A 72089-nucleotide genomic window follows, 5' to 3' on the forward strand; every position below is an offset into this window, starting at 1 on the left:
ATCACTTCCTCATAGTTCGTAGGTTCGTCATGGTCAAGTAACATGACCTCTAGAACAGGATTACCGTACCACTCTGGTGCGGATCTCACTCTGGTTGACCTACGAGGTTCGGTAGTAACTTGATCTGAAGTTTACATCATCATCATTAGCTTCCTCACTAATTGGTGTAGGAGTCACAGGAACAGATTTCTGTGATGAACTACTTTCCAATAAGGGAGCAAGTACAGTTACCTCATCAAGTTCTACTTTCCTCCCACTCACTTCTTTCGAGAGAAACTCCTTCTCTAGAAAGGAACCATTCTTAGCAACAAATGTCTTGCCTTCGGATCTGTGATAGAAGGTGTACCCAACTGTCTCCTTTGGGTATCCTATGAAGACACATTTCTCCGATTTGGGTTTGAGCTTATCAGGATGAAGCTTTTTCACATAAGCATCACAGCCCCAAACTTTAAGAAACGACAACTTTGGTTTCTTGCCAAACCACAGTTCATAAGGCGTCGTCTCAACGGATTTAGATGGTGCCCTATTTAACGTGGATGCAGCTGTCTCTAAAGCATAACCCCAAAACGATAGCGGTAAATCGGTAAGAGACATCATAGATCGCACCATATCCAGTAAAGTACGATTACGACGTTCGGACACACCATTACGTTGTGGTGTTCCGGGTGGCGTGAGTTGCGAAACTATTCCGCATTGTTTCAAATGAAGACTGTCGGAGTAATGGGCCACGGGTAGGCTAACCCGAGACCCAGAACCTTTCAAGACATCGGGGCTGGCTGCGCCCCTCAAGGCGTCAAGACGAGGTGCTGCCTTCTGGTGGCCGGCTGGAGGAATAGCCGGCTGCCTGTAGACGGCCGAGTTCCAGAAGCCGGCACCAAGACAAGCCGACTCCTAGTGGGCGGCTTCCAGAGAAGTCGGCCCCTAGCAGTCGGCCCGTGGCGCCCACGAAGCCTGCGCCCTCATCAAGAAAGACAAGACAGGGAGTGGCTACAGTGTAGCCCATCCCTCCCAAATCCAGGGATGGGCGTGGCCACAGTGCACCGTACAGGCGGAGATCTCCGCCCGGGGCGGCACTGTCGCCACTCCACCCTTGACGTCACCACAGCAGGCGGAGCCCTGCTCCCACGACGGCCTGTCGGTACGGCCCAAGGACGACGGGCCCCACCAATCAGCGAGAACCCGGAAGACGGCTAGAGCCCCACCAGTCGGATCCGAGGGAGGTCGGCCCCCAGCAGTCGGCTCGCCCCTTCCTCGGGACCCACGCGCCATTAACCAGACGAGACACGGAGTGGCTACAGTAATCGCCCGCCAGGCGGCGGGGCTGTAGCCATGCTCCCTTGACCGAGCCTGCGTCATTAGCGTCACGACTACAGTGATCAGCAGCCGACAAGACCCGTGAGCGGTGGGGGGCCTGTCGGCTCCGTACCTGACCAGTCGGCGGGGCCCACCAGGCGGCGGGCCCCAGCAGCCGGCGGAGAAGCCGGCCACCAGAGAGACTGACAGCCGGGTCCTACACCCGGCTGGATTACAATTGTACCCCTAGGGGGTAGGCCTATATAAACCCCCCAGGGCACCCATGCAAAGGGTTCCCAACCTGTTAGAACTAGACCAACCCATAGAGAGAGGAGAGAGCCAGCCTTGCTCTCTTCCACCTCTAGCAAACAGCTCAAGGAGCACCATTGTACCACTAGTGCCTTAGTGATCATGCGGAGACCCCGCAGAGCAGGACTAGAGGTGTTATCTCCACGGAGAGCCCCGAACCTAGGTAAAGTTCGCCGGCGTACGTGTCTACGCCTCATCCCGCTTCCAGGCACCGGGGACGTTCTACTCGCTCCCACCATGATAAGCCATCCTTTGGCATATGTCGCACCCAACCCCCGACATTTGGCGCCCATCATGGGGCGAGGTGCACCGTCTCCCGGAGACCTGTTCTGGACGGGAACCTTGTTCCTTCCTGGCGAGCGCAGCCAGCCCGGCACGCCAGACGGAGTCTGCGCCGACGCGCTGCATGGCGCGGAGGTCGCCTACGCGGCGAGCTGCCTCGCCGACCTTGTCGGCGAGGTTCGCCTCTCCGACGAGCCCGCGTCCGATGCGGGCACTGATGGCCCTGAGAGCCGCCTCGTCAGCCTCCTCGATCAGCTCCACGTCACCGGCGAGCCTGCTGCGGACTTGGAATCTGTTGGCTCCACCGACCCGATGCTGGTCGATTCTGACACTGCATCGCTCGACGCGTTCCCCACCAACGTGGTGGTGTACGACGAGCCGCTTCCTCGCGCGGAGAGCGGCGGAAGCGCCGTCACGGAGGTGATGGTCATCGGCCACAGCGAGCACTCCGGCGGAGGTGCTCATGACCCGCTCGACGCGGCACTGCAAGACCTGACGGCGCCCATTCCAGAAGACGCCGATGCCGAGATGCTGGAAGTACGCCGCGCCCAGCTCATCGAGGGCGCCAAGAAGCTCGCTAGCATGAGACGCCTATCAAAGGCCTACCAGCGCGAGATGGACCGCGCTGTGGGCGGCACGTCGGCTCCCGGTGGGCCTAGCCGCATCGGCACGGTCCGGCAACGCGGCGTGGCCATCGCCAGCCTGTTCGGGGTAGATCACCCCGTCTACGCCACGCCCGCAGAAAATATCCGAGCTGCCCAGGCGGCAGCAGAAGAGCTAGACAAGTTCAAGGGCGAAGAGCGTCGCCAGATGGCGGAGCGCGTCTAGCAACTCCTCGACGCGGCTGCTGAGCAGCACGAGGCCGGCTGCCGAGCAACACGAGACCGGCTGTCGCACTGAGGCGCCCAACCAGCAAAATGACGATCTACCTCCCCGCCGAGATCAAGGCGCGACATCCCGGACGCCGACTGGTGGCGTCCATGGAAGAAGAGACAAGGAGCCGGCTGCCAGCCGCAGCCGGATTCACCTCACCATCGAGCGCGACCAAGACGGCCGCCCGAGAGCAGTGGAACGACGGGATGACTGTCTGCCTCCTCCCCCTCGCAGGGAAAGGCGTGTCTCCCCGCCGCCTGTTAAGCACCCGACACTCGGCGACCGCCTTGGCCGACAAGAAGGAGTCAGAGAGAATGATGCCCGCCACCGGATCGACCGTCTCCATCGATCCCTGGCGCTAGAAGAAGAAGATGAGTTGGGTCCGCCCTGTTTTGGCCCCCGCATTCGAGATGAGCCCTTCCCAAAAGGGTTCACGCTCCCAAGAGACACGCCCAAATACACCGGCTCCGTGAAGCTGGAGGACTGGCTAGTCGACTACTCCACAGCCGTCAGCATCGCGAACGGCAACAAGCGCGTTGCCGTGAAGTATGTTCCGCTCATGCTCCAGGGCACGGCCCGGACATGGCTGAACAGCCTGAAGCCCCGCAGCATCAACAGTTGGGTTGACTTCATCGAAGCCTTCGTCCGCAACTTCACCAGCACTTGCAAGCGGCCGCCCAAACCTCACCAGCTCTCCTTGTGCGTACAAGGCCCCAACGAGTCGACTCGTGACTACCTCACGCGCTGGGCCGAGCTCCGCAACTCTTGCGAAGGCGTGCACGAGGTGCAGGCCATCGAGTACTTCACCGCTGGGTGCCGAGAGGGCACCCTTCTCAAGCACAGGCTTCTCTGCGACGAGCCGGCGACCCTCGACGAGCTGCTGATCATAGCAGATAAATACGCCACGGCCGACTCCTCCATGAAGGCAGAGATCCAAGTTGATGCGTCTGGCAAAGTGGCCCCTCAAGCTCCTCGGACCCCGGCTGGCGACACCAGTCGGCGCCAGCAACCAAGCGACAACAAGCGCAAGGCCATGCAGCCGGCTTCCACAAGCCGGCAGGTGGCGACAGTCGAAGACCAGCAGCCAGAAGGGCAGCCTCCATTCAAGCGCCAGAAGGGCGGCAAGCCCAATTGGCTTCCTGCTTTCTCGTATGAGCAGACTCTTGACGCACCCTGCAAGTTCCACAGTGGTGCGAAGCCGTCCAACCACACCACTCGGAAGTGCCATTGGCTCACCAGGATCACCAAGGGTGACGGCCTTCTGCCTCCTCCGCCTGCTGGGCAGCCGCCTCCTCCTCCCCCCCAGCAGCCGGCGGTTCGACCAGTCGGAGCCATACAAGACGAGTATCCTGAAGAGCATGGAGCTTATGTCGTGTTCACCAGCGTGGCCGATGATAAGCACAGCAAACAGCAACGACAGCAAGAAGTGAATGCGGTGGCATCAGAGACCCCCGAGTTCATGCACTGGTCCGAGAAGCCCATCAGCTGGAGCAGAGCCGACCACCCGGAAGTAATGCCCAATCCCGGCTCTTATGCCCTGGTTCTGGATGCCACCTTTGCCACAGATAGGCGAGCTGCTCGCTTTTCCCGAGTTCTGATAGATGGCGGCAGCAGCATCAACATCCTGTACAAGGATACCATGGAGAAGTTAGGAATAAAACAAAGGCAGCTTCAGCCCAGCCGGACCGTATTCCATGGCATAGTTCCTGGCCTTTCCTGCTCACCAATCGTCAAGATCCAGATAGACGTCCTCTTTGGAGACAAAGATCACTTCCGCCGAGAGCCAGTCTGGTTTGAGGTGGTGGACCTTGAGAGCCCATACCATGCACTACTTGGCCGGCCTGCTCTGGCCAAGTTCATGGCGGTCCCCCACTATGCTTACCTCAAGATGAAGATGCCGAGTTCCAAGGGAATTCTGACCATAGTAGGGGATTACAAGAAGTCGTCCGGTTGCGCAGCAGATAGCAGCCGGCTGGCCGAGTCCCTTGTGATCGCGGCCGAGAAGCGGCTCCTTGACCGAGTTGTGGCGATGGAAGGCAAGCAGCCAGAAATGTCACCCAACCCAAGGAGTCAGAAGCCGAGGGCTCGTTCAAGCCGGCCAAAGAGACAAAGAAGATACCCTTGGACCCGAAGCACCCGGAGAGGTACGCTGTCATAGGTGCAAACCTTGATAGCAAATAGGAAGGCGAGCTAGTCGATTTCCTCCGTGAGAATCGGGACATCTTCGCGTGGTCACCTAAGGACATGCCGGGTGTTCCGACGGATTTCGCCGAGCACAAGTTACATGTCCGGTCCGATGCCAAGCCAGTCAGGCAGCCCTTGCGCCGCCTGTCAGAAGAGAAGAGAAGAGTCGTTGGAGAAGAGATAGCCCGGCTGCTGGCAGCCGGCTTCATCATGGAAGTGTTCTTTCCAGAGTGGCTGGCCAACCCAGTCCTTGTGCTGAAGAAAAACAAGCAGTGGCGCATGTGTATTGATTACACCAGCCTCAACAAAGCCTGCCCCAAAGACCCACTTGCTTTGCCGAGAATTGACCAAGTGATAGACTCCACAGCCGGATGCGAGTTGTTGAGTTTTTTGGACGCATACTCAGGGTATCACCAGATCAAGCTAAACCCGGCCGACAGGCTGAAGACCGCCTTCATCACACCATTTGGAGCCTTCTGCTACTTGACCATGATATTCGGCTTGAGGAATGCCGGCGCCACATTTCAACGTTGCATCCAGAAGTACCTCCTCAAGCAACTCGGCAAGAACGCCCACGTTTACGTGGACGATGTTGTGGTGAAGACAGAGAAGCGTGGAACGCTGCTAGAAGACCTCAAGGAGACCTTTGAGAACTTGCGCCGATTTCAAATCCAGCTCAACACGGAGAAATGCGTCTTTGGAGTACCAGCCGGCCAGCTTCTTGGCTTCCTGGTCCCAGAGCGCGGCATAGAGTGCAACCCTGTGAAGATCAAGGCCATTGAGAGGATGGAAGTGCCCACCTAACTGCTCGACGTACAAAAGTTCACCGGCTGCTTGGAATCCATCAGCCGATTCATCAGTCGGCTGGGCGAGAAGGTTCTTCCCTGTACCAGCTCATGAAGAAGACCACTTTTTTCGAGTGGAACGATAAGGCGGACGAAGCTTTTCTCCAGCTCAAGAAGGTGTTGACCACTCCACCTCTCCTGGCGGCTCCGACTCCTAAGGAGCCCATGCTCCTCTACATCGCCGCCACCAGCCGGGTGGTCAGCACAGTCATAGTGGTAGAGCGCAAGGAAGAAGGCAAGGCACTACCAATCCAGAGACCGGTGTACTACCTGAGTGAAGTGTTGTCAGCCTCCAAGCAAAACTACCCACACTACCAGAAGATGTGCTACGGCGTGCACTTTGCCGCCAAGAAACTGAAGCCATACTTCCAAGAGCACCCAATCACTGTTGTCTGCACTGCTCCGCTTGCCGAGATCATTGGAAGCCGGGATGCCTGAGGCCGAGTGGCTAAATGGGACATAGATTTGCCCCCCTACACCATCTACTACCAGCCTTGCACCGCCATCAAGTCACAAGCACTGGCCGACTTCCTCGTCGACTAGGCCGAGACCCAATACCTGCCACCAGCGCCGGACTCCACCCATTGGCGGATGCACTTTGATGGTTCCAAGATGCGTACCGGTTTGGGAGCCGGCATCGTCCTCACCTCTCCCAAAGGCGACAAGCTCAGATATGTGCTGCAAATCCACTTTGCCGCCTCCAACAACGTCGCTGAATATGAGGCACTCATTCACGGGCTCCGGCTTGCCAAGGAACTCGGCATTCGCCAGATCCTGTGCTATGGTGACTCTGACTTGGTGGTCCAGCAGTCGTCGGGCGACTGGGACGCCAAAGATGCAAACATGGCGAGCTACCGCTTCCTCGTACAGCAACTCAGTGGATACTTTGAAGGGTGCGAATTTCTCCATGTGCCAAGGAATGACAATGAGCAAGCAGATGCCTTGGCACGAATCGGCTCCACCCATCAAGCAATACCAACCGGCTCGCCCTACAACGCCTCCTCAAGCCGTCTGTCAAGCCATCGCCAGAGTCAGATTCCATCTTCGTGCCGGCTCCTCCTGAAGCAGTCGGATCCGACTTGAGAGCTCTAGCAGCCGGCACGGGAATTCCGGCAGGCGGCCCGGGGGCCGCGGCAGTCAGACCCGGCCCAGGGACTGCAGCGGTCAGCCCGGGGACTTCAGAGCCCGACCCGGGGACTGTAGTAGTCGGCCCGGGGACTTCATCGACCCAGCAAGCGGCAACCGACTCCAACCCGCCGCCTCCCGGCCTAACCGCCCTCGTGTAAGTTGCAGTCCTAGCAGTCAAAGAAATTGCAACACCTTCATGGGCCCAGCCCATCCTCAACTTCCTGGTAACAAAGAGCTGCCGACGGATGAGATCTCGGCCCGGCAAGTGCAACGCCGGGCAGCAGCATACAGCATAGTCAACAAAGAGCTTGTGAGGCGCAGTGTCACTGGTGTCTACCAGCGCTGCGTGGAGCCGGAGCAAGGCCAAGCAATCCTCAAAGACATCCATCAAGGCGAGTGTGGTCACCACGCGGCTTCAAGAGCACTTGTCGCCAAAGCTTTCCGCCATGGTTTTTTCTGGCCGACTACTCTAGAAGACGCCAAAGACTTGGTCCAGAAATGCAAAGGGTGCCAGAAGTTCTGTTCCAAGCCACATCAGCCGGCTTCTGCACTCAAGACCATTCACATTGCCTGGGCCTTTGCTGTCTAGGGCCTGGACATGGTGGGACCATTCAAAACAGCGCGAGGTGGCATGACTCATCTGCTTGTCGCGGTGGACAAGTTCACCAAGTGGATAGAAGCAAAACCAATCAAGAAGCTGAATGGTCCGACTGCTGTGACTTTCATCTCCGACATCACCATCCGGTATGGCATACCACACAACATCATCACCGACAATGGCACGAACTTTGCCAAAGGTGCCTTGGCCCGTTTCTGCGCGATGCAGGGCATCCGACTGGATTTAGCGTCCGTTGCCCATCCGCAATCAAACGGCCAAGTAGAGCGAGCAAACGGCCTCATCTTGTCCGGCATCAAGCCCCGACTAGTCGAGCCTCTGGAGCGCTCGGCCGACTGTTGGCTCGATGAGCTGCTGGCCGTCCTCTGGAGCCTGCGCACAACTCCAAACAAATCAACCGGCTTCACGCCTTTCTTCCTCGTCTACGGTGCCGAAGCCGTCATCCCAACGGACATAGAATTTGACTGCCCTCGAGTCACCATGTACACCAAAGAGGAGGCAGAAGAAGCACGTCAAGACGGCGTCGATCTGCTAGAAGAGGGCCGGCTGTTGGCACTCAGCCGGTCCGGCATCAACCAGCAGAGCCTGCGCCGATACTACAACCAGAAGGTCAAGCCGAGATCTTTCCAAGAGGGAGACCTTGTGCTCCGGCTGATCCAGCGAGTAGCCGGCCAGCACAAGCTCTCAGCACCTTGGGAAGGCCCCTTCATCATCAGCAAAGTGTTGGGCAACGACTCCTACTACCTGATCGACGCCCAGAAGCCTCGAGCGCGCAAGAGGGACGACTCCGGCAAGGAGACGGAGCGACCATGGAATGCAAATCTCCTCCGAAGATTTTACAGTTGATGCAGTATGTACCATGCTACCTTTTGTATTAAAGTACGAAGACTCCGGGTCCCCGAGAAGAGCTCAGGGACTGCCCTCTTTTATCTATATGATAAGAATTATGCCTATGAATGTGTCATTTTCTTTATGCCGCTTGGCACCGGGTCTGACTAGTCGGCCCAGGGACTTGCCGCCTTGCACTATGAAATGCTTCCTGCAGCCGGACAAGTAATGTGTTGGCACTTAAGCCGTCTCCTGCCAGAAGCCGCAGCTCGCAGAGCGACTGTCTGGTGGGCAGGAGTAAGGCAGAAAGGGTGCCCACATGAAAAATGGCTAAGGACCCAAAGCATGTGCATAGTTCAAGCCGGCTTCCCGCCTCTTCGACCGGCTGTTGAGCAGCAGGCCGGCCGGCTTCTACTTAACTTGCGAAAGAACTCTAAAACGGCTAAGTACTTGCCTCCCCGGAAGTAGCTAAGTACTTGACCCAGCCACAGTCCGCAGAGCGGCTGTTCGGCTGGCAAGACGGCAACCAAGGGAAGGCGGCAAAGGAAAGAAGCCAAAGAGCATCAAGCAAGAAAAGATAGAACTTGGAAAAATATTTTACATAGCAAAAGGCCCTTGGCCGATATTCAACGAAAGTTTGAGATACACCCCGCGGGTGGAATTGTGCAAAATTAACAAGTTCGTCGAGACTGATAGGCAGGTAAAGCAAAGATAAACTGGCGGCCTAGGGAGCGGCAGACGGGTTTGGTGGATCGGAGGAGTCGGTGGCGCCGGTTGGTGGAGCGGTCGGCTGGTCAGTCTCCGCTTGGTCGCCTCCAGTGGTAGCCGGCTCGCTTGGGCGTGGCTCGTTGCTGGAGGCGCGGTCGAGCTGAGGCTGGCCGTCCGCTCCGACCTCTGGCGCCTCCTCTTCGCCTTCCTCCTCCTCCTCGCCTTCTTCCTCGCCGCTAGAGTCGATCACCTCGGTCGAGTCCTCGCCGTCCTCCGGGTTCAGCCCGAACCATTCTGGTGGCGCCTCGGCACCGTTCTCAACCCGCTCTGGGACGAAGACGCTGGTGTCGATGTACTCGGCGATTGCTGCCGCACGCTTGACGAGGTCATCTTCCACGACCGCCAACTCCTCCTAAGCCTCCAGCCGGAACGTGGCCAGCTGGGCTAGACTTAGCCCCGGGTACCACGCCTTGACGAATTCCAAGGCCCGGTGCGCTCCAGCCCGGGCCGAGGAGCCCTTCCAGGCCTCAAGACAGCCGGCCGCCACCTCCAGCCAGTCGGCAGTCCGACTGGGAGTGCGCGGTGCCGGCATGTCTGGCCACAGGGCGGCGATCGGCTGGGCGCCGACATGCTGAAGACGGCGCAGCATCCGGTGAGCCGGTCGAAGACGGGCCTCGATGCTCAGGAGCTGCTCGCTAAGGGTTTGGGGGGCGTCGGCAGCAATCTGTGCGCCTTCCGCCCTCCGTCCTTCGGGATCAGCTTCAATGGCCTGATTGGCGGCGTTCGAGTGACCAGGGAAGAAGTCTGCCAAGACAGAAAGCAAAGAGCCAAAGTTAGAGACAAGAGGCTGGCTCGACCAGCAGCCGGCAGCTCAAAGAAGGAAAAAGAGGGAAGCTCACCATCGACTATGTCTTCAATCTCGTGAAAGCCGGAAGTCAACATCGCCTCCTTATCGGTCCAAGCGGAGCGTTCGGTCGCGAACTCAGCAAGGAGGCCGGTCTCCTTGTCCTCCGCCTCCTTCTGGGCCTTCTTGAGAAGCTCCGCCTGCTCCGCCAATTGTGCGACCAGCCGGTCACGCTCTTCAGCCAGCTTGCTGCACTCCTCCTCCTTAGCGCGCAGCGCTGTGTTGGCTTCGCCCAGCTGCTGCTGCAAGGCGGCGTTGGCCTCTGCAGAAGAAAGGAAGAAGGGAAAGGTGTCAGTCGCCAACAGAGAAGAGGTAGAGTCACCGGGGAGATCCGGCCCGACTGCTCAGCAGTCGGCCCGAATCTCGGGGACTACAGCCCGCGGATGCGCCAGCGCGCCCCCGCGGAGAAAGGAGTCATCAAAATCAACAGAAAGAAGAATAGTTGCCGGGGAGATCCGGCCCGACTGCTCAGCAGTCGGCCCGAATCTCGGGGACTACAGCCCGCGGGTGCGCCAGCGCGCCCCCGCAGAAAAAGAAGAAGACTTACTCCGGCTCTCTGACAAGTTGACAGCACATTGATCCAACTCCTGGACCTTGGAGTTGAAGGCGGCAGCACGAAGGTTATGATAATCCTGCAGCAAGGATATCAACACTCAGAGCCTGCTAATTAAAGTTCCGAGCCGCCTGCTCAGCAGCAGGCCCGAAACTCGGGGACTACACCCAGTGGGTGCGCTGACGCGCCCCCACGAAGCAATACAAGAGTTCAAAACCAAGAAGCAAGAAGCGTACCCGGATGGCCTCTCGCGATTCTAGATACGCCTTGTTGCAGTGCTTGATAGCGTCGGCTTCGGCGCGGAGTTTGGCTTAAACATCCAGGATCGCCTTGTTCAGAGGGCCCGTTCCGCCACCCCGCACCCACCCAGTGGGCGCGGAGCTGGTCGCCTTGGTGTTCGGGATCGAGGAGCTTGCGGTGCCAGTCTCCAGCGGGCGTGGCACCGAAGCCGCCTTTGCAAGTCGGCGGCGCGTCGGTGTGCCGACCTCAGGAGTCGGGCCCGTCACCACCTCGTTTCCAGTTGGCGGCACCGGCGGATCCGTCGGCTGCTCACCTTGCGCGCTCCCGGACGGTGGCGGTGGAGGCACAATCACGTCCGGCATGGCGACGTCGCCGCCGTCCCTCTCCATGATCGGGTGCTCGTCGCCGACTTCCCCAGTCCGCGCCACGAACTCCGGAGGTGGCGGCGCGGAGTTCAGGGGAGTGATGAATATCGCCGACTGGCGGTGCGCGGCCTCCTCGGCCTGCTTCTTCGCCGCGTCGGCTGCCTCGGCCTCCGCCAGTTTCTTCAGGGCGGCGGCCTCCGCCTTCTCTGCTTCCGCCTTCTACAGGCGGGCGGCTTCCTGCTCCTCGCGCGCTTCCTGCGCGTTCCGCTCCCTTGCCTCCCGGAGGTCGGCGGCCGGGTCGATCCACCGAGTGGTGGTGGAAGTCTCCGCCGACCCAACGATGGAGGCGGTGGCCGATTTCTCGAGAGAGAGCGGAGCCCTGGATCAAGGGAAACAAAGTAAAGAAACTCAGACAGAATCAACAAGGAAAAAAATGAAGGCGCGAGGGAAAGGCAGTACTTACGCAGAAACCAGCTGCGGCTCCTTCACCGCCTTGCGGAAGCGGATGGCCTTCGCGGCCGCTTCATCCCGCTTGGTCGCCGCGGCCAAGCCCTTGGGCTTCTTCGGCCGGCTGCCGAACAAACTCGGCGCGGCCCTGCGTTTCTTCGCGCCACCTTGGGCATCCGGCGCGACAGACGAGCTCGCGCCCGGCTGGCCGGACCCTGGCTGGTGGCGCGGGGCGACTTCCCCCGCATCATCGTCGGGCCAGTCCTCGAGGCTGGCTCCGAGCCTCGAGCCGCCTGCTTCGCCGCCTCCTCCCTCGGCGTCGTCCTCCAAGGCCGCCGCCCCCAAGTCGGGGTCATCGACGTCGCTCTCCGCTCGGTCGGGGAGGAATCGGCGCTCCGGGCCCGCGGTGCCGGCTGCCGGCTGGAGGAGGGGGCTCTGTTCAAAGGCCGATTGGTCAGGTTGGACAGGCCGAACTCGGCAACAAAAAAGATAGAGGAAAAAGAAAGATAACCTACCATAGGCGGGGGGTTGGCGCGGGAATACGGCTCCTTGCCAAACCGTCACTCCTCCATGAGCTCGCAGTTCGCAAGATAGTTCACCATGTGAGCTACCTCTACGTGAGGCATCTCCTTGGTGCGCAGCCGGCTTGAGTCCTGATGCCCGCTCATCTGGTAGATCATGTCAGAGCAGCTCTGGAGCGGGAGCACCCGGCGCGCCACGAAGGCGGATAGCAAGTCGGGCCCGGTCACGCCTTCCGACTGTGTCAGCACTCGGAGCCGAGCGATGGCGGCGGCTCCAGAGGCGACAGCGTCTTGGCCCGGTACGACCAGTTGGGCCGTCTCGCAGCCTGCGGGCCAGCTTCGTAAGCCGGCAAGTTGACCCAGTCGCCCTCCGGGAAGACGCTCTTCACGTAGAAGTATGACTGCTACCACATCTTCACCGACTTGATCAGCGGGATGGGAGGGAACGGATTTTCGGCCGCCGGCCTCCGCACCGCAATAAACGCGCCGCATTGAGCCGGCACACCCGCGACGAGGGTGCCGAGCTTGAGGGGGAAACTTTGCACAGAGTTCCATTACGATTAATGGGTGGCTTCGAGATTTCTTGTGGGGGAAAGTAAAGGCCCTTCCCCCTTTGGAAGGCTGTGGGCGAGGAGGGATTCGAACCCCCGACACCGTGGTTCGTGTAGAAGAACCCCCCCCAAAGCTCGATGGTGGGGAGGACGCCGAGGAAGCCTTCGCACAAGGTGACGAAGGCGGACAGCAGCACCACCGTGTTCGGGGTGAGGTGGTGCGGCTGAAGACCGTAGAACTCGAGGAAGGACCGGAAGAAGTTGCTCGTCGGCAGGCCGAGGCCGCGCAGGCAGTGCGAGCGGAAGACAACCCGCTCGCCCTCCTCCGGCGCCGGCGAGATCTCCCTCTTCAGCGCGAGGCGGACCTTCATGTAATCTTTGCCGGGCAGCCGCCGCGTCTGGCGGAGGAAGTCGATGTGGTCGTCGTGAACTTCGGAGCCGTCCCATGCTCCGGAGCGCGCCATGGGGGCGTGGGATTGGAGGATGAGCTCATCGGAGATGAACCACCGCAGCGCTCAGCGTGGCTTGGAGGCGCTACGGCAAGAGGAAGAAGGAGGAAAGAATGGGGAGGAGGGACGCGCGTGCTCCGCCGCTCCCCCTCCTCCCCCTACTTATAGGCCTACGGGCTGCGAACCCGAGGGGGCGATCGTGGGATTTACTGCGTCCACGACCCCACGCCCCCACGTTTATCACGCGAATTACTGCGCGCAGTAACTCCGCGGGAACCTCAACCGCCCACCTCGGCTGCAGCGGATCCGCTCGTGTGCCGAGGCATGGTAGTGGCGGGCCCCGCCAGCAGGCGTGTCCCATCGCGAGCGTGGGTTGGCAGACTGGCCCGGCCGCTCGGCGCCACGTGACATGCCCACAACGGGCGGCGGCCTGGAGGCTTGGCTAGCACGCCACTTGGTTCCCGCCGATGCGTTCGAAGTTTGGATAAGTCAGACTGGGCGAGGCCGACTCCCGCCAGTCGGCTCGGCAGAAGTCGGACGAAGCTCCACCTCAAGCACTCGGAGAAATAAACTGCTGAGGCTCCTCGGCTGCTCAGCCACGGCACCTCACCAGCTTCGGAGACTACTGTCGGAGTAATGGGCCACGGGTAGGCTAACCCGAGACCCAGAACCTTTCAAGACATCGGGGCTGGCTGCGCCCCTCAAGGCGTCAAGACGAGGTGCCGCCTTCTGGTGGCCGGCTGGAGGAATAGTCGGCTGCCCGTAGACGGCCGAGTTCCAGAAGCCGGCATCAAGACAAGCCGACTCCTAGTGGGCGGCTTCCAGAGAAGCCGGCCCCTAGCAGTCGGCCCGTGGCGCCCACGAAGCCTGCGCCCTCATCAAGAAAGACAAGACAAGGAGTGGCTACAGTGTAGCCCATCCCTCCCAAATCCAGGGATGGGCGTGGCCACAGTGCACCATACAGGCGGAGATCTCCACCCGGCGCGGCACTGTCGCCACTCCACCCTTGATGTCACCACAAGCAGGCGGAGCCCTGCTCCCACGACGGCCTGTCGGTACGGCCCAAGGACGACGGGCCCCACCGATCAGCGAGAACCCGGAAGACGGCTAGAGCCCCACCAGTCGGATCCGAGGGAGGTCGGCCCAGTCGGCCCGCCCCTTCCTCGGGACCCACGCGCCATTAACCAGACGAGACGCGGAGTGGCTACAGTAATCGCCCGCCAGGCGGCGGGGCTGTAGCCACGCTCCCTTGACCGAGCCTGCGTCATTAGCGTCACGGCTACAGTGATCAGCAGCCGACAAGACCCGTGAGCGGCGGGGGGCCTGTCGGCTCCGTACCCGACCAGTCGGCGGGGCCCACCAGGCGGCGGGCCCCAGCAGCCGGCGGAGAAGCCGGCCACCAGAGAGACTGACAGCCGGGTCCTACACCCGGCCGGATTACAATTGTACCCCTGGGGGGTAGGCCTATATAAACCCCCCAGGGCACCCATGCAAAGGGTTCCCAACCTGTTAGAACTAGACCGACCCATAGAGAGAGGAGAGAGCCAGCCTTGCTCTCTTCCACCTCTAGCAAACAGCTCAAGGAGCACCATTGTACCACTAGTGCCTTAGTGATCATGCGGAGACCCCGCAGAGCAGGACTAGAGGTGTTATCTCCACGGAGAGCCCCGAACCTAGGTAAAGTTCGCCGGCGTACGTGTCTACGCCTCATCCCGCTTCCAGGCACCGGCGACGTTCTACTCGCTCCCACCATGATAAGCCATCCTTTGGCATATGTCGCACCCAACCCCCGACAAAGACCAAACTCATAACTCAAATATTCTCCTCCACGATCAGATCGTAGAAACTTTATTTTCTTGTTACGATGATTTTCCACTTCACTCTAAAATTCTTTGAACTTTTCAAATGTTTCATACTTATGTTTTATTAAGTAGATATACCCATATCTGCTCAAATCATCTGTGAAGGTGAGAAAATAACGATACCCGCCGCGAGCCTCAATATTCATCGGACCACATACATCAGTATGTATGATTTCCAACAAATCTGTTGGTTGCTCCATTGTTCCGGAGAACGGCGTTTTAGTCATCTTGCCCATGAGGCATGGTTCGCAAGTACCAAGTGATTCATAATCAAGTGATTCCAAAAGTCCATCAGAATGGAGTTTCTTCATGCGCTTTACACCAATATGACCTAAACGGCAGTGCCACAAATAAGTTGCACTATCATTATCAACTCTGCATCTTTTGGCTTCAACATTATGAATATCTGTATCACTACTATCGAGATTCATTAAAAATAGACCACTCTTCAAGGGTGCATGACCATAAAAGATATTACTCATATAAATAGAACAACCATTATTCTCCAATTTAAATGAATAACCGTCTCGCATCAAACAAGATCCAGATATAATGTTCATGCTTAACGCTGGCACCAAATAACAATTATTCAGGTCTAAAACTAATCCCGAAGGTAGATGTAGAGGTAGCATGCCGACGACGATCACATCGACTTTGGAACCATTTCCCACGCGCATCGTCACCTCGTCCTTAGCCAATCTTCGCTTAATCCGTAGTCCCTGTTTTGAGTTGCAAATATTAGCAACAAAACCAGTATCAAATACCCAGGTGCTACTGCGAGCTTTAGTAAGGTACGCATCAATAACATGTATATCACATATACCTTTGTTCACCTTGCCATCCTTCTTATCCGCCAAATACTTGGGGCAGTTCCGCTTCCAGTGACCATTTCCTTTGCAGTAGAAGCACTCAGTTTCAGGCTTGGGTCTAGCTTTGGGTTTCTTCACGGGAGCAACAACTAGCTTGTCGTTCTTTTTGAAGTTCCCCTTCTTCTTCCCTTTGCCCTTTTTCTTGAAACTGGTGGTCTTGTTGACCATCAACACTTGATGCTCCTTCTTGATTTCTACCTCCGCAGCCTTTAGCATCGCGAAGAGCTCGGGAATTGTCTTATCCATCCCTTGCATGTTATAGTTCATCACAAAGCTCTTGTAGCTTGGTGGCAGTGATTGAAGAATTCTGTCAATGACACTATCATCCGGAAGATTAAATCTCAGTTGAATCAAGTGATTGCAGTACCCAGGCATTCTGAGTATATGCTCACTGACAGAACTATTCTCCTCCATCTTGCAGCTGTAGAACTTATTGGAGACTTCATATCTCTCAATCCGGGCATTTGCATGAAATATTAACTTCAACTCCTGGAACATCTCATATGCTCCATGACGTTCAAAACGTCATTGAAGTCCCGGTTCTAAGCCGTAAAGCATGGCACACTGAACTATCGAGTAGTCATCAGCTTTGCTTTGCCACACGTTCATAACATCTGGTTCAGCTCCTGCAGCAGGTTTGGCACCTAGCGGTGCTTCCAGGACGTAATTCTTCTGTGCAGCAATGAGGATAATCCTCAAGTTACGGACCCAGTCCGTGTAATTGCTACCATCATCTTTCAACTTTGCTTTCTCAAGGAACGCATTAAAATTCAACGGAACAACAGCACGGGCCATCAATCTACAACAACATAGACAAGCAAAATACTATCAGGTACTAAGTTCATGATAAATTAAAGTTCAATTAATCATATTTAAGAACTCCCACTTAGATAGACATCCCTCTAACCATCTAAGTGATCACGTGATCCAAATCAACTAAACCATGACCGATCATCACGTGAAATGGAGTAGTTTTCAATGGTGAACATCACTATGTTGATCATATCTACTATATGATTCACGCTCGACCTTTCGGTCTTAGTGTTCCGAGGCCATATCTGCATATGCTAGGCTTGTCAAGTTTAACCCGAGTATTTCTGCGTGTGCAAAACTGGCTTGCACCCGTTGTATGTGAACGTAGAGTTATCACACCCGATCATCACGTGGTGTCTCGGCACGACGAACTTTGGCAACGGTGCATACTCAGGGAGAACACTTATGCCTTGAAATTTAGTGAGAGATCATCTTATAATGCTACCGTCAATCAAGCAGAACAAGATGCATAAAGGATAAACATCACATGCAATCAATATAAGTGATATGATATGGCCATCATCATCTTGTGCCTTTGATCTCCATCTCCAAAGCACCGTCATGATCACCAACGTCACCGGCGCGACACCTTGATCTCCATCGTAGCATCATTGTCGTCTCGCCAATTATTGCTTCTACGACTATCGCTACCGCTTAGTGATAAAGTAAAGCAATTACAGGGCGATTGCATTGCATACAATAAAGCGACAACCATATGGCTCCTGCCAGTTGCCGATAACTCCGTTACAAAACATGATCATCTCATACAATAAATATAGCATCATGTCTTGACCATATCACATCACATCATGCCCTGCAAAAACAAGTTAGACGTCCTCTACTTTGTTGTTGCAAGTTTTACGTGGCTGCTATGGGCTGAGCAAGAACCGTTCTTACCTACGCATCAAAACCACAACGATATTTCGTCAAGTTAGTGCAGTTTTAACCTTCAACAAGGACTGGGCGTAGTCACACTCGGTTCAACTAAAGTTGGAGAAACTGACACCCGCCAGCCACCTGTGTGCGAAGCACGTCGGTAGAACCAGTCTCGCGTAAGCGTACGCGTAATGTCGGTCCAGGCCGCTTCATCCAACAATACCGTCGAACCAAAGTATGACATGCTGGTAAGCAGTATGACTTGTATCGTCCACAACTCACTTGTGTTCTACTCGTGCATATAACATCTACGCATAAACCAGGCTCTGATACCACTGTTGGGAAACGTAGTAATTTCAAAAAAAAATCCTACACACATGCAAGATCATGGTGATGCATAGCAACGAGAGGGGAGAGTGTGTCCACGTACCCTCGTAGACCGAAAGCGGAAGCGTTATGACAACACGGTTGATGTAGTCGTACGTCTTCACGATCGACTGATCCTCAGTACCGAACGTACGGCACCTCCGTGTTCAGCACACGTTCAGCTCGGTGACGTCCCGCGAACTCACGATCCATTAGAGCTTCGGGGAAGAGCTTCGTCAGCACGACGGCGTGATGACGGTGTTGATGAAGTTACCGCCGCAGGGCTTCGCCTAAGCACCGCTACGATATGACCGAGGTGGATTATGGTGGAGGGGGCACCACACACGGCTAAGAGAGATCAATGATCAACTTGTGTGTCTATGGGGTGCCCCCTGGCCACGTATATAAAGGAGTGGAGGAGGGGGAGAGGGCCGGCCCCTATGGCGCGCCCTCGAGGAGTCCTACTCCCACCGGGAGTAGGATTCCCCCCCTTCCCTAATTAGACTAGGAGAGAAGGGAGGGGGAGAGAGGGAGGAAGGAAAGGGGGGTGCCGCCCCCCTCCTCGTCCAATTCGGACCAGAGGGAGAGGGGACGCGCGGCCTGCCATGGCCTCCTCTCTCTCTCCACTAAGGCCCATACAATTACCGGGGGGTTCCGGTAACCTCCCGGTACTCCGGTAAAATCCCGATTTCACCCGGAATCATTCCGATGTCCAAATATAGGCTTCCAATATATCGATCTTTATGTCTCGGCCATTTCGAGACTCCTCGTCATGTCCATGATCATATCCGGGACTCCGAACTACCTTCGGTACATCAAAACACAAAAACTCATAATACCGACCGTCACCAAACGTTAAGCGTGCGGATCCTACGGGTTCGAGAACTATGTAGACACGACCGAGACACGTCTCCGGTCAATAATCAATAGCGGAACCTGGATGCTCATATTGTCTCCTACATATTCTACAAAGATCTTTATCGGTCAAACCGCATAACAACATACGTTGTTCCCTTTGTCATCGGTATGTTACTTGCCCGAGATTCGATCGTTGGTATCTCAATACCTAGTTCAATCTCGTTACCGGCAAGTCTCTTTACTCGTTCCGTAATGCATCATCCCGCAACTAACTCATTAGTCACATTGCTTGCAAGGCTTATAGTGATGTGCATTACTGAGAGGGCCCAGAGATACCTCTCTGACAATCGGAGTGACAAATCCTAATCTCGATCTATGCCAACTCAACAAGTACCATCGGAGACACCTGTGGAGCACCTTTATAATCACCCAGTTACGTTGTGACGTTTGGTAGAACACAGAGTGTTCCTCTGGTAATCGGGAGTTTCATAATCTCATAGTCATAGGAACATGTATAAGTCATGAAGAAAGCAATAGCAACATACTAAACAATCAAGTGCTAAGCTAACGGAATGGGTCAAGTCAATCACATCATTCTCTGATGATGTGATCCCGTTAATCAAATGACAACTCATGTCTATGGCTAGGAAACTTAACCATCTTTGATTCAACGAGCTAGTCAAGTAGAGGCATACTAGTGACACTCTGTTTGTCTATGTATTCACACATGTACTAAGTTTCCGGTTAATACAATTCTAGCATGAATAATAAACATTTATCATGAACTAAGGAAATAAATAATAACTTTATTATTGCCTCTAGGGCATATTCCCTTCAGCACCCTAGAGCACCCAGTGGTTTGCCCGGGCACCTGGAGAATCCAGTGTTGTCCCAGGATATCCCGGAGTACCCGTGTGATCATCCTACGGTTCGCCACCCAGGCTCAAAGGGATCATAAGATTATTCATGCTAGAAACTTCCGTGTGCAGCCACAAGCCATTATGGGCTCTGGCATAGTTGAGTAAGTTGTGTGACCTCTTTCAGTGGTAGGCTAGCAGATGTAGGGGATGTAGGTGGTACTGTCTACCCAGAGTAAAGAGTTAATGCTTCTGAAAGACTGTGTCTTGGTCATCCGTTTCTCAAACAACATGAAGTGCGAGAAATCCAACGGAGGAGATCGAGTCTTGTGGGGAAAAGTGTGCAAACCTCTGCGGAGTGTACAAACTAATCATGGTTAGTCGTGTCCCTGGTTATGGACATCTTGAGTCTCTGGTTCTTGAATTATCATGTTGATCTCAACACTTTACTTAATTAATTTGTTTGGGTTAATGATTACTATTTTGGGATTGAGTTTGAGGAACCTTCTCAATATTTCAATCAACTTTGTAGTTAAAAAAATATTCCTTTATTGTAGGAAAAAATTAGCTTTATGCAAAATTAAACTTAGAGCCTCCACCAGCCAAATATGCATGTAGTGATAGCCATTATTCAGCATTGCTCTACAGTGTGAAATTGCCAGTACATTCAATGTACTGACCTACATGGCTGCAACGTCTCATGTTGCAGGAATCTTACGACAAGTAAGAGATTAGGGTTATGATTTCTACACTCAACTTTGCCGTTGGTGTTGATGGGAATCCACAACCTTGTTGTTACTTCCGCTATTTGGATTGAGGTGATAGTATTTACGTTACTTTATACATGTGATTTACCTCTGTTATAAATCCTCGAGTACTGTGTGCGTCAGCATACCGATCCAGGGATGACACTTAAGCACAGAGACTTGACCGTCTGAGGTCGGGTCGCTACAGTTCGAGCAGCCGTCCGTTCCTCCGCCGCATACCTTGCGACGACGGAGCCCGTCCAAGCCCAGATCGCGTCCATCGACGCCCAGCTCGTGGCGGCCTTTTCCAAAGAGATGGCGGACGCGGATGGCGAGATGCTTGCCGAGTATGGTGCGATGGATGCCATGGAGCCCCTTCCCCACGAGACCGTCGGGTGCGAGCTGGACATGGAGGCGGCGGCGAAGATCGACGAGCACCAGCCATAGTAGTACTCTTTGCTTTGTTTAATTAAGAGCGTCGGTCTTTAATTTGTTAGAGTAATGTTTAGATCAGCTAGCTCTGTTTAATTGTTGAACTTGCTCGATTAAGAAGTGTGGGTGTGCTGTAGTCTCCTTTGTGTACCCAAATTATGCAATGATGTGGATGACCACTGTAACCATGGAAATTCGAACCAAAACTTTTGATGTTCAAACTCATCACACACGGGTTAAGCTATCTGAATCGTTTGTGATGTCCACATATCGTTCACATTTCTGAATAAGGGACCGTGTTTGATGACACTTTGTGCGCCAGTTTTTTGGCTGAAGCGATTCCAAATTTTTGGCTTCCGCAGAAATATCTACCTCCCCGCCCCCTCCCCCTTACCAAAAGCCACATTTCCCCTCTTTTCTCCTTCCTTTCCAAGTTGAAACCTTCACTCCTTGCTTTCAGCGCCGCCTCCTCATCGGCGGCCCTCCTTCACGCTGCTCGGCCTCCTCTATCCAGGCAGGTAATCCACACCCGACCCCCATCCTCCTCCTCCTTCGACATCCCACATGCCCCGACCGCTGGCGCGAGCATGACACCTTCCACCCAAATCACCGACCCCTCCACCAAATAAGCGCCGGCCTAAGCCGTGGTGCACGCAGTATAGCTAGGACCTCAAGGAGCATTTGGCAACGGAGAAGCAAATCGCGGCCGCACGTGCGGATGAGGTCGCAATGGCTGCCATTCGTGCCGACCCCCAGATCTTGAAGGAGCACCTTGCCATTTGCTAGCTATGCCGGTTAAGCATGCTCGGTTTACCCGTTGCGTGTGCTGCTCCTGCCTTTCCTTCACAAATTCTAGTGAATTGTGCTATCTAATTTTACCATGCAATCTGTTGCTCTAGTGTATATGTTCTATATTTCGTGCAGTGTGGTGCTCACTTATTAACTGTTTTGTTAATTAGTTGTCGTCTTCAGTTAACTGTTTGGTTCAATTTTGCAAATGTGATGTTCAATTCTTCAGACTGCAATTTTGTATTGTCTTCCATGTGAGAAATAAATCGAATTTCTCTTTACAAAATTGTGGGTGCATTCTGTTATTGTATACCATGTGAGGAATAAATTGAATTTGGCTGTAGTAAATACATGAGAAACAAATACAATTGCTACAATTGGCTGTAGTTAACTATTTGGTTAACTGTCTGATCTTCTATTAGGAGTATGTTATATTATGCAATGTGGTGCTCAGTTAATGTTTGGTTCATTTGTTGTGGTGTTTAGTTAACTGCTTGATTCAATTCTGCAATGCAATGTCCAATTGTCGTGGGTAGAATTTTGTATTGTTGTGCATGTGAGGAATAAATCGAATTTGGCTGCACTTAATACATGAGAAACATATACAAGTGCTATATTTCCTAGTTCTTAATCATGCTTGGTTTGGGTAAATGGGTTTTCCGTGTGGCTTGAATTAATCTGATGAATCTGCAATGTGCTTATTTTTCATCAACATATTTTATTGATAGCATGCAAACCCTTACTTAACCTGATGACTAACTACCTTATATGTGTTGCAGGGGAACAATGGGAAGCACTGAGGTTTATGAACGAGGTTATCACGTGCATGGTCTGTTGTCTAATAGCACATTATTGTGCAATTGCAGGAACCATTCTAATATTTAGGTTTTTAACAATTTGGTCTTGCACATGTAGGTCCTGCTGTTAGAGGTTTTGACCCATTGTTCGACCCTTTTTGCATATTAGGGAAATGAGTTGTCCATGAATATCAATCAAATCAATAAACTCAGAAAGATTGTTAGGATAAAGAAATTAGCGACAAAAAACAACAAGATCTTTGTCTGCACAATGAAGAAGACATCAGTTCACTACAAGATGGTACTAACTATTATACCTTGCCTTTTTTATTGCTTTGCCCCATTTCCAATATAGAGAAGATATTTATGCACATCCTTGTTTTCAGGCCTTTCCAAAGCAGTTCACTGATGATTACCTCTCAAACCACATCTATGGTCAGGAGGCGAGGAAGGTTTTCATACAACACCCACGGTTCAATATTGAAGTGTTCCTGAAGAGGACGAAGGACGGACGGTCAATCATCCACCGGCACTGGCCTAAAGTTGCAAAGACCTTCAACATGAATGAAGGCTCAATATTCGCCTTCCGCTTCAGCAGTTTTCCAGATGAGATGCATCTGTCTATATACCGTCTATGATGCTAATTTCGAAAGGTTCTACATGTTGCATGTGGAACTTGCTACTGGTGCAGTTGTGTAATGGGGTAGTTGAGTGCTGAAACTATATCATGTTGTACTCTGATGTATTTCAATTATGAAATTCTGCTTCCTTAATATGGAAATGAAATATATTGTGTGCTTAATATGAAATGTCAATTAGATTAATAAATGGATTATGAATAATCGGATAATTAGCCTGCTAATGGCCAATTTGCCTGCTAATTGGGTTTTGCTATTGCAAACGGTTGTTGAAAAAATACCGTGGGCGATGACCTCAGGCAATGCACACAGTTTCTAGGAATAAACCGTGTTGGATCAATGAACAATCACACACGACTTTCTCTTGAAAACTGTTTGCGTTAGGCCACCTTGCGCAAAAGTTTACCACATAAAAATTGTGTGTGATGGACAGCCTTTGCCACACAGTTTCTTCTACAGACCGTGTGTGATACATTCAATAACGCAAACGATTTAACGGGAAAAATTGTGTGTGATGTACCTGTGAACGGAAACGTTTTCCTTGGAGCGACTGTGTGGGATGTGCATATGGACGGAAACGTTTAGCGGGGACTGACTGTGTGGGATGTACTTGCGACCGGAATCAATTTTGCCGTATAATTGTATTTTTTAGCTCTACTGTACGTATTTCTGTGAGCGCTCGCCGGTCGCACACGACCTCATTTTGCCGAACGTGTGTGCCAGGAGGGCATATCCCCGACGGTTTTCTGGGTCATGTGGGAAGGACCCCCTATCACCCACACTCACTTGGCGACGGTTCCAAATGCCATCACGGAAAGGGGTTAAAAACCATTTATTTAGGAATGACATGCACCAGTGTGCAGTAGGTTGAGGGGTAGCTAATTGTGGTTCCGGATGCGGTGAAGATACCCCGAACAAACCCCTCAAAGGATTGTTTTCCATAGTAACAAGTGACAATAAAGTTCCGCACACTATATAAATGTTTCCTTACCAAATTCCACTTACCAAAGGCGCTTCACTCCCCGACAACGGCGCCAGAAAATAGCCTTGATGACCCACAAGTATAGGGGATCAATTGTAGCTCTTTTTGATAAGTAAGAGTGTCGAACCCAACGAGGAGCAGAAGGAATTGACAAGTGGTTTTCAGCAAGGTAATGTCTCCAAGTGCTGAAATTGTAAGTAGCGGAGTAGTTTGATAGCAAGATAATTTGTAACGAGCAAGTAACGGTAGTAGTAACAAAAGTGCAGAAAGGTAGCCCAATCCTTTTGAGGCAAAGGACAGGCCAAAACGGTCTCTTATGATAAGCAAAGCGTTCTTGAGGGTACACGGGAATTTCATCTAGTCACTTTCATCATGTTGGTTCGATTTGTGTTCGCTACTTTGATAATTTGATATGTGGGTGGATCGGTGCTTAGGTGATGTTCTTAATTGAATAAACCTCCTACTTATGATTAACCCTCCCGCAAGCATCCGCAACTACGAGAAAAGTATTAAGAATAAATTCTAACCATAGCATTAAACTTTTGGATCCAATCGGTCCCTTACGGAATAGCGCATAAACTAGGGTTTAAGCTTCTGTCACTCTCGCAACCCATCATCTAATTGCTACTCCACAATGCATTCCCTTAGGCCCAAATATGGTTAAGTGTCATGTAGTCGACGTTCACATGACACCACTAAGGGAATCACAACATACATACTATCAAAATATCGAACACATATCAAGTTCACATGATTACTTGCAACATGATTTCTCCCGTGACCTCAAGAACGAAAGTAACTACTCACAAATGTAAACATGCTCATGATCAGAGGAGTATTAAATAGTATATTGGATCTAAACATATAATCTTCCACCAAATAAACCATATAGTAATCAACTACAAGATGTAATCAACACTACTAGTAACCCACAAGCACCAATCTATAGTTCCGGTAACAAGATTGAACACAAGAGATGAACTAGAGTTTGAGATGAGATGGTGACGTTGAAGATGTTGATGGAGATTTCCCTCCCCAAGATGGGAGAGTTGTTGGTGATGATGATGATGATGATGATTTCCCCCTCCGGGAGGGAAGTTCCGCCGGCGGAATCGCTCCGCCGGAGGGCAAAAGTGCTCCTGCCCAAGTTCCGCCTCGAGGCGGCGACGCTCCGTCCCGAAAGTCCTCTCCTTATTTTTTCTAGGTCAAAATGACCTATATACCAGAAGATGGGCACCGGAGGTGGGCCTGAGTGAGCACAACCCACCAGGGCGTGCATGGGCTCCCTGGCGCGCCTAGGTGGGTTGTGCCCACATGGTGGGGCCCCTCTGGTAGTTATTTGCTCCAACAATTCTTATATGTTCCATAAAAAATCCTTGTGAAGTTTGAGCTCATTTGGAGTTGTGCAGAATAGGTAGCCTGACGTAGCTTTTCAGGTCCAGATTTCCAGCTGTCGGGATTCTCCCTCTTTGTGTATACCTTGCATACTATGAGAGAAAAAGGCATTAGAATTACTCCAAAAAGCTTTATTATGGATAAAAACATTATAAATAACAATAAGAAAACATTATGCAAAATGGACGTATCAGTTAGCATTAGTGCAAAACCAAGCATTCAAGTGGTGATTCACCGAACAAGTGTTGTCATCATGCATATCATACGGTGCAACAAAGGATTGTGACATGGCATGTAAACACACAAATTGAGCGCAATCAAGGGCATCATGGAAGTAAGCATGCAAGTGGCAGGTAGAGATGCTAATATGTGTGTCAAGAGAATAAGCATCTACCTCAATGTCATAGGAAGCATGCATAAGATTCTCAGTGAACGGTCTATGGTAGGCATAAGAGTCATTCACAACACCAAATGAAATGAAATGTCTAAACACATGGGGCAAGTGCAAGAAAATCCAAGCATAATGTGCATATGTGCGAGGCAATCAAGTCATTCAAGCTAGTAGTGCAAAGATGCAACATACTTGAGGAAAGCGTGGCAATCATGTCATGTGAGCAAATAATAGGCATAGGTAATGCACATGACATATCACAAGCACGATTACAAAGCAAGATCAATGTATCATCATAGGAATGTATCATAAAGGAAACATGGCAAGAACAAGCAATATCTCCACCAAGCTTGCAAATACACATACAAGTAGTATAATCAATCATCATGTGTAATGCAAAGCATGGGTCACAAATGCATGGTAAAGGCATCAGAATAAGCATGTCATGCAAAGTGAACATGGCAAGATGGGCATAAAATATGTAATGGACAATAGCCCATAACCATGTGAGGGCCATGTAGAAGAAATGCGCGAAATCATTGTGTGAAGGGAGTGGTGGGAATAAAACTCCATGGGATCCCAAATCATCCTTGCTCTCTAGAGCTCGTTTTGTCAACTCGTGGGATTGTGAGGTTGACAAGTATTCATGGGTACCTACACAAAACAAATACAAAGAAAAAATTGTGTGTGCGTGATAGATGTACACATCATCCATTATGATGCATACGTGCATGTGTTGGTTAGTACGAAATATCCAATGCTCAAATAAATGAGATGCATGATATAGAAACATGTCATCCATCATGATGGGTTTGTTGTTACGTATAGCATAATGGAGACTCAAATTGTTTAATGCATCATGAGAAAAATGTAGAGCATTGTTATTCATGGTATGCATATGGTGCACGCAATTATGGGAATCATGCAAAGTATGGAATGCATCAAAGTCTCCTAATATGTATGAGGAAACTATGGGGGTCTCCTCGTGAGCAATATTGGAAACATCATATGGAGAAAATGGACAACATCCAAAACAATGCATATTCGAAGCTAGGTGGTCATGGCATGGCATATGAGATAAATGATGCAAAGGAAGCATATCAATATCATCACAAGAAAAACAAATGCCAATAACCATGGGCTTGTCATCTATGCCATATGTGCAAATTGGGTTTATTTTAATGTCATATGCATAGTCACTACGATGAGATTGCAAATATGACAAGTTTTTGATCTCATGCATAGCATATGACAAGTCAAGCGGATTGTCAAACATGATGTGACCAATAGAATTTTTACAAGATATCCTATGGAGCATAGCATCACAACTAGGTAATTAGACATGCTCAACATCATATTCATAAATGGGTGTTATATCGAAACAAGTAGAAGATGTAGTATGTGATGAATCCATAAGGTGATCAACATCATGCAAGCAATCATTTGCAAGATAGTCCACTAGTGGGACAAGTGAAGTACCATCACCTATGTTACCTTTGGAGCATCGCTCATGCGTTGTAGGTGAGGTGTCGAAGACCAAGTCGTGGTCAATGTCTTCATCTTGATGGAACCATGTGGGGGTGCATAATAGTCCACCATGCCCATCGTCTTGTCCAAAGGAAGGACGAAGTCGTCGAGGATCGGCGCGTCATCATATATGGGACCTAGCACCAAATGAGAAGACACAATAGAGGTAGAGTTTAAGTTGTTAGAAATCGAAATGACCTCACTCTCTCTATGTGGTGGTGGCTCGCTCACTCCCTCAAGGTAGGTGCGCTCAATGTCACATATGGTGGAGTCACTCAAATCACTCAAGTGGTGGTGGTGGTGGCTCTCCTCACATGAGAATTGGGGCAACTCGTCATATATGGGGCTAGTGGTGAAGGCACTCTCACTCTAAATATGGTGGCATAAGTCACTCAAGTCATCATACGTCGTCGTGGTCGAAGGGAAAATCCCATGCTCGACCGTCTTATCGCCGTCTTGTATGAGGTCCATATGACGTGGCACCTCGTAGCTCGTCTCCATGACCGAAGGGAATTTCCCATGCTCGACCGTCTTCCATGAGGGGCTTACGAAGATGGAAGTATCGCCCTCGCTCGTAGTTGATCGCCTTGGACTTGATGATGTCGAAGTAGGGGTACTCGTGGGAAGTAGGTGAAGATGCCGTGCGTCCAAAGGCAAAGATGCCTTGGTAACACTTGGCGAAGATGTTGAAGTAGTCGTGGTAGCCGGAGCTTCCTCTTGGTGGTGCTTGTCTCGCGGTCTTCTCTTTTGCTCATGAAGCTTATCCTTGGCGTGAAGTCGAGCTTGTTCGGACTTGTAGGTTTGCGTGTGTCGAGTATCTTCATGTTGATGTCGTTCGTCATCGTCGTGCACATGTTGCTTGGAGGTGACTTGCCCTTCATCGCGAATGTGATGGTAGTCACCATGGAGATGTGAACGTGGACGAATTGCTTACATCGTGTGGGCACTCTGAAGATGATCGACTTGCTCGCCGCCGCCTTGAAGATGATGAAGGGGAAGTAGACTTGACCAAGGCCCGAATCTCCTCCATCCTTGCATCATTCTCCTCCTTTTGTGCGGAAAGCTTGTTGTCGAAGTAGTCTATTGTACGTAGCTCGGAGTGTCGTATGTCGATGGCGAGGTTGTCTATGCGCTCTCACAATCTTGATTGTGCGCCTTGCATTTGTCGTTGTAGATCGAAGATTGACGATTTGGTGACGTAGTTGTTCGCGCCGTCGTTGTTGACGAAGACCGGAGATGAAATGCCGTGCCTATCCATCACAAGACTCGAGCAAATGTGAGTGGAAGAAAGGAAGAACTAGACCAATGTAACTTATCCAATGTTGAAGATGGATCAATGATCACTCAATAATGTAACAAGGAAATAACACAATTGGTACCGGATCTTGTCAATTCTCACACCTACACAAGTAAGGCTTATGGTGGAGCTCGGTGAGGATAGTGGTACAAAAATTTGATGCAAAATGTTAGCAAGACTCAATAATGTTGGAAAAGATTCACAAATTCGCAAGTGAAACAAGTAGACCAATAGCAATGGGTGGCACACGGAAACACACACACGGATAGATAAATGGGGTCGTGCAACCAAGGAATGAGCACAAAGTGTGGAATCCATGGAAAACGCTCGTGTTACACAACTCTAGAGAGACGCTAGCACGATTGCTCAATAGGCAGATATGACACTTCTGCACAACCTAGAAGATGCAAAGTGTATCAACTTTGTATCCCAAGTATGCTATAGATGTATGATGTTCCGGTGTTTCGCACACGATGATCCAAGATGATCAATATGGTAGTATGGTATGCAATGTGGCGATGCTATGGCTCTTGCTTACAAGCTTCTTTGCTCTCTTTTTTGCTTAAAAGCTTATTCTTTTTTTTGTATGGCCACTTATGCGAAATGCACAAACCAAGATAGCAATTGTGTATATGCGGGAACAATCTTGTGACACAAGGGATGCTATGATGATACCAATATGATATGGTATGTATGCAATGGAAGGTACAGATCACTAATGTGCACAAGTAACATTGCCGACAATACTCAAAAGCTAGTCTCGATAGGCAAGTGACGCAAAATAGGCTAAGGGGTTAACAATGTAATGGCAAGAATGAATGTACAACGATGGGATACCACGATACCAAGATGATATAGAGGTCACCGTTCTTGCTTACGGTTAGGTTGTCAAAATGGTGAAGTGGTCGATGTCGAATCCTTGACGAAGTTGAGCGGCGGTGTTGTCGATGTTGAACCATTCCTAGTTAGCCGAAACACCCTAGGAAATGGAAAAAACCGCAAACTCGAAACCTCGAAGGAAAATGTCAAATGGTGGTAGCGGAATACGTAGGTGATTCCGGAGTTAGCAATGCGGAAGTGGTGGTGGTGGTTGATGATGAAGCAACCGTCCCTAAGTAGCGAAAACACCTTAGGAGACTCAAGTCACCACTCAAGCAACCACAAATGCTATATGGATCAAAATGGGTTAGGTTGCGGAAAGCTATGGTGGTTTTGCGGATGATACGGTGGATGGCCTAGGCAAAGATGCGAAAATGCCAGAATTTTGATGGAGTCAAATGATGTTGGAACCTATCTAGATGGATGTGGGATGTCAATAGCTACTCAAAGAGCTAAAGAACGTTAAAATAGGACTTCAGGAGCAAAAGTTGTGGCCGAAACGTTTTTTGTTGGTGGGCTGATTCGGGAGGGTGCGGGTGCCCGGGGGTCGGAGGTGCGGGCACCCGGGGGGGTCAGCGGGGTTGGGCGGAAGAAGTGGCCCGGGGGTAAGGGGTGCGGGCACCCGGGGTGGTCAGCGGGGATGGGCGAGGGGTCCGGGTGCCCGGGGTTTGAGGTCCGGGTGCCCGGGGGTCACGGAATTGGGCGGAATTTGTGGAAAAATGGAAGAAATTGGTGGATTTCGTGGAGGGAAAGGTGGAGATGGATGGGGGAAAGGCTAGATCCACTTGAAACCAAGCAAATCCGTGGATCAAATCCAACAAAACCTCATCAAACCAACAAATCACAAAAAACAATTGGGGCTATTTTTGGTGGGGAATTTTCGAAATTGGGGAAGAACACAACAAAATTAGGCTATAAAACAAGAAGGGGGCTCCAATTTCGTGATCAACGTGGCTCATGATACCAAGATGTTGTAGGGTGAAACCCTGGATGGAGATCTTTCACGAATTGGGGGGGGGGGAATCCCCAAGAACAAGAAGAACACAAAGGGGGGAAACAAGAGGAACACTCAAATTGACTTGATCCAATCACACAAAGAGAGATACAAGGGTCCAAATCCAACACAAGAAGATACAAGAGGTAACTAGTTCATCCCAATCCTATGAGGAAAGAGGTCTTGATGTTGATCCTATGATGGGGATCCTTCTCCAAGAGGAGGCCTTGATATCCACAAGAGGATCTTCTCCCTTAGGAGGTCATGATCTCCAAGAGGAGGAAGATGAGCAAAGCTCTCTCAATATCTCACATATACTTTGCTATCCTCTCTAATGAGCTAGGGGAAGAGTTTATAGGCTAGGGACGAAATAAGAGGAAAACGAGGGTAAAAGGGTCATTTGACCCTAAGTACACGCAGGCACAACCGGAGGGGTCCGGGCACCTGGGGTAAAGAGACCAGGCACCCGGGGTCGTCGGGGAGTAGAAGACCGGGCACCCAGGGTTGAGGGCCGGGCACCCGGGGTGGCGCCTGGGAGGGGGGCCGGGTACCCGGTGGTCGGGGCGTGGGCACCCAGGGGTGCGGGTACCCGGTGGTTGGGGTGCGGGCACCCGGGGTGGACAGAGGGGCCGCGCCCTTTGGCGCCGTGGTCCGGGCACCCGTGGCATAGGAGGCCGGGCACCCGGGACGCTCCGAGGCCTCCGGTGTTTCGTGTCTTGGGGTCCCTCTTCCTCCTCCGTCTCCCTTTTTCGATGGTGTAGATGTTCTCTTGCACTTGAACTCCTCCTCGTCGTCAATGAAGCTCCGGCAATACCTATGCATATACACGAGAGGGATGTCAAGTAGTATACCATTCTCGAAGGGGTCAAGTGAACACGTGTAAAGGAGATGATTAACCTTTATGTATGTGAAGTAGATGTCGCACGTGTCACTTGCCGAACGGACTCTTGACATGGTGAGGATGCTCCGCATCACAGGGGCACCAGATCGATGCTAATTGGAGGAGCGCCGCTGGTGGAGCTACTGGGTACTCGTCGGAGTACTCGAGTAGGGGAGGGAGCGGGGCGGTAGCTGCACAGGAGGTCTGATGTGGGGAGCCAGCCCGTGCCGCCCTGTACCTGGCGTCGCTCCACCAGAGCCGCAACACTCGAACGGGCGCGAGGTCTCGCCGGATCCTGCGGCTCGACGGAGATGAACAACGAGGGATGGGGGGGGGGTAGCACGAGGAGCTCGGATCCGTTGCCTGCTGGAAGGGGGTGCCTGGATCCGTAGCCGGCTGGGCGCAGGGTGGCGGAGAAACACCAATCCGTTGCCGGTTGGCCGCGGGTTTCGGGGATCTCAGAATCCCTATCGCGGGTGCGGCGACATTGGAGGCAGACGAGTCGGGGATGAGGCACCGCTGCGGTGGGAGGTCGCCGGGGTAGGGACTTGGTGGCGATGGGCGATGGGAGGTCGCCGGGGTAGGGACTTGGCGGCGATGGGCGGTGGGAGGTCGCCGGGGTAGGGACTTGGCGGCGATGGGCGGTGGGAGGTCATTGGGCGTGGGGGAACCGCCCGCCTCGCGTTGCAAGGAGGTGGGTCGCCGGGGCAACGGGGTTACGTGGCGGCGTGCCCCCTAGCATCGGAGGCATGAGACCCTGGCGGCACCGACAGAGAAAGGCGGAGGGAAGGTGGGAGGAGGCGGTTGAGGAGGAAGAATGTGGGAGAGAGGGGGTCGGGCACGAATAGAAGGTTGGAGGGAGGGTTGGTGGTTTCACAAAACACCAAATCATCAAATCAATCAAACTATAAAAAAGGAGAAATTGAATCTTTTACCCCACTTTACTTCTTTATTGGATCATTTACCTCCCTGAGAGGCTACCGGACGAGGACCGGGACAATTGTCATTCCAATCCCGAGGGCAGGAGCAGCGGATGGATTGGTCACCGTCCGTCCTTCCCCTCCCATTCTTCCTCGGCGGTTCCTCCTCACACCACACGCAGCTAGAGGAGCGCGCACGCTCGCACACACACGCCGAGGGGCCATAGGTTAGGGCAGTGGAGCGAAGGCGGCAACAGATGCCGGGGCCGGGTAGCCAGAACGGACGGGCGACGCCGCCCAAGTCCGAGAACATCCACGGCCTCGTGCGCGCTGGCGACGTGGCGGCCGTCCAGAGGAAGCTGCAGGAGAACCCTGCCCTCCTCAACGACAAGAATCCTGTGGTCCGTGCGCTTCCTGTTACTTGCGTTCCCTCCTTGCCTTTCTTCAGCTTCAGACGCACGATCTTTGCTCGTTCCTGGCGTTCTTGACACATGCAGTGTGGATTGAGCATACGAGATTCGTTAGAAAAGCAGCGTTTGTCGGTGTAAATATGTGGTTTTAGTCAGATTGTATGGCCGAGGCTTGATTTTCTTGAGCTCGTTCTTGGATTTCATCCCCGCGTTGGCTATTCGGAATCTTCGGCCGTGACTCTCTGCACATTGCACTTGAACTGCATCGCCACCGTGTTTATTTGCTCCTCTTCGTGTAGTTAATGTGCTTCTTTGCTGTCTATTTCTTCCATTTTTTTTGTGTAGGGATACGAGTTCCTTTCCGGAACCAAGAAAGCGCAACTACGATGGTTCTGAATTTTGCTTGTTCCCTGGTGCCGAATTTTGAATTTTCTATTCCTGCCGTGTTAGATTTTTCTTGTTGCCATTTCTGTTTCCTTGGAGTGTGCTGTCCTGCTTCCTTCCAAAAAATCCCCCTTGATTCGTTTGATTGAATATTGGATTTTCTTCATTATTTTGTTCCTTTAATTGTCTATTTGTCTTGGCTTCGATCCCTTTTCTAGATGGCCTGTTACCATTTAAGACGGGTCGCTTTCCCATGTAAATTATGGCATTGCTTTGGTGAACTGGCTAGATTTTACTCTCGGAGAAAACTGAGTATGTTTGGATATCCTGTCCTGTGCCCTCGTACAAGAGCCTTGATATTTGCACGAGTCTGGTTTAGTTTACAACAAAATTAGGAATGGGTCTTATCATGTACTCTCTCCGTCCCCAAATAAGTGACTCAACTTTGTACTATTAGTACAAAGTTGACTAGTACAAAGTTGAGTCACTTATTTTGGGACGGAGAGAGTACTAGTTAGATGCCCATGCGTTGCCACAGATGAATAAAAATAGAGGTGTCATCATAACAATGTTGCTCATATAATAAAATTGAGATGAAAAGACGTATGCATTTCAAGAAGAAACAAAAAGAATTACAAACATATGTATTTTAGGTCTTGGATGCAAGATAGAAGTAAGAAAGCATGAATAAACAAACTTTAACTGAGGCACTACAACTGCAAGGACAGATAATCATGACAATTTTCAGAAAACAACCATCACTCAAATGTCTTCTTTCGTTTATTTGCCACTATTTCTTTACTTTTATACTTTCCGTCCATGTCCTAATCTAGCTTCTAATATGTCCTTTGCTGAACAAACAAAGAAAAGGAGCAAAAAAAAAAAAGAAACAAGAAGAAGAAACAAGGAGAACATTACCAGATATGATGCACAAAATAGAGTGGCGGTACACAATCAAGTCTTTATTGTCCACTGCATAACCAATGAAAGATTGCACATCAATGTTCTTTTATGCTTTCTTAAAACCAATCGTCTGATGGAGCATATGGTTCTCAACAAGAGAAACGCGCTATCACGAAGTTACGTCACAAAAAACTAACAAAGATTGTAATCTTGTTATTAAACTTGGATATACTGTAAAGGGATATGTGTGATAAGCAACTTCTGAATGAAAATTAAGTTATTGCTATTTAGGTCGTTAGCCCTACCTTTAAAAAGTAAATAATCCCAAAAAAGGGGCAGAGGTAACACGATATCTCCTCTTGCCACAAAGCAGAGTATCTTCCATATAAAAAGGCAGAGTGCCTCCCTCACTATTTTAATTTTTTACATTGGAGTACCAATGTAAAAAGGCAGAGTATCTTCCTTTACTACAGAACAGCTCATACCCAAGCACAAGAAATCAGACAAACTTTCAGCCTCTGCTTTGCCCGTTGTGCACTGCACACCTCCACTCTACTCGCCTCTACCACTGGGGTGTGATCTCTTTGATTTGTCATCTCCGGCAAGCGTTGTTTAATTAAAAAGAAAATCAATGGCGATGTTATACAATCTGAAACATTTACACATATATACTGTTGTACACAGATTATACACACGATTCACCCCTTTATTAGATAGGTGCCTTGGATTATGTTACATCTTGCAAACAAATACTCAACGCACAGCAAGCCACTGGAGGCAATGCTCTCGGCAGGCAACCTTTGTTGTATATATATCATTAGATTACTACTTAATGGAACAAATGTTCACCCTCTTCTTACATTAGATTAAGCTTGGACTAAAACCAGACACCTACTGCCTTCTACTCAGCAGAACAGTAAAATTAATATATTTTTTGTCCAGCCAGGAACTCTATGCTTAGTAAGATTGGAATCTTCTGGCTGTTTTTTTTAGCAAATCTCGGTTATCTTAAATTTATTTCTTGTGTTGATGCCAATGCTTATTATAACTACCTTCCTTGGTGAGAAACACCTTCTTGAAAAATACCAGCTGACTTAGATCAAGCACAAACACTTTAGGCTATAGTTCTGTAGGATACTAGGTGCTGGAATATTTACATGTTGATCTGAATATGTAAAATATGACTATTGATAAAGAAAAATTATATCATCCTCACCTATGCCAATATTCAAATGGCTAATGACATACTCGTCCCTACAGCTGGTAACCACAACGCAACACCTTCCCGCTGCCTGCATTCCCCACGCTTTCCCATCTCTGTGTCATGATCATGGACCTCGCCCTTATTGCTACCACCCTAAAATTCAGAAATAGTATAGCCCTACAATGCGAAATTTAGCCAGTTTGAAGTCCAACAAGGAACTGAGTAACTTGGTCGGCTTCTTTGTGATGATATGAAACACCCAGCATAAGATCTGAGACCATCACTGCATACATGTATACGATGAAACTACTCGTAGTTTTTACCTCGTATCTAGAAGGCATAATTGTTGTGAACATGTAAATGTCTGAAGTATGAAGCGGCTTTGACAATAATTACATTGACTATACTTTCTCGTAAGTTGAACTATCGTGCAAACAAGCCACCAACTAACTTCAGTATGAACACAAAAAATGAGCAAATAACACATCAGTCAAGTGAAAGCAATGATCACCTCACATTAAGGGACTGTCATGGTCATTCAGGTTGCTGTTATTTCCAAAAATGAACATTAAAGCAAGTATCCAAGTTGCTTCTCTGAAAGTTGTCTGTGTGAACTTCAAACATGTCCATGGAAAGCAATTTTAGATGACTGACCCTAGTATATAAATTGATTTCTATTGGGCTGCAAGAGTAGTTTATAGACGGTTCGACTGTTGCGCTCTTTGGGCAGGAATCTCCACTTAACAGCAAGAATTCACATACATGATTCTTTTTTTACTTTGTTATCCCTGAAGGGAAAATATTCATCACTGAACACCTTCAGCAGATCATTGTTGTATAATTGAATCTTATTACTTAAGGATTTGTGAAGTGATTAGGCAAAAACATCAAGGAAGTCCAAACATGGTGGACGTAATTTAGAATCCAAGATTTCCGTCTCGTCCATATATTCAAGTTCAAACATGAACTGCAGTTCACTAAGCTATAATCCAACTAATTCAGAACTGACATGGTGTACCTTGTGGAGACGTAAATAGAGTGCAAATCTGAAGAGGCGACGATGTGCTCGGATGGAAGAGAAAGGAGAGGCGCAGAGCACGACGAACGGTCTGCTTGCTCCTTGACGCAGCGTTGCACTGTGCTCGTGAGGCCGCGCTGAAGTTCTTGAGCGAGGTCCCCAGCAGTTTATGCGACCTCCAAGCTGTCTGGCGATGGCGAACAAGCGTGCCGGCAGGGTATGTGGCCTCCACACAATCCCGGCAGCGACGAGCGAGTGACTCAGGCAGTGGGTATGGCCTCACTGCATGCAACACTGGCGACAGCGAGCGAGCATGGCAGGGGAAACTGAACGTGCGGAGAGCGGAGGAGAAATAGAGGAAAATGGATGACGAAGCCGGGGAGAAATCGGGCGGGCGCAGCAAGGGGTTGCAGTTTCTCTAATTTGAATTTTGAAGTGGGATTGGAGCTGGCCGGGGATTGGGATTGAAGGAGAGAGGCGGCAGGATAGAGGGATTGGGGGAGGCCATGAGGAGGCAATGGGATGGACGACGCGAGATGATTGTGGAAGAATGGCCGGTGCTAGCAGGCGCTTGGCAGCAAAATATGTTAGGTAATATTCCCTTCGATCAAAGCACATGTAAACCTTCACGTGCCTGAGTGGGAGGGCAGCGTTTAGACTCTTGCCGCTGCACGTTTCTTTATTCCTTCTCGGCGAAGAGGCAGACGGACCATCAGCACGAACTGGTTCTTTTATAGGAGTAAAGATTTTATTACGTCATTGTCAACACTATACCTCAGCGATAATTTTATCTCCCAATTCGACCAATTGTCTTGATATGCTTGTCTATTTCATGTCATTTGTATTTCCTTATTGCTCTTCTTGCCGGTCAATAGGATGTTGTCATGTGCAAATCTTGGTAGGAAACCTTATTGCAGTCCTTTTCTGCTTGCCTTTCAGAAAAGAGCATATGATAAAATTTACAATGACCATTTTCTACAATGACATATCTCCCACTGTGGCCAAATAGAACGCTTTTACAAAAATATTTACTTGACATGATCCTATACCTAGAGCTAACATCATGTATAACCCAATTGTGACATTCTAGAATAGGAAGGAAAGTCTGATTTTGAGAACGTGAATATGAGCGGGTGAATGACAGCTTAATTGCATGGAATTTGACTAGATCCCAGACAACCGTGGCTATACGTTCTTTGTCTATTCCTTTGAATTAGCCATGGGTAATGTTGTCCACAAACTGCGTATCTTACTTTTTTTTATGTACGATGCAGATGTGCCAAACACCACTTCATGTCGCAGCTGGATACAATAATACTGAGATAGTGAAATTCCTTCTTGATTGGCAAGGGCAAGGTTCAGATAGGGTTGAGGTGGAGGCAAAGAACATGGTAACTAAAGTACCACATTTGCTAGTACCTTATTAGCTCCTCCGCCCAGTTTTCTTTCCTTCTATGATTTGAGATTAGCATATAAACTACCAATTCCGTTGCTCTTCAGTACGGAGAGACACCCCTGCATATGGCAGTAAAAAATAGTTCTTATGAATCAGCAAAATTGCTCCTTGAACGTGGTGTACATACAGGAGCCAAAGCAAATGTAAGATCTATCCATTTACTTTCTATTTTCTCTTTTAGGCCACCTGAGTTGACTAAATTCACACACTTAATATGTGTAATTCATATTGTTGCAGAATGGCATGTCACCATTGCATTTAGCTGTCTGGCATGCACTTCAAACTGGAGATTGCAGCACCGTCAATTTGTTGCTAAGCTATAATGCAGATTGCAATGCTAAAGATGATGTACGTACAGTTGGTTCCCTAATGATGGTTCAATTGCTTTCTGTACAACTGTATCAGAAATAGTAAACGTTGTTCTATCACATGTTGCCCCCAGGAAGGCAAAATCCCCTTAAATCATATCCCAGGAGGAGCTGGCAATGAGATGCTGCTCCAGCTCCTCACTCGCCATATGGAGGAACAAAGAAAACAAAAAGCCCTCATGACATGTCATGAACAACGGTCAATGGCGGAGTTTGAAGAAGCAATATCACAAATCGTGGGGTTGCAAGAGCTGAAAATGCAATTACGTCGATGGGCCAGGGGAATGCTTTTTGATGAAAAGCGCCGGGCTATGGGCTTAGGGATTGCTACCAGAAGAGCTCCCCACATGGCATTTCTGGGCAATCCAGGAACAGGTGGTGATCCACACAGAAGCTACCCTTTTTCTATTACAAAAATCCTTTTCAGTTCTCAGCATGATTTATCATTATGGAATTCATTGTTAGAGCACCTCTAGTAGAATTCCTAAAATGGGACACCCTAAAACCATTTTTGGGTCAATCCCTAAAAGTTTTCAGAGATTCCAGGGTGCTCCAGTCTAGTCTAGCAGATTCTCCAAAGCTGCAATCCCTATATTTCTTTCCTCCATTTCTCTTCTCTTTATGATTCACTCCATTACAAGTCCAATTTCACATCATATTCAAACTCTTATTTTCTACCCCACACAATTCAATGATATTGCAATGCCATAACTTTGAAATTTTCAAATTCAAACTCAAACACAACATAGCATCCAAGATGCACGACATGATCCGAAGTAGTTCGTTACTGATATAGGACCAACCTATGGTGTGTCCCGATCTAAAGGAATTGGAGGTGGATTTGGAGGGAGATCACGAATAACACGAAGAGCACAAGGCGAAATTGGGGGAAAACACGAGGAGAACACTATCGGAGAAGATCCACACACAAGTACTCCTCAAATCTCAAGTCAAAGTGGTGCATCACAAGCATTCAACAACAATGGAAAGTAAAGATAACTAGGGTAGTTCTTCCCCAATCTCTAAGAGTGTGTGTGTGTGTGGGGGGGGGGGGGGTCTTAGAGAGATGGTCTTCCCCAAATCTCTAAAAGAGATGGAGGCCTTGGTTAATCCCTTGGGATTCTTCTCCTAATGGAGGTCTTGATCCTCCAAGATGAGATAAAGATGAGCAAAGCTCTCTTAAGATCTATTCATATGCTTTGCTAACCCTAAAATGGAGGAGGTATATATAGGTCCAAGGCATGAAGGGGTAAGTGGTGGCAACAAGGGAAAGGTACATGGGCCTTGCACAAATTCTGCGCGCAGGCAACACCACCAGACAGTCCGGTTGGGAGGACCGGACAATTTGGTCGATCAGACCCTTTGACCGGACAGTATGGTCAGTCCAAAGAGCCTCGGGTGCGACTCGAGCGGCGATCGGACAGTTTGGTCCGCCTGACCGGATAGGTAGTGCTACTTTTGCACACCTTCTTTCGTTGCTCCGTCTTCTTCCGTCACCGCTTCCATGCTTCCCTCGCGGATGGTTTAGGCGTACCCTTGTGCTTCCACTCCTTGATACGCGTGAAGCTCCGCTCAAACCTATACATGTACGAGGGAGGGTCAAGTATATCATCCAAGAGAGAACCAATTAGACACACATAAAGGTTATAATTAACCTTAGTATGCGTGATGCACGTGTCCCTTTGCGATGGAGCCACCCCCCCCCCCCCCCCCCACACACACACAAAAGACCCGACCTCTGATCAAAGTCCAAATCACTATGGGAAAGAGAAAAGAGAGAGACCAGAGTCGATGCAAGAGTGGAACTTGTCAAACACCATGTACTCATCATCTTCACGGTCTATATGGCCACTCTCGAATGTCGCTCCTCAATCCATGACATGTATATATGCAAACAACAAGAAGGAAACAACAATGAAAGTGTAGCCCATTCCTCATGCTCATATCAAGATGGCTCAAAGGGAAAGAATTCACCTTAGGAAGGTTCCCGAAGAACTTGTTGGCAAGCATAGTGTATATCTTCTCGTGGGCAAGATGTCTCATGGCGACACCACCTTGTGATTCCTTCAAATGAGCAAACGGAACCAACAGTTTGAAACACAAAGGTGGTTAGCGTGAGCACAATAGCCATCATTCATGTGGTGATTCACCCAACAAGTGTCGTCATTGTGCTCAGTATAATGTGTGCCACGAGGATGAGGAGTATGTGCCATTCACCTCAATTCATGTCGTTCCTCACGTCGGGCTTGTTCATCATCTTGCGCCTCTCGTTCTCTTCTTTGGCGCTCTTGGTGTTAGAATTGAGCGTCACGGAGTGCTCATTGTGCTTCGTTTTCTTGGCGAAGGGTGTCTTATTCTTCTTGGCGCATTTGTTGTTTAAGGGCATCTTGTTCTTCATGACGGCGTCGCTCACGCTCTAAGATGCGGTCTTGTAATCCATTACCGCGGATTGGAGGCGAAGCTTGTTGATCGTGCGTTGGTCTCGAAGACGAGCACGAGGCGGTATGGAACTTGCATTGGATGGGGGCTCCAAAGATTGGTGACTTGAGCATCTTCTCCTTGATGAGGACGAAGATGATGAAGACTTGCAGTTGACCATCAATGCTCGAAGTTCATCCATTTGAGTTGTAATCTTGGCGTCGAGGTACTCCCTTGTCCGCGCTTCAGATTGGGATGACATTGGCGAGACCATTGATGCGGTCGTTCAAGACACCAATGGAATCATGCATCACTCATTGGAGGCCTAAGTGATCAGTTTTGGTGATGGAGTTGTTCGCGTCTTCGTTGTAGTCGAAGACCGGGTTCGATGCGCTTGGCCTATCCATGACAAGACTCGAGCAAAGGTTAGTAGGAAATGAGAGAACAATACCCAATTACCTTTCCCAAGGTTGAGAATGTATTGAGTATCACTCAATGTGAATGCTATAATAGTGGAATTGGTACCAGACTTGTTTCTCACACCTACAAAGTAAAGTTTGTCGAGGAGCTCGGTTAGGATAATTGGCACAAAATTCAAGCAAGTTTTAGTCAAGATATGCAAAATGTTGAAGAGGATTCACAAATTGCAAGTAAAGCAAATAGATCAATAGCCATGAGTGGTACATGGGAACACACACAGATGTGCAACCAAGGAATGCACAAAGTGTGTTTCCACGGAAAAGTTCATGTTGCACAACGCGAGAGAGACGCTAGCATGATTGCTCAAATGGGCAAGATATGTCCTTGTGCACCAACCTACAAGAACGAAACATGTTTTCTATCCCAAGTATGCTTAAAAGCTTTTCTCTCGTTTTTTATGCTTCCTTGCCAAGATGCTTGATGCACGAGCCGATGTAGCAATTATGTATGCACGGGAGTAACTTATGACACAAGAGATGATAACAAGATTGATGCACACAATTGCAGCTATGCGTAGTATGTATCACTACAGTGCAGAAGTAACTTGGCCCGACAATACTCAAATGGCTAGTCTCAACGGGCAAGTGACACAAAAGGCTCGGGGCTAACAATGCAATGGCAAGGGAAGGTGAGATGATGACGGAATTGATACCTACGTCAACACTACCTTCGTCGAGGTCGGAGAAGTTGCTATCCTTGCTTACGGTCATGGTGTCAAAGGGTGAAGTGGTCGTTGTCGATGACGGGTTCGTAGGCGATGATGAATGACGGTGATGTTGATGTCGTCGCGTCCCTAATTAGCCGAAACACATTAGGAAACGGAAAACCGCAACTCAAAATCTCAAATAAAATGGGTCAAAATTGGGTTATGAAGCGGAGGGTAGGTTGTCGTGGGCGAAATGGGTGGTATTGCGGAAGGTATGGTGGTGTAAAGGTTGCTAGGTATGCGGAAGGCTTGGTGGTGGGGCTTAGTTTTTTTTTTTTTTGGATTTTTAGTCTCGATAGGCTGAAGTCGGATGATCTGGACTAGGTTTCAGATTGTCTGGGCGTTGGCTGGATCGTCCGGGATGGGATCCGGATGCTCCGGGCAAGTCAACTCGTGGAGAAAACTGCTCTGGATGAACTCGAAATTTTGGGGATAATTTTTTGGGGGTGGGTTTCATGGTGGGGAAAGGTGTGGGGGTTGGGGAAGGCCAGATCCACTTGCCAAACAACAAATACATGGATCCAAATGAACAAATTCTCACAAGAACCAACAAAATGAAAAAATTGGTGGGGCTATTTTTGGTGGGAATTTTTGAAATTGTGTGAAAAGAAACAAAAATAGGCCAGAAAGTGAGAGGGTGGAGTGACTCCACGATGTGAATCAACCTTGCTTTGATCGAAGATGATGTAGGGTGGAACCCTAGATGGCTAATCTTTTCACACTTGGAGGGGGAAAAGAAAGAACAACCAAATCACAAGAGGGAAAATCATGACAAGTCCAAATCACACATCGACTAGAATAACACACATGAGATTCACAAGAATACAAGAACAATCCAAGGGAAATAGCACTAGGGTAGAGTTCATCTCAAATCCTAAGGAGATGAGGCTTGGAGATCTCAAGAGATCCTTCTCCCATCAGAGTTCTTGGTGATCCTGTGATGGAGATTGCTACCGACTGGTAGTACTCCCTAGCCATGGCTGGGGTATGGAATTGTCGAACTCACGATACAGAGACGTGGAGAGGAAGAAAGAGCCGAGGAAGAAGACTTGATTCAGAGGAAGGAGAAGCTAAGTCTTCTCCATGACAATCTTGGTGGTACCCAAGTGTGCACAAGGTCTCCGCTTGAGGTAGCATCCATGTCTCACGTGAAGTGAAGGGAAGCTCAATAATGAGAGAAGACAACTTGTTCTTGATAGCTCGTTTACATGCTCTCGTCATTGGTCCACTTGGTGCTTGGGGCGATGGTGGTGTATCTATGCGGATGACCATAGGGTGCTCCGCACCAAAATGTCTCAACTCATCACCATATGCCCGCCATGGTTGAAGAGAAAGTCATGCTCAACCATCTCATTACCGTCGCTAAGGATGAAGGCCATAAGGTGTGGATCATCATCATTCGCCACCATGATGACCAAAAGGGAATATCCCATGCTTGGCCATCTCACATGTGGTGACCCCGAAGATGGAGTGGTCTCCCTTGCTTGTAGTTGGTCGCCTTGATGTTGGCGTCGTAGCTTCTTGTCAGTGATGGTGTCGGTGTCGGTGTGATCTGGAAGTAGATGGTAGCTTGGATGCATGTGCATTTGAACGCCTTCTTGAAGATGATCTTGAAGAAGAACAAGACTTGCGGTTCTTGAGCATTTGCTGAAGAAGCTCTACTTGTGTGTTCACCTTGGCGCCAATCTTGGCATCCCAAAGGTCCATCTCAGCATCAAACTTGTCATTGTTGGCGTAGACCGAATGTGAATTACCTTCCCTATCCATAGTAGCACTCGAGCAAGGTGTGAGTAGAGAAGGGAACAAACAATACCAAAGTTACCTCTTTCCGATGTTGGTGAAGGATCAAGCGACTTCACAATTGATAATATGCACTTGGTAATGAGCCCTTGTCCAACCTCACACCTACACGCAAAGGCTTACAGTGGAGCTCATTAGGGATCAGTGGACGAAATCAAGCAATTTGAAGTCCAAGATATGTAAAAGTTGGAAGAGAATCACAATGAACTCAAAATGGCAGGGAAGTGTTCACGAAAGGATGGATACAGAAGCAAAAGGAAAATCACACGTGGAGATAAATGGGGCTAATGCAACTGTAGGGATGAGCAATATAATATTGCCTAATGGACACTAAGCTTGTGTTGCACAAGCACAAGGAGAGATGCTAGCTTGGTTTCATGATAGGGCAAGATTCGCAACTTGGCACCAACCTATGTATGTAAGCGTAACGTTTCCTGTTTCAAGTATTCTTAATTCCTTATGCACAATTATCTTTTTCTCAAAATGATCTTGTTTATAAGATTTTGTGACTCTTGCTCTTTCTTTCTCTTTCTTTTGTATCGCTTTTTTTTTGCACTTCTCTTCGTCTCACCACTTTCTTGAGCCTCGACCAAATATGCAAGACAAGTAACACAATAAGATGCTAGGAGTATACTATAACACGATATTATGCAATCACTAAGGTGCTCGAGTTCACAAGGCCCGACAACACTCGGATAGCTAATCTCAATAGGTTTGAAAGGTATTCGCAAAGAATGGTGGGGCTGTCAAGTGTAATGGCAAGGAAGAGTTTGTGATGGAATGAATACCTTCGTCACACTTTACCTTTCACAAAGTCAGAGGTACCGGCCTTGCTTCCGATTGAAGGTGTCAAAGTATGGAGTAATTGCCGGTGTAGGCGAGCTTGGTTGTTGATGTAGTTGATGTAGAGGTACAAGTATTGTTGTAGACGTCCAAGGTCTTAAGCCAGCGAAGATAAGCTTGATAGGTGGAGGAGATATTCTTTGACGATGAAGTACCTCCAAATTTTTCTTGGCCAAAAGATGTGGAAACCAATGTGAGGATTAAAAGCACACCGATAGCTTCAAAGCGAGCCCAAGAACACTGAAATCGGAGTCTGGATGTGGAAGTTATGGCCAAAACATGGAACCAGCCGTGGCATTTTTTTGTACTACCGGGTAGTCTGGTCGGGGGGGGGGGGGGGGACTGACAGTCCTTGACATGGTTTGACTTTTTGGGCGACAATAGATGATTTCAAGCTTGAAATTGGTGGGGGAAAAGAAAAAAAATGGGGCCAGGAAACGCTAAGGAGGCTATAACAAACGGCAAAACACCGGATCCATGGATCAAATCCAACAAAAACTCGCTAGAAACCACAAATCACTCAAAATCGGGAATGGCAATTTTTTTGGGGATTATCAAATTAGGCAAGGAAAATAAAAAAAGGCTATAAAAGTAAGGGGGATGGGCTCCAAATCGTGGCATCCTTGTTCATGATACCAAATGATATAGGACCAAACTATGGTGGCCCGATCTTCACGAATTGGAGGTGGATTTGGGGAAATCACGAACACGAAGACCAAAAAGGGAATTGCGGGAAACACAAGAGGAAAACACTATTGGACAAGATCCACACACAAGTAATCCTGAAATCTCAAGTCAAAGTGATGGATCACAAGCATTCAACAACAAAGGAAAGTGAAGATAACTAAGGCAGTTCTTCCCCAATCTCTAAGAGATATGAGGGTCTTGAGCGATAGTCTTCCCCAAATCTTAGAGAGATGGAGACCTTGGCTAATCCCTTGGGATTCTTCTAATGGAGGTCTTGATCCTCCAAGAGGACATAGAGATGAGCAAGGCTCTCAAGATATGGTCATATGTGTTGCTAACCCTAAAATGGAGGAGGGAAGGAGGTATATATAGGTCCAAGTCATGAAGGGGCAAGTGAGGGGCAAAAAGGGAAAGATACACGAGCCTTGCCCAAATGTTGCGTGTAGGCAACACTATCGAACGGTCTGGTCGGGAGGACCGGACAGGCTGCCCCATGACCGGATAGTCTGGTCAGTCCAGAGAGCCTCGTGTGCGACTCCAGCGGCGACCGGACAATATGGTCCACTTGACCGGATAGTCCGGTAGTGCAACTTTTGCACGCCTTCTGTTGCTCCATCCTCTTCTGTCACCGCTTTCATGCTTCCCTCGCGGATGGTCTAGGCGTACCCTTGTGCTTGCACTCCTTGATATGCGTGAAGCTCTGCTCAAACCTATACATGCAGGGGGGTTCAAGTAGTATACCATCTAAGAGATAACGAAGTGGACACACATAAAGGATAGAATTCACCTTAGTATACATGGTGCGCGTGTCCCTTGGTGACGGAGCCAACTCCATGGTGATGACCATAGGGTGCTCCACACCCGTTACCATATCACATAATCCATCCAATGATCACGTATCATCCAAAAGCACATGATAAATCAATCATCATTCACTGCCAAACATGAGAAGCAAAGTTCACACACTCTCATTGCCCCCCCTCCCCCCAAAGTTCACAATATCCATGAAACTGCCCACCCAACCACCTTGGAAGCCAAGATAATGCAGACGAGTAAGCTCCCAGTATGCCCCCATCCATGCTATTGGTATCCATGAACGTGATATTTGCTTATTTCTCTGTTAGCCTTCACCTTCACCCTACACTCCTCGAGAGCAAGCCTTCGCTCCTCTGTGACGGCCTGTCCGTCCGCCATGGCAAGCATCCTCTCCTCGGCTCTTGCCTTTCTTTCCTCGTTTCCCTTGACCTCTTGCCACCTTGCTAGCTTCTTTTGCTTCCATCATCTCCTCCGCCTCCTCCTTCCTTGATCTCATCATCTCCTCCGCCATCTCCTTGTTCTTACTATCCTATCAAGTTTCTCCCCCAAGGCACCAACTTCCGTGCTTGTCTTTAACCTGTTCTTCTCGTGCTTCTTTCTCTTGGGCCTCATCAAGTATGGTTCACCCGTCATCATCTCCCTCACCAACTTCATCTCCACCTCCATCATTCTTGGGAGAAGAGTGTCTTGACCTTGCCCTCTTCGGTAGAGCTTCGTCATTCCTATTCCCCCACTTTTGACTTTTCTTGAGCATGTCTTTACCTTGCCCTCTTCGGTAGAGCTTCTTCATTCCTATTCCCCCACTTTTGACTTTTCTTGAGCAATGCCCAATAATGGTGAAAGGTAAAGGGCTTCCCTTTCGATTTTAACATTTGCTTGTACATCCCTTGGATGACAGCCACCTATGGCAACGAACAAGTCATGAGCAATTATGATAGCAAGATGTCATGTATGTTGAACAGAATATATGATCATAGTACTTCATAATCATGTTCTTCTACTTCATAATTTGGCATTGAGAATTCGATGTTGTCTATGCCCATCATGCTCATGAAAGAATTGGCACTAGCAATGTAAAAATCAATTAGCAACAATACCGAAACATCGAGGAAAAAAGGAATAAATACTCACCTTTTGGGCATTCGGTCGAACACCTCGGAGGCGTTGCACATGCCAAGCTCGCCAGTGATAATGGTCGGCGAAGGAGGGCCTTCGAGGGACTGTAGGAGGCGCGGCCGGGACATGATCGGGGGAAGGCCGCTTCAGGCTTAGTGGCAGCGTCAATGCCGCGCGCAAGCCCCTGAAATGGGAGATCGGCATTGTGCGACACGAGGCTGGGGGGCTGCAACCTATAGGGTGGCAGTAGCTTGGCGTAGTACCGCGTAGGCGGGAAGCACCACGCTTCCTTGCTGGCTGCGCTGCCGGCTCGAGAGCCATAATGGGGTGGTGCGGGCCATGGTGACCCGGCATGGGGTGGATGGAAAGTTTCCACGGGGGCATGGGTGGGACCCATGGCCTCGCTGGCGAGGCCGTCGGGGCTGTGTGGCCGCGGCGGGGTCAACCGGTAACCGTGGTTGGGGGAATTCTCTCTCCTGCCATGGGAGTGAAAAATATAGGACAGGGTCAGTGAAGTGTTTTCCCTATATTTTGGATCAAGGTGTTTTCCGCGTTGACTTTAAAAAAGTAGAGGGATAGGGAATCTGCTAGAGTGCAATTTTTACAGATTTGGCAGTATTTAGGGATAAAAATTCTACTAGAGATGCTCTTATAATGTGTTACGCCCCTGGCTACCACCTGGGATCTAGACTGCCCCCACGGACCAACACTAGTTTTTCCTGCACACTTTGTGCTCACTCGTGCGCACCCGGAATTAACTTCCCAGGCAGTCACCCATTCTCAAATTGCTCAAAGCCAAGCACGCTTAACTTTGAAATCCTTGAGAATGGGTTCCCAGAAATGTTGATAATGTTATGTTTTGATAAATTGGGTTGGTTGGGCAAATTTAGAATAGCTATGCAAATTTAAAAAAGGACTTGTCCCGAATCTTGGACAAACACGAAGCTCATGGGCCTGAAAAGTGTGACCATTCCTTTACTGCCATGTTACATTTGGCACTTGCCAATACGGAACACAAGGCTATATACTGCCTCTGTCCCAAAATAAGTGACCGTGGTTTTAGTTCAAATTTGAAGTAAAACCACGTCATTGTTTTGGGACTGAGGGAGTACATGATATGCGGTTGCTTTTACTTTTCGATATAGGCACCAAAGCCATCAATATTTCAATACTCAGTGCATAATATTGTAACCTCTAATGCAGGTAAAACATGATATGCAGTTGCTTTTACTTTTCGATATAGGCACCATAGCCATCAATATTCAATACTCACTGCATAGTATTGTAACCTCTAATGCAGGTAAAACAATGGTAGCTCGGATTCTTGGAAAGCTCCTACATATGATTGGGATTCTCCCTACTGACAAAGTTACTGAAGTTCAGCGAACTGATCTTGTTGGAGAATTTGTGGGGCATACTGGACCAAAGACGAGGCGGAAGGTTTTATCGATATTTTCTCTTCAGTTTTGACACCCTGCTGCACCTACATTGACGTGCACAAAATTCTATTGCTGATTTGCAAGTATTAGTATTGAAAGCTCAATTCTGTTTTGTGCTATTCCTAGTGATTTTAGCAGTTTCTGTATTTATTTCTCCTAATATTGGTGCTTAGGTATTCAGTTCTTATGTTTGGTTTTCGTAGGACATTCAGTATATTAATTAACAGTGAAATGGGTTATATATGTGAATTAAATATAATAGGCTTTTCCCCTCCATAGTGTTATAATGTTTAGTGGTGTTTTCTCTCTGCTTAATACGTTGTCATTGTAATTGTGCCTGCATTCTTACAGATAAAAGACGCCGAGGGAGGGATTCTGTTTGTGGATGAAGCTTACAGGTTGATACCAACGCAAAAATCGGATGATAAGGATTATGGTTTGGAGGCACTGGAGGAGATAATGTCTGTAATGGACAGTGGCAAAGTAGTTGTCATATTTGCTGGGTACTGCAAGCAAATGAAGCGTGTCATTGCCTCGAACGATGGTTTCTGTAGGAGGGTCACGATGTTCTTTGATTTTGATGATTTCACCACGACAGAATTAGCGGAGATATTGCTTCTGAAGATGAATAGCCTGACTGACACAAGTTTGCTTTACGGGTTCAGGCTGCATCGGAGCTGCACCAGAGGTGCCGTTGGAGAGCTGATTGCCAGGGAGACCACTGAGGAGTGGCTTAAACAGATGAACGGAGGTCTGGTAGACACACTGCTTGTCAATGCACGTGAAAACTTGGATCTTCGTCTTGATTTCAGTTGCAATGACGCTGAGACCATGATCACAATCACATTGGAAGACTTGGAAGCAGGCCTAAGGCAGATCTCGAGACAGAGACATTTGCGGTGACCTACAACTACAATCAGGAACATTCTTTTCTTGACAAACCAAGTTACAGGTTCAGGAGTTTTGATAGAAGTCACTGATTCCGCTTCGGGTACTATGTCTGGTGTATCTGTTCCAATTGGTAGGTTGCTGCCCTTCTGCAATAGTAGCACTGGTACGCATGTATTTTCTTTTTGAAAAACACATATCTTTATTCATTTGCAATAACAAGTACATCGTTTATGAGGAGAGGTACAATTTTGCTCAAAGGCTCCTCAAACCAGTTCAAAGTTGTAGAAAATTTAGCTACTTTAGCAAGTTCATGTGCAACCCTATTGGCTTCCCTATTATAGTGCTTGAATCTAGTGATGGGAAAATCACAAGCCAAAAAATAACAATCGTCAAATACTGCCGCCGTTGTACTTGCCAACCGTCCTCTATTATTCATGGTTTCAACTTTCAATGGCCTCCAAGTTATCTGAGTTAATTACCAGACGGTTGCAACCTGCTATTTGAGCCATTGATAGCCCATATCTAAGCGCCAAAGCTTCAGCCGTCAGGACATCCGTGCACCAATCAATTCTTCAATTCCCCTCTATGATGAATTTCCCTTTATCATCCCTCCACACAACACCCGCCTAAGCAGGTCATGATCAAAAGAGGCATCCACGTTAAGTTTTATCAACCCCTTGGAGGTTGGATCCAACACTCTCTTTTTATAGTAGCCTTTGGTACGTAGCAATAACATAGTTTACGTAATAGCACAAATCCCCATAGAGATCTGGTTAGCATCTTGGGTTATCTTTATGGACCGATTTTCACCTCCCCCACCGTAAGTACCAGCATAAGTACCAAGTTGTAATCGCAATCATCTCACGAATATTCGAAATACCCAAGATAGAGAGCTCCCGTTCATGCATAGAAAAAAAATTCAAGAACCGCCTCACCAGCATAATCAACCTCCCATGCTCTTTTAATGACCTGATCCAGTCTCAGCACTCTCCAAACCTCCTTTGCTTTCTCACATTGAAATAACAGATGCTTTGTATCTTGTGATCCAAAGGGACAAGCAGGAACTGGGGGTAACTTTTATATGTCTATTTGCTAAAGTAACTCTACACGGGAGGGTGGCATGCTCTTTTAATGACTTGATCCAGTCCGAGCACTCTCGACACCTCCTTTGCTTTCTCACATTGAAATAACATATGCTTTGTGTCTTCTGATCCAAAGGGACAAGCAGGAACTGGGTAACTTTTATGTGTTTATTTGCTAAAGTAACTCTATACGGGAGGGTGCCATGCAGTGTTCGTCAAATAAAAAAATTTACCTTCGAAGGACAATATAACTTCCAAATCTCGCTCCAAATAGGATTAATAGTCATATGTCCCATCTCTCCAATTCTTCTCAGTTTTTCTCCGTGTTGGTGTTCCCATTGCACTACGTAGGCTGATCGAACAAAAAAAAATTCCATTCTTTGAATAGCTCCAAGCAACAAAGTCCAACATCTCATGTTGGGGCAAAGGAATTGCAAGAACCCTCTGTGCGTCAATTGGCCACAACATTTGTGTAATCAGATTTTCATCCCAATTACTAGTAACTGGATCAATTAAATCAGATACCCTTGAGATCAAGTTACTCCCTCTAGGCTTTTCTATTTGCACAGTTTAGGAGCATCTTTCCAAATATCAATATTATGACCATTTCCAACACGTCAAATATAAACGTGATTTAGACAATTAACCCCGCCATAATACTTTGCAAAGTAAAAGAGGATCCTTCTTTAGTTTTGTATCCAATAAATCACCGTTTGGGAAATATTTAGCTCCCACTACGGTCGCACATAAGGATTCTGGATTCTCAAGAATACGTCATGCTTATTTTGCCAACATCGCTAGGTTGAAACAATGAATATCCTGGAATCCCACTCCCCTTGATTTTTGGGTACACACATTTTTCACCAAGTCATCCAATGCATCCGTTTCTGATTGTCCTCGTCCCCCACCAAAAAATGAGACATCTGTGATTCCCTTGCATATTTTTTTGGGAATTTTAAAGTTGGACATCGCATAGGTGGGGATCTCTTATACAACAGATTTCAGGAGGATTTCCTTCCCTCCCGCGGATAAAAGTTGTTCTTCCCATCCACTTATCTTCATGACGATACGGTCAATCAAATACTGAAAACAGTCAGATTTGTCCATACCTACATTAGCTGGTAACCCCAAATATTTATCATTCAGAGCTTCAGTCATAATATTGAGAGTGGTACAAAGTTGCTCCCTAATCTCCACTTTCATATTGGGACTGAAAAATATGCTTGATATCAACACTGACCAACTTCCTAGATGTTGTACAATATGAATCCAGAATAACTTTCAAAGCTTCGGGATTCTGAACATTTGCCTTCATCAGGATCAATGAGTCATCCGCAAAAAGAAGGTTCGTAATAGATGGAGCCTCCCTGCATACCTTGACGCCTTCAATTTTCCCACTCTCCTCCGCATGTGACAAAAGAGCGGTCACCCCCTCAGTACATAGCAAAAATAAATAGGAAGATAATGGGTCTCCTTGTCGTAATCCTCTGGATGGCTTAAAACTCTCAGTTTCTTCCGTATTAAACCTAACCCGGTATTCAACAGTGGAAACACACTGCATAATAAAATTGACCCAACTCTTGGAAGCCTAATTCCAACATAATCTTCTTCAGGAAAACCCACTCATCCCAGTCATAAGCCTTATGCATATCTAGTTTGATAGCATAGATCCTTCCTTTCCATCCCTCTTTTTTTTTTGTGAAAACATTCATAGGCTACTAAAATATTATCAGTAATCATTCTTCAAGGCACAAAAGCACTCTGTGTCGGCTGATATTTCTGGAAGAAAAACCTTCAAGCGAACGGCCACCATTTTGGAAATAACCTTGTACACAACATTACAAAGGCTAATTGGTCTAAACTGAGTTACCTTATTCGGTGAGTTAACCTTCGGGGTCATCACTATCGCAGTATCATCCAGCCTTTCGGAATAGTGCACGTATTCACCGCTTGCAAAACTTCTTGAACAAGATCATCCCTAAGCATAGGCCAAAATATTTTGTAAAAAATAGCATGAAGCCCGTCAGGGCCATGGGCCTTTAAATCTCCAGTATCAAAAAGAGCTTTACGGACATCATCGGCCGTATAAGGCGCCAGAAGGGCATGATTCATCTCATCTGACACTTTTTTTCCTAACGAGAGATAGAACATCCATATTCGGTTGCAACACTTCAGAGGTAAAAAGGTTTGAGAAATAGCCCTTGATATGATCCTTTAACTCTGCTCCTTGTTGCCAAACCCTAGAATCATCAAGAAGTTTTTTAATGTTATTCCTTTTCTTTCTCGCCGTTGCAGCATTATGAAAAAAGAGATGTATTACGATCCCCATGCATCAACCAATTATCTCTTCCTCTTTGTAGCCAAAAAATCTCCTCTTGATCTAACAAATTCTCAATCAAAACGAGAACTTCCTTCTGGTGAGAGCGAGATTCCGCATTCATAGGTCCCCGCCTCAATTTTTCCTGTTCTTTTTTTAATTTACTAATTCTTTGCTTTGGTCCTTTTAGAGTCTCTCGGGCCCTAGTGTGTAAATCAGCCTGAACCGGCCGTGTATGTGCAACAAGTGACAGACCAACACCCGCTAGTTTGGCTTTTCCCACACTGTTCGCACAATTTCTCCAACTGTCTCCTCTTTGAGCCATCTAGCCTCAAATTGCTTCACATGGCTTTTTGGGCTATTAAAAATATCCCATCAAGTAGAAACATGTGTACAAACATTCAATTCAACACGAGCAGTTTATAGATAATAGAAATTGATCCCTGAATCTCCTGCACATGCAGAGGGGAGTAGGGATTTGTTTATGTGCCAGAGCTCGTTGCTTAAAACAAAGATAAATACATTTTAGTGGTGTGCTTTTCCAGTCAATGTCACAAATAAGTTATTCAATATCTTTCATGCTAAACACATTATTGGCAGTTCTCATATAGAAATGAAAAATTTACTCCCCCTCAAGCATAGAAACACAAGCCATGGCTAGCCGAATTTACGGGTGCCTTCCAAACAATCAAGTTTCCAGGGGAGTTTATTTTATTATATCTTTCTTAAATTTATTTATTTAAGAGATTGGGCATCCCAATTACCAGCTCCTCTCATGCAAGGACAAGTGAATAAACACTCATTATGAGAATAACCCACTTAGTATGGAAAATACTGACCACCCCGTCGCTTCATGAATGGTACGGGCACACAAAACAGATGTTTATTTAAAGATTTTAAAGATGACACATGCAAATTTACTTGAAACGGTAGGTAATACCGTATACAGGTATGTATGATAGAAACTCATGGAAGAAACTTGGCTCAAGGATTTTTGATGCACAAGCAGCATTCTGGCTTAGTATAGAAATTTTGCCTAGCAATATTATAAACAAGCATCACATGTTGGAGGATCCATAACAATATAACTTCTACACAAATATACCCAACCATAACTCATTATGTTGTCTTTCTTGTCCAACTTCAACTTATTCTATCAAGTTTAAAAATAATTATGGGTATTCACAATTACAGATGTCCAAGATAATATATTTTTGATCAAGTTTGAAAATAATTATGGGTATTCACAATTACATATGTCCAAGATAATATATTTGTATGTGAAGTTCTCTTTCTTATACTAATCATTCATGAATTGCTTGTGTGACCAATATTGTGATTGTCAAACTTCAATAGATTTTCTTTATAAACCTAATGTGAAATTACTACTAAGCATATGTAACATGTAGAATTCATATTTATGATAGTCAACTCATTCAACAATTCACTCTTAGGATATAAATGAAGTATAAGAGTGAATGACAAACTACTCAAAAAAATAGTGAAGATCAACAAGTAGTTAAACAATTGAGTAGCTATGTAAAGACTCTCTTCAAATCAAAATTTCAGATCTAGGTATTTTATCCAAACAACAAACAAATATAAAAGGGCACTCTAGGGTCTCTTATGTCCAGAAAAAAATCGTTAAAAGTTTCATGGCATTTGGACTTCGTTTGGTATCGATTTTCTGACAAACAAAAAACGGGTAAAAAACATCAACAGACACTTGGCACTAGGTTAATAGGTTAGTAAAAAAATAATATATAATTGCATAGAAAACATTCAAGATTGATACTATAATAGCATGGAACAATAAAAATTATAGATACGTTGGAGATGTATCAATCATCCCCAAGCTTCATTCCTGCTCGTCCTCGAGTAGGTAAATGGTAAAAACAGAATGTTCGATGGAATGCTACCTAACATGTTGATCATATAATCTTTCTTTTGTGGCATGAACATTTAGATCCGAATGATTCAAAGCAATAGTTTATAATTTGACATAAAGACATCAATACTTGGGCATATCAAGAAACAATCATACCTTTAAAAATATCAATGCTAAAGAACGCTATCCCTACAAAATCATATAGCCTTATCATGCTCCATCTTCTTAACACAAAGTATAAATCATGCACTACCCCGGTGTCAGTCAAGCAATTGTTCATACTTCTTAACGCGCTTCAGTTTTTCAACCCCCACGCAATACATGAGCGCAAGCCATGGATATAGCACTATGGATGAAACAGAGTATGGTGGTAAAGATTTTATGGAGAAGACAAAAAAAAGAAAGTCACACATCGACGAGGCTAATCAATGGGCTATGGAGATGCCCATCAATTGATGTCAATGTAAGGAGTAGGGATTGGCATGCAACAGATGCACTAGGAGCTATAAGTGTATGAAAGCTCAAAAAAAACTAAGTGGGTACGCATCCAATTTGCTTGCTCTAGAAGACCTCGGGCATTTGAGGAAGCCCATCATCGGAATATACAAGCCAAGTTCTATAATGAAAAATTACCACTAGTTATTTGAAAGTAATTACATGGGAGACTCCATATGAAAAACATTGTGCTACTTTGAAGCACATGTGTGGAAAAAGATAGTAATATTGCCGCTTCTCTCTTTTTCTCTCATTTCTCATTTTTCTTTTCTTTGGTGGGCTCTTTTTGGCCTCTTTTTTCTGGGCTTTCTTTGGCCATTTTTTTGTTTCCTCACTTGGGACAATGCTCTAACAATGAATAATGGTGGCCATCACACTTCTATTTACTTACACTATTGCAGGATGGTCCAAACGCGGCAATACAATCAAAGATCCTTCAATGAAACTGTGTGTGGTGCATTAATCGCAAACAATGATGTAATTAAACCGTCAAAAAAGATACAAAACGTTTGCGATGGAGACATCGAACAGGATTCAGATTATATATGCGTGTGCGATGAGTGGCATACAGTTCTCGAATGAACTGTTTGCGATGAGCATAATAGCAGAAATGGTCAGATAGCTGAAGGTGTGTGTGCGATATACAACATATAGTTCACTCAGATGAACTGTTTGTGATTAGGCAACACAACAAAAACGGTCAGCCAGATCAAGGTGTGTGCGAATATACGACATACATTTCACTCGGATGAACTGTTTTTGATTAGGCAACACAGTAGAAATGGTTCAAGTTAACAAGATGTAGGTCAGTAATCAGAAATGTGTGGGAAGACCGATAACAACGCAGGTGATTCCTATTCACAAGACGCGTATTGTGGGCAAACGCTTGCTGGTATACAATTGTGAGCAATTGGTGAAATCATCACCGACAAGTTTCATTGTGTAGTCTGTGTGCGATGTGATTTGCTCTGCATGCACAATATATACGCTCCATCTACAGAACATCAGCATATATACTTATGAGAACATGATTGCATGACCAAATTAAGCATATAATCACATAAGTGACTAGACACATAACATTTGCACACATCAAAGTAAGCAATTACATGCATACTCAACTAGGAGACTCGAGCATCTAATCATCTACTTCTTGTTGTGATGACGCTTGCCATTGCTCTGCTTCTGGTTGGTTCCCTGGCCGTTTTGGGGAAGGAGGCACTTCGTCATGTCAATGATCTGCCTGTATATCTCGTAGCTCGTGTACGCCTCCTTGACCGCGTACACAATGTGAGCTTTGTCGAGTTTCTCCATCCAGGTCGAGTGTCAGGCACACTTGTCCTTGTTGCAGGAATCCTTCATGTCTCTGTAGTAGGGATCGATGTTGGCCTCGGCGAGGTGAACCAGTGAGTCCTTCTCATACTTCTTGCTGCCCCAGATCTTGTATTGGCCCTGGATGTCGACAAGATTCTAGCAGGCGATGCCCGAATTCTTGAGTACCTTTACATTGTTGGTGATGTCCATCGTAGCAAACATGTACTGGGGGCTGTTGGCAAACCTGGTGAAACGCTCGCAAGGTCTCGTGGCCAGGCAGTAGTGGTAGACGAGGACGTGATTGCGCACGAGCGCGGGTGTACTTGAGGTCGAACCCGACCATCTTGTACTTCTCCTTAGCAAGAAACAACTCCATGGTGTGAATGGAGTGTTCCACCCAGACCAGGTTTTTGGTGTACACCACTGAGAGCTTCGTGAACCTTCTGTGGGTGTCCACCACGGCATGCATGGTGAACTGCTGCTCATCGTCGGCAGTCGCTCGGAGTGCCATTGGAGCCGCGCAGGATACCCTCTAAGAATTTGTCGTGGTGGGTGTGCTTCTTGCAATACTGGGGCGTGATCGAAAGGTTGAAGAGACACAAGGGTTAAATGGACGCTATAATAAAATGGGGTCGACTGGCCTGTAATCGTCACGTCTTGTCACCGCGTTCATAGCTGAGGATTCCAGTGCATGCTTGAGCACCCCACAGGCGTTTCGTTTGACCACACATGGGCTCGAAGAGGCGCCAAATGTATCGTTGGTGAGCCTGTTCCCGCGCAACCGTCCAGGTTACCGCGCACAACCGCACAAGCTTCCCGCTCGGCTAGTTTAGCCACGCGTCGGCTAGAAGAGGGATAAATCGTGGGCGTTTATTGGCAAAAAGCTTTGGAAAATGAAGTGTGTGGAACTACTTCGACCATAAGTTTAACCATGGGTGATGAGGTCAAAGTTACACAGAAGGGTAATGATGCACACTCGAGTGCGATAATTAATTCTATGCTCTACAGGGCACACAGTTGAAGAAACCAATTGTGTGCAATAATGTTGAAGATCGCAGTCGAGTAAGCTATACAGATCATTTGCAATGAGATCAGATCATTTGCAATGAGATCAACAGGGGAAACACACTCGCGAATGGTAAATAAAATCTAAGTGCATTGCATATTAAGGTCAAAATAGTATTACTAATATACGAGTCTCGTACGATGCCATTTTAACGATTGTACCATAAAAGCCCAAAATATTACAAGGTTCAAATTCCAAAGTTATATGGCTCAAATTTGAAGATTACAAGGTTCAAACTGATATTAGAAATGAAATTCAGCTCATGCAGCTGCAGACGCCCGCGCTGATTAGCTGAACATGGACATAAGAGAGGTTCAAACTGATATTACCACTTGTAAGGCTTGTTTCGAAACCTCATCATTTCTGCAAACGGGTCAACCACTTACAAGTCATGTATGGGCTTGACATAATGACTTGCGATTACTCTATCAACTGAAGTTTCAAAATGAAATTCAGCTTCGGAGCCTTTTCCATTCTGCCGCAGCTGCCAGCGCTGATCAACAAACCATTCTTTTTTGCAAAATAAATGTAGGGCAAACCTCATTACCTTTAGCACCCTTGCTCTGACAACAAGGAACCTTGCGAATATAATCTCCGGTAAGGTCCCTCGGTAGGAGTTCAAAGTTACTTATGAGAGATGCAGATCAAGGCATTCGATTTGATTGTTATATTGTATCACATTATCCACCATCGGGCCTAATCTTATCTGCAAAAGAAGAGAACGTATTATTGCCTACATGCAGTTTTGAACACTATACATGCCTATTTGGTTTGCATGATTTCCAAAATACACTAATAGAGTGACGTGCCATCTTCGATCCTACATGATTAACATGGGCATTTGATTACATTCTAGAAAAATGTAGGCTTCTTCACAAGAGGTTGGAGTGGATGGAAATTTCCCTACAAAAACTAGCACAAATGAATCCAAAGGAGAAATTCTTATGGATTGTAACCATATGAATCAAGCAAGCAATATGGGAAAAAACATGTATGTATTGGAATCCTTAAAAATTTCTTCAGAAATCGTAGTACATTATCATTGTAAACTTGGAAAAAGGTATAAAAAATTGAACTCCCTTATGGTTAACATTTAACAGGAAAGGAGCATAACCTCGATATATAGCTTCTTCAGGCACGAAAAGCATCTCAGGAAACTGATAACTTGGTCCATGTTGGGGCCGATAGATTCTAGTGCCAAGACCTCCACTACGCGCGGATTCAGGGTCAAGCTTGTCAGAATCACTGGATGACAGAGGAACATACATCTTCAAAATTTAAAATAATGTTAATTTCAAAAAGGAGAGGAAGAAGGCTACTGTTGTACGTGAACGGGTGTGGATCCAATAACAATTTTCGAGTATTTGATAGATGAGTAGCCCACCACTCTCAATTTTGGCACAGAAATGACATTGATTCTTATTGGACCTTGTTGATTAACTACATGTAATCTCTCAAGTGAAGGTGTGTCCTTAATGACCATACTGTGATACCCCTTATGTGATCTCTTGTTGCACCACCAACAACACACATAAATAGTTCGGAGAGTCATGGAGGTGATGTGGAAACTACTCAACCCATTGATCGCCTAAAGACGAAGGTACTTGTTGGGGATATACCCCGCGGTATAACCCGGATGGAAGTATGACCCGGCCGGGACTTGGCGCCTCATCGGTAACCCGCCCGGATTTGGCGGCTCGTGAGTACCCCCCACCTCCTGAATACAAAATGAGCTTCCTCCTCGAATCTGACGATGATGAGTGAGTAACTCTTTGATTTCTTCCAACTAAAGTTTGGCTTTCTTGACCGAAAAGCGCCACCCCGACGAGAGCCTCCACTAACGAGCCTGCTCGCGCTGACACAGTCTCACCAGCGAGGACTGTTGAAAGCAGCACGCAGGCAACACAAGCTGCTGGGGGAGTGGATGCCTCCCCACAACAAGTACAGATGGGTAATCCTTTCATCGCTCTATACTTTTCGTGGAACTTTTATTTTTCTTTGTCTTGAACTTGCAACTCAAATCTCATTTTGTCCTGGTCTGTAGCCCTAATCTCTCTAGAGGGGAGCGAGATCTTCGAGATAGTGTATGATATCGCCAAGGCTGCTGCCAAGGAGGACACCAAAATTGCCGCGGCGGAGGAAGCCGAGCAGGTTGTCGGGGATCTTCATGAAGCCCCCACAGGACCAGAGGAGCTCCACGACAGTGAGCCTAATCCCGCCAAGATGGACATGGATGAGACACCTGCTGTGGTCGTCACTCCAGCCGCTGCCAAGCAAACACCGACAGCCACCACCTTGCAAAACCCGCCAAGCGATATGGGGTTGAGCGTGCCCCAGCATGGACTTGGAGCCCCCAACTCATCTGGAACCGCAGGGTAGAGCTTTGACGAAGAAATCACGCGGATCTTGCTCCCCTTGGCATAGAAATCCATAGATGCCGACGACATTGCCAATGAACAGGAAGACTTCGCCTTCTTGCAAGCCATGGCCATTGGCTTCAAGGAAGTCTAGGACAGGTATGGCAAGAGATGGGAGTGAGCTCACACGAAGTGCAAGTCTATGGATTTGGCTGAGCAGCAGTTGAAGGAGAAAGCTGGGGAGTTGCACACATGGTACAACGACGGCTCCCGTGAGCTCCAGAACGAAGAGGAGAAACTAGCTGTCGCCAGAAAGAAGGCATTGCTACTTCTTGAGCTTGCATTGATTTTTACCTTGAAGAGGAAAGGGTGATGCAGCAAAGTAGAGACACGTATTTCCCTTAGTTAAGAACCAATGCATCAATCCAGTAGGACGCACAAGCAAGTCTCCAATCTATGCACCCGCACAAACTAACAAACACTTGCACAGAACGCGAAAAAGGGGTTGTCAATCCCTTCACGGTCACGAACAAGAGTGAGATCTGATAGAGATAGGTATAAAAGATAAATAAAAGAGTAAACTAAAGTAAATATAAATAAATTGCAGCAAGGTATTTTTGGTTTTTTTGGTTTATAGATCTGAAAATATATGCTGGAAAATAGTTTCGGGGGCCATAGGTTTCACTAGAGGCTTCTCTCTTGAAAGAAAACATACGGTGGGTAAACAAATTACTGTCGAGCAATTGATAGAAAAGCGCAAAGTTATGACGATATTCAAGGCAATGATTATGAATATAGGCATCACGTCCGTGTCAAGTAGACCGACTCCTGCCTGCATCTACTACTGTTACTCCACACATTGACCGCTATCCAGCATGCATCTAGAGTAACGCCTTAAGTAGGATGACATGATGTAGAGGGATAAACTCAATCAATATGATGAAAACCCCATTTTTTTTTATCCTTGATGGCAACAATACAACACGTGCCTCACTACCCCTACTTTATCACTGGGTGAGGACACCACAAGATTGAACCAAAAACTAAGCACCTCTCCCATTGCAAGAAAAACCAATCTAGTTGGCCAAACCAAACCGATAATTCGAAGAGAAATACAAAGATATTTAATCATGCATAAAAGAGTTCATAGAAGACTCAAATAATATTCATAGTTAACCTGATCATAAATCCACAATTCATCGGATCTCGACAAACACACCGCAAAAGAATATTACATCGGATAGAACTCCAAGAACGTTGAGGAGAACATTGTATTGAAGATCAAAGAGAGAGAAGAAGCCATCTAGCTACTAGCTATGGACCCGTAGGTTTGTGATAAACTACTCACGTTTATTGGAAGGGCAGCAAGGTTGATGTAGATGCCCTCCATGATCGAATCCCCCTCCGGCAAGGTGCCGGAAAAGGCTCCAAGATGGGATCTCACGGGAACAGACGCTTGCTGTGGCGGAAAAGTATTTTGGTGGACTCTTCTGTTGGTTTGGGAATATTTGGGAATTTATAGTGCAAAGATTAGGGTTGGAGGACTTCCGAGGGGCCCACAAGCCCTAAGGGCGCGCCCCAGGAGGCTTGTGGCCTCCTCTCCAAGTTCTCTGGATGTCTTCTAGTCCAAGAAAAATCATCGCGAAAGTTTTATTCCGTTTGGACTCCGTTTGATATTCCTTTTCTGTAAAACTCAAAAACAAGGAAAAAACATAAACTGACACTGGGCTCTAGGTTTATAGGTTAGCCCCAAAAATAATATAAAATAGCATCTTAATGCATATAAAACATTCAAAACAGTTAATATAATAGCATGGAACAATAAAAAAATTATAGATACGTTGGAGACGTATCAAGCATCTCCAAGCTTAATTCCTACTCGTCCTCGAGTAGGTAAATGATAAAAACAGAATGTTTGATGTGGAGTGCTACCTAACATATTTACAAATGTAATCTTCTTTATTGTGGCGTGAATATTCAGATCCATAAGATTCAAAACAAAAGTTTAATATTGACATAAAAACAGTAATTCTTCAAGCATACTAATAAAGCAATCGTGTCTTCTCAAAATAACATGGCAAAAGAAAGTTATCCCTACAAAATCATATAGTCAGGCTACGCTCCATCTTCATCACACAAAGTATTTTATCATGCACAACCCCAATGAAAAGCCAAGCAATTGTTTCATACTTTTGGTGTTCTCATTTTTTTTCAATTTTCACGCAATACATGAGCGTGAGCCATGGATATAACACTATAGGTGGAATAGAATATGGTGGTTTTGGAGAACACAAAAAGAAGAAGAAAGTCTCACATCAACTAGGCGTATTAACGGGCTATGGAGACACCCATCAATAGATATCAATGTGAGTGAGTAGGGATTTCCATGCAACGGATGCACTAGAGCTATAAGTGTATGAAAACTCAAAAAGAAATTAAGTGGGTGTGCATCCAACTTTCTTGCTCATGAAGACCTAGGGCAATTTGAGGAAGCCCATCATTGGAATATACAAGCCAAGTTCTATAATAAAAAAATTCTCACTAGTATATGAAAGTGACAAAATAGGAGACTCTCTATCATGAAGAACATGGTGCTACTTTGAAGCACAAGTGTGGAAAAAGGATAGTAACATTGTCCCTTCTCTTTTTTCTCTTTTTTTTTCATTTTTTGTTTGGTCTTATTTGGCCTGTTTTCTAGGCTTCTTTGGCCTCTTTTATTTTTTATAAAGCCCAGAGACTCATCCTAACTTGTGAGGGAATCATAGCTTCCATCATCCTTTCCTCACATGGAACAATGCTCTAATAATGATGATCATCACACTTTTATTTACTTAGAACTCAAGAATTACAACTCGACACTAGAACAAAATATGACTCTATGAATGCTTCCGGCGGTGTACCGGGATGTGCAATGATAAAGAGTGATATGTATAAAAAATATGAACGGTGGCCTTGCCACAAATAGTATGCCAACTACATGATTATGCAAAGCAATATGACAATGATGGTATGTGTCATAATAAAACGGAACGGTGGAAGTTGCATGGTAATATATCTCGGAATGGTGGAAATGCCATAATAGGTAGGCATGACAACTATTTTGAGGAAGGTATATGGTGGGTTTAATGCACCGGCGAGAGTTGCACGGTACTAGAAAGGCTAGCAAAGGTGAAAGGGTGAGAGTGCGTATAATCTGTGGACTCAACATTAGTCATAAAGAATTCACATACTTACTGCAAAAAATTAGTAGCCATCAAAAAAAAGTACTACACGCATTCTCTTAGGGGGATAGATTGGTAGGAAAAGACCATCGCTCATCCCCGACTGCCACTCATAAGGAAGACAATCCAAGAATAAATCATGCTCCGACTTCATCACATAACGGTTCACCATACGTGCATGCTACGGGAATCACAAACTTTAACACAAGTATTTCTACCAATCCAGAATTACTCACTAGCATGACTCTAATATCACCCTCTTTATATCTCAAAACAAATGCAAGGAGTCAAACTTCTCATAGTATTCAATGCTCTTTATATGAAAGTTTTTATTATATCCCTCTTGGATGCCCATCATATTAGGACAAAATTCATAACAAAGCAAATTGCCATGCTATTTAGAGACTCTCAAAATAATATAAGTGAAGCATGAGAGTTATAAAATAAAGCCACCACCGTGCTCTAAAAAAATATAAGTGAAGCACTAGAGCAAAGTGTCTAGCTCAAAAGATATAAGTGAAGCACATAGAGTATTCTAATAAATTCATGATTTATGCATGTCCCTCTCAAAAGATGTGTACAACAAGGATGATTGTGGTAAATAAAAAGCAAAGACTCATATCATACAAGACGCTCCAGGAGAAACACATATCATGTGGTGAATAAAAATACAGCCTTAAGTAAATTTACCGATGGAACGAAGACGAAGGAGGGGATGCCATCCGGGGCATCCCCAAGCTTAGATGCTTGGTTGTCCTTGAATATTACCTTGGGGTGCCTTGGGCATCCCCAATATTAGGCTCTTGCCACTCCTTATTCCATAGTTCATCAAATCTTTACCCAAAACTTGAAAACTTCACAACAGAAAACTCAACAGAAAACTCATGAGATCCGTTAATATAATAAAATAAATCATCACTTTAGGTACCGTTGTGTACTCATTCTAAATTTATATTGGTGTAATATATACTGTATTCCAACTTCTCCATGGTTTATACCCCCCTATACTACCCATAGATTAATCAAAATAAGCAAACAACACATAGAAACCAGAATTTGTCAAAAATAGAACAGTCTGTAGTAATCTGTAAACTTCGTATAGTTGTGTAACTCCAAAAATTCTGAAAAATTAGGACAACCGAGAAAATTCATATATCAATCTTGTGTAAAAAATTCAGGATTTTACCGCGTTCCAGCAGCTCAGATCAATTCTGTTACTGGGCGCAAAAGTTTCTGTTTCTCAACAAGATCAAATCAACGATATACCAAAGTATCCCAAAGGTCTTACTTGGCTCAAACACTAATTAAAAAACAAACACAATTACTACAGATGTAATAATGTGTATTTATTGAAGAATAGAACCAAAAACAAAAAACATAAAAATAAAATTGGGTTGCCTCTCAACAAGCGTTATTGTTTAAGTCCCCTAGCTAGGCATAAAATATAGATCTAAGTATTGTCATCTTCGGTATTAAATCCATAAGTATCCCTCATAATAGATTCATATGGCAACTTAATTTTCTTTCTTGGAAAGTGTTCCATGCCCTTCCTTAACGGAAATTGAAATCTAATGTTTCCTTCTTTCATATCAATAATTGCACCAACTGTTCTAAGAAAAGGTCTACCAAGAATAATATGACATGTAGGATTGCAATCTATATCAAGCACAATAATATCTATGGGCACATAATTCCTATTTGCAACAATAATAACATCATTAATCCTTTTCATAGGTTTCTTAATAGTGGAATCCGCTAGACGCAAATTCAAAGAACAATCATCAAGTTTATGGAAACCTAGCACATAACATAAAGTTTTCGGAATAGTGGAAATACTAGCACCCAAATCACACAAAGCATTGCACCCATAATCTTTAATCTTAACCTTAATAGTAGTTTCCCACTCATCATAAAGCTTTCTAGGGATAGGAACTTCCAACTCAAGTTTTTCTTCAAAAAATTTCATCATATCATCAACGATATGTTTAGTAAAAGCTTTATTTTGATTATAAGCATGAGGTGACTTCAACATGGATTGTAACAAGGACATACCATCTATCAAAGAACAATTATGATAATTAAAATCCTTGAAATCCAAAAGAGAGGGTTCATCGCTACTTAAAATTTTCACCTCTCCAATCCCACTTTTATCAATTTTTTCATTAAGATCTTTAAACTCCGAATCATTGGGACGCCTTCTAGCTAAAGTTGACTCATCTCCAGTGCCATCTTTATCAAGATTTATATTAAAAAACAAATATTCAATAGGAGTCACACCAATCACTTTAAGGTCATCATTATTTTTACAAAAACTAGAAGAACACACTTTTACAAACCAATCTCGCTTAGCATGCATCCTAGCGGTTCTTTCTTTACACTCATCAATAGAAATTTAATAGCTTTTAGAGATTCATTAATATCATGCTTGGGTTGCATAAATCTAATTTTCAAAGAATCAATCTCAAGAGAAATTCTATCAACGTTCCTAGTCAAATCATCAATCTTGAGCAATTTTTCTTCAACCATAGCATTGAAAACTTTTTGGGAATTAATGAAATCTTTAATATTATTCTCAAAATAAGAGGGTATTTTATTATAATTTCCATAAGATTTGCTGTAGGAATAACATAATTATTAGAAGAATTACTAGGAAACGACCTAAGGTTGAAATTACCTCTATATGCGTTATTACAAAAATTGTTCCTACCAACAAAATTCACATCCATAGATTAATTATTATTCTAAATCAAAGTGGACAAAGGAATATCATTAGGATCAATAGGAGCACTCTTACTAGCAATCAATTTCATAAGCTCATCCATCTTTCCACTTAAAGTGTTAATTTCTTCAATCGCATGCACTTTTTTACTAGTGGAAGATCTTTTGGTATGCCATTGAGAGTAATTGCCATAATATTATCTAGGAGTTTAGTAGCTTCTCATAATGTAATTTCCATAAAAGTACCTCTCGCGTCGGAATCTAAAAGATTTCTAGAAGCAAAATTCAATCTGGCATAAATTTTTTCTATGATCATCCATAAACTTAAACCATGAGTAGGGCAATTTCTTATCATCAATTTCATCCTCTCTGATGCGGAGCATCCCACGACCATCACCATGGACGTCACATCACCACCACAAGCACCGAGAGGACCGTGGACAAGAGCTCGCGCACGTGCCATCAAAACCGAGGTTAACTCTTTCGTCTTCGAACTTCATTCGGTTTCATATGAGAGTCGGGTCCTACCTCAAATAGAAACGTTGTGCCTTGTTAGGTATGAAGGAGATGACTGGGAGGACACGAGGACGGAGATTCAAGCAACCATGGAGAAGGAAGAGAGGAGTGGTCCAGACAAGGAAGGTCGGAGGCCTCTAGACACTCCGGGTGCCCGGACGTGGGCATCCCCGGGTGCTCGGTCCCCTAGCAGCCGGCCGCCCCCTCCCTGGACGCCTCGGGTGCTCGGCCTGGTTTGCCCCGGGTGCCCGGCCCCGCCGCTGGGCGCTGCAGCTGCCGCCCCGGGTGCCCGGCCAGCTGGCCCCGGGTGCCCGGCCCCTGCGCTGGGAGCTGCTGCCTCCGCGCGGGTGCCCGGGCTTGGCACCCCCGGGTGCCCGACCCCTCTCCAGTCGGCCCTCGGCCCAGTCCGGGTGCCCGGCCCTTGCAACCCCGGGTGCCCGGCCCCGCTTGTGCGCGCGCCTCTGTCCGATCCGGTGCCTGGACCCCTTTGCCCCGGGTGTCCGGACCCCTCCGCGTGCCTGCGTGCACTTTTTGGGTTTTGACCCTTGTATCCCCCTCCCCCTCACAATTCGTCCCTAGACTATAAGTACCCCCACCTAGCTCATTAGAAGGATAACAAAGTATTTGATAGACAAAGAGAGAGCTTTGCTCATCTTCCTCCTCATGGAGAACATGTCCTCCTAAGGGAGAAGATCCTCTTGTGGATATCAAGACCCCATCTAGGGAAGGATCCCCATCATAGGATCATCAAGACCTCTCTCCTCATAGGATTGGGATGAACTAGTTACCTTGTATCTTTCTTTTGTTGTCCTTGGATAATTGTGACCTCTTGTGTGTTCTTGGATCTAGCATATGTGTGATTGGATCTAGTCAATTTGAGTGTTTCCCCTCTCTTGTGTTCTTCGTGTTCTTCATGTTCTTGGGGATTTCCCCTCAAATTCGTGAAAGATCTCCATCCAGGGTTCCACCCTACAACACTCTCCCAAGATTGTGCAACATGTTCATGATCAAGTTGCTTAAAATTCATTATATCGTTCCTAAGGGAGATGATCTTAGCGGGAGGAAAATACTTGGAAATAAAAGAATCTTTACACTTATTCCATGAATCAATACTAACTTTTAGGCAAAGATGAAAACCAAGTTTTAGCAGGATCTCGTAGAGAGAACGAAAATAGCTTCAATTTAACAATATCATTATCCACATCTTTTTTCTTTTGCATATCACATAACTCAACGAAAGTATTTAGATGGGATGCGGCATCTTCACTAGGAAGGCCGGAAAATTGCTCTTTCATAACAAGATTCAACAAAGTGGCATTAATTTCATAAGATTCCGCACTAGTGACGGGAGCAATCGGAGTACTAATAAAATTAATGCCGCAAGAGACAATCGAGGCAAAACGAGGCAAATGGAAAATAATTTCAACTTGGTAGGCTTGTTGTAGAACCTCCCCGACAACGGCGCCACAAAGTCTCCGTGCTACTTCTTGAGCTTGCATTGATTTTTCCCTTCAAGAGGAAAGGGTGATGCAGCAAAGTAGAGATAAGTATTTCCCTCAATTAAGAACCAAGGTATAAATCCAGTAGGAGGCACAAGCAAGTCTCGAATCTATGCACCTGCACAAACTAACAAACACTTGCACACAACACGAAAAAGGGGCTGTCAATCCCTTCACGGTCACGAACAAGAGTGAGATCTGATGGAGATAGGTATAAAAGATAAATAAAAGAGCAAACTAAAATAAATATAAGTAAATTACAGCAAGGTGTTGTTTTTTGGGTTTATAGATCTGAAAATATATGATGGAAAATAGACCCCGGGGCCATAGGTTTCACTAGAGGCTTCTCTCTTGAAAGAAAACATACGCTGGGTAAACAAATTACTGTCGAGCAATTGATAGAAAAGCGCAAAGTTATGACGATATCCAAGGCAATTATTTTGAATATAGGCATCACATCTGTGTCAAGTAGACCGACTCCTGCTTGCATCTACTACTATTACTCCACACATCGACTGCTATCCAACATGCATCTAGAGTATTAAGTTCATAAGAACGGAGTAACGCCTTAAGTAAGATGACATGATGTTGAGGGATAAACTCAATCAATATGATGAAAACCCCATCTTTTTATCCTTGATGGCAACAATAAAATACATGCCTCACTACCCCTACTTTGTCACTCGGTGAGGACACCGCAAGATTGAACCCAAAACTAAGCACCTCTCCCATTGCAAGAAAAACCAATCTAGTTGGCCAAACCAAACCGATAATTCGAAGAGAAATACAAAGATATTTAATCATGCATAAACGAGTTCAGAGAAGACTCAAATAATATTCATAGATAATCTGATCATAAATCTACAATTCATTGGATCTCGACAAACACACCGCAAAATAATATTACATCGGATAGAACTCCAAGAACATCGAGGAGAACATTGTATTGAAGATCAAAGAGAAAGAAGAAGCCATCTAGCTACTAGCTATGGACCCGTAGGTCTGTGATAAACTACTCACGCTTCATTGGAAGGGCAGCAATGTTGATGTAGATGCCCTCCGTGATCGAATCCCCCTCCCGCAGGGTGTTGTAAAAGGCCCCAAGATGGGATGTCATGAGAATAGAGGCTTGTGGCGGCGGAAAAGTATTTTGGTGGACTCTTCTGTTGGTTTGGGAATATTTAGGAATTTATAGTGCAAAGATTAGGGTTGGAGGACTCCTGAGGGGCCCACAAGCCCTAAGGGCGCTCCCTAGGGCGTGCTCAGGAGGCTTGTGGCCTCCTCGGGAAGCTTCTAGCCCCCTCTCCAAGTTCTCTAGATATGTTCTGGTCCAAGAAAAATCATCGCGAAAGTTCTATTCTGTTTGGACTCCGTTTGATATTCCTTTTCTGTGAAACTCAAAAACAAGGAAAAAACAGAAACTGGCACTGGGCTCTAGGTTAGTAGGTTAGTCCCAAAAATAATATAAAATAGCATATTAATGCGTATAAAACATCCAAACAGTTAATATAATAGCATGGAACAATAAAAAATTATAGATACATTGGAGACGTATCAGGCATCAGCCCGCGATGACAAGTTGACGAAGTGCGAAGCGCAGCTCAACGCCAAAGGGAAGGAGCTTGCCGCTCGGGAGCTAACCATTGCTGCCACCTTGCAGAGCAAAGACGCAGCAATTGAAGAGCTCGTGAAGCAGCGGACCCAAAAGCTGCTGGATGACCACAAGGAAGCCATGGAAGCCCAGATTTTACATGCCACCGCCAAGCTCAAGGAAGTTGCTGATGAAGCCACGACTGTTGCTTCAGGCAGACCAGGAGGCCCAGGCGGGCAAGTTGAAGGAAGAGCTCGTCGTCAGCGGCGAGGAGGTCGAGGCCTTCAAGGCCGAGGTGCGGAAAACATCCCTCACTCTAGAGGGGCTGCAGAAGCAGATCTCGTCCAAGGGCCAGGAACTTTCCGTTTCCAATGACGCGGTCCAGGACTTGAAGTCCAAACTTGCCGGCCTGGAGGAGAACCTCGAATCCGCAAAGGAGCGGGAAAAGATCTTGGCGGAGAAGCTAGCTGCTGAAGAAATCCTCCGGTAGGATGCTGAGGGCAAGCTTGATCAACTGCAATAGATCCACTCCCTCTGGACGAACAAGCTGGTCGACATAGCGGAGCGCCTCACTTCGCAGCTCGAGGTCGCCAGTGTCAGATTAACCAAGTTTTTTGATAGTCAGGTCAAAGCACTGAGGACGTATCATGAAGACTAGAATGCTTCCTTCGCCAACGAGTCCCGACAATTTGCCAGCGACGTGCTTTATACCACACTGGTCAGCCTTGTTCATCGCAATCCGGGTGATGCAGAGCATCCTATGGTCATCCCCATGGATCTACCATCGTGTCACCAAGTGCCAAGAGGACCTATGACACGAGCACGAGCTAGAGCACTCGAGACCGAGGTGACTTCCTTCCTTAGTGATATCACATATGATCCACTCGAGACATGGCTACTACCTAAGTCCAAAATGTTGTGCATGGTTAGGTACCAAGATGACCCTCCCGAAGATGCACGTGAAGACGGACAAGTCCCCATGTTCATGGACGAAGAGAACCAACAGAAGGAGTCAAGAACATCTTCCAGGCCCCGGACATCCGGCCATAACCCCGGACATCCGGCCCCTGAAACATCGCCCGCAGCAGCCGCCTAGCCGCCAAGTGCCTCCAGGCCCCGGACATCCGGCCCCAGCCCGGACATTCGGCCCCGGCCCAGAAATCCGGCCTCCACCCCGGAAATCCGGACACCGCCTATCCAGAAAGCTTCAAGACCAATCCCGCCAGCCTGGACATCCGCCCCCAGCCCGAACATCCGGCTCCTCCTGAAGGTCCGGACATCCGGCCCGACGCCCGGACATTCGGCCCCGTCTATCTTGGCACAGTAAAGGGCCGAGGCCCATGTACCCTTCGCCCACCCAGACTACATATACTCCTCCCTCTTTCTAGGGTAGCGTTGTGATAGCTCATATGTGAGATAGAGCCTCACTCATCCATCCGGATCTACTCCATCGCGAGGGACCGACACCTCGTCGGAGATCCACTTGGATTCAAGAGCCCTAACGGGAAGACCTCAAGACCTCCTCACGGAGAAGAACCGGTTACCCTATGTATCGTCTCTTGTTGGATTTGGACCGTGTGATCTCTATGTGTACTTGGATCTAGCATATGTGTGACCTAATCTTGTTGGTTTGAGTGATTCTCTCGTGTTTTCCCTCGTGTTACCCCTCGTGGTCTTCGTGTTCATCGTTGGGATCCGCTCCTTTTGTGAAAGATCGGCCATCTAGGGTTCCACCCTACATCATCTTGGTATCATGAGCCACGTTGATCACGATTTCGGAGCCTCCCCTCTTTGTTTTCTAGCCTTGTTTTGTTGATTTTGTCCCTAATTCAAAAATTCCCCACAAAAATAGCCCCCAATTTTTTTTCTGATTTGTTGGTGTGATGAATGTTTGTTGGATTTGATCCGCGGATTTCATGTGTTGCAGGTAGATCTAGCTTTCCCCCATCTTTTCCCCAATTTTCCATTCACAAAATCCCTCGAATTTTGCCCCGAATTTTCCTCTTCCACGCGGAGTTCTTCGAGTTCGTCCACAGATCCAGAGCCCGGGCATCCGGGCCAACCCCCGGACATCCGGCCATTCCGGACATCCGTCCCTCAAGCCCGGACATCCGGCCCCTGACAGCATCACTTCCATCCACTGCCCCGTTTCGCGCCTAACTCTCGCCAAATTTTGCTCGGGTGCCCACGTAAACTTCCGCATACCAACATCACTTCCGTAGAGCACCACCGCTTTCCGCAAACACCACAATCGCTTACCCACTACCAATTCCGACATTTTTGACACGTTTTGCTTTGAGAATTTGAGTTGCGGTTCCCGTGTCCTTTGTGTTTCGGCTATTTAGGTACGGTTCGACATCAACATCACCGCTGCTCATTTTCGCCACGGACTCGTCATCAACAACGACCACTCCACCATTTTGACACCATACCGTAAGCAAGAACGGTAACCTCATCTTGGTATCATGATATCATTATACATTCTTGCCATTGCATTGATAACCACCATAGCCCAATTTTGCGTATCTTACCTATCCAGACTAGCCTTTGAGTATTGCCGGCAACGTCACTTGTGCACATTAGTGGTCATACTTTACATTGCATACTTGCCATATCATCTTGGTACATATCTTGCTATCATCTTTTGTGTCACAAAGTTGTCATCGCATACACAATTGCTATTTTGGTTCATGAAGTTTTGCATGAGAAAAGAGCTCAAAAGACAAAGAGCCAAACAAAGCTTTTAAGCAAAAGGGAAAGATAAGCAAAGAGCTTATAAGCAAGAACCATAGCATCATACTACATTAAGATTGTCATACTCG

At 47.1% G+C, this 72089-nt stretch overlaps 1 protein-coding gene across 2 annotated transcripts; it reads left to right on the forward strand.

The window, feature by feature from the left end:
• Nucleotides 1-32320: 32320 nt before the first annotated feature.
• LOC123144489 (protein CbxX, chromosomal) lies at nt 32321-49449 on the forward strand. Of its 2 annotated transcripts, XM_044563653.1 has the most exons (8): nt 32321-32665; nt 36203-36774; nt 37458-37574; nt 37684-37782; nt 37877-37987; nt 38082-38382; nt 48174-48313; nt 48664-49449. In XM_044563653.1, exons 3-8 carry the CDS (start codon nt 37458-37460, stop codon nt 49213-49215), a joined length of 1320 nt encoding a protein of 439 aa, XP_044419588.1. In that variant the 5' UTR covers nt 32321-32665; nt 36203-36774; the 3' UTR covers nt 49216-49449. The 2 variants fall into 2 exon arrangements, with proteins under 2 accessions (XP_044419588.1, XP_044419587.1); XM_044563652.1 differs by lacking the exon at nt 36203-36774.
• The last annotated feature ends 22640 nt before the right edge of the window (nt 49450-72089 follow it).

This window comes from Triticum aestivum, chromosome 6D, assembly GCF_018294505.1.
Source record: "Triticum aestivum cultivar Chinese Spring chromosome 6D, IWGSC CS RefSeq v2.1, whole genome shotgun sequence".
NCBI classification, from domain to species: Eukaryota; Viridiplantae; Streptophyta; class Magnoliopsida; order Poales; family Poaceae; genus Triticum; species Triticum aestivum.

Excerpts from the sequence above, each read along its gene's own strand:
- LOC123144489 (XM_044563652.1), top strand. The coding sequence starts at position 32,522 with ATGCCGGGGCCGGGTAGCCAGAACGGACGGGCGACGCCGCCCAAGTCC. Across the intron at positions 32,666-37,457 it reads TCAACGACAAGAATCCTGTG|ATGTGCCAAACACCACTTCA; the intron begins GTCCGTGCGCTT and ends TGTACGATGCAG. Across the intron at positions 48,314-48,663 it reads GACCAAAGACGAGGCGGAAG|ATAAAAGACGCCGAGGGAGG; the intron begins GTTTTATCGATA and ends GCATTCTTACAG.